This window comes from Lactuca virosa, chromosome 2 (assembly GCF_052849685.1).
Source record: "Lactuca virosa cultivar CGN04683 chromosome 2, Lactuca_virosa_CGN04683_v6, whole genome shotgun sequence".
Classification (NCBI taxonomy): Eukaryota; Viridiplantae; Streptophyta; class Magnoliopsida; order Asterales; family Asteraceae; genus Lactuca; species Lactuca virosa.
In genome coordinates, this window is record NC_136427.1 from 88,853,610 (window position 1) to 88,925,698 (window position 72,089).

The 72,089-nt window shown below is 36.5% G+C and overlaps 3 long non-coding RNA genes across 3 annotated transcripts; all 3 read left to right on the forward strand.

Annotated features, from left to right (window-relative positions):
* The first annotated feature begins 6,272 nt into the window (after positions 1 to 6,272).
* Positions 6,273 to 7,349, forward strand: LOC145156440 (uncharacterized). Its single transcript, XR_013736706.1, has 4 exons — positions 6,273 to 6,631; positions 6,715 to 6,991; positions 7,070 to 7,131; positions 7,227 to 7,349. It is a non-coding gene; the product is annotated as an uncharacterized LOC145156440 (long non-coding RNA).
* A 1,006-nt stretch (positions 7,350 to 8,355) lies between these two features.
* On the forward strand, positions 8,356 to 9,641 carry LOC145156441 (uncharacterized). Its single transcript, XR_013736707.1, has 3 exons — positions 8,356 to 8,590; positions 8,677 to 8,908; positions 9,237 to 9,641. It is a non-coding gene; the product is annotated as an uncharacterized LOC145156441 (long non-coding RNA).
* Positions 9,642 to 9,779: 138 nt separating this feature from the next.
* On the forward strand, positions 9,780 to 11,393 carry LOC145156442 (uncharacterized). Its single transcript, XR_013736708.1, has 4 exons — positions 9,780 to 9,833; positions 9,924 to 10,956; positions 11,068 to 11,167; positions 11,266 to 11,393. It is a non-coding gene; the product is annotated as an uncharacterized LOC145156442 (long non-coding RNA).
* The last annotated feature ends 60,696 nt before the right edge of the window (positions 11,394 to 72,089 follow it).

Below are 72,089 nucleotides of genomic sequence, written 5' to 3' on the forward strand. Positions count from 1 at the left end.
AACGTGAGAAGAACCCTAATCCTCAATTCCAAGAAGAATAAGGCAACTTAGGTTTAATATTCCACTTTACCTTTGAATAGAACTATGTTAAGTTCGTTTGAATTCGTTTTTGAGTTTGTTTTTACTGCAATTATGAACTAAAACCTTTATCTTCTGTTTAGGGTAGATGATTTTGTGAATATGGATTGATTTTATGGTTAGGATTAATTCTTAATTGGTGATATTGTTTTGTTAAGCTTGTTAAAGAACCTCATATATTAATAACAACTATCTTCTGTTAATAAATCAATAATTAAGTTGTATAAACATCTCTTAGTTATTAATTTCATATGATTTATGTGACCACGTAGTTATATGTCTAGGAATAACGAATGTGAAACTAGAATTAATTAGAAGATAAGTAAGTTAATACGTGAGCTTGTGTGATACACCATCAACAAGAGGTCATTTGCATCACCAATTTAATTAACCATTACAAGTCTTACTTAACTCGAATTAATTAACTAGGGAACTTATTAATTTAGACAACTGGCCACTGCTTGAACTAGTTTGTTTTCTAAGGATTAGCAATAACGAACGTGAACCTAATCATCTAAATCGGTAGCCAATGAAAAGTTAACCCAATACATTCACCATAAAATCAACCATTGGATCAAATGATTCGAACCTAGACAGAAGTCCTTTTTATCATTGAATTTAGTTGTAATTTAATTGTTAGCTGCTTAATTAAGTGCTAGTTAAGTTTTAGTTAAGTTTACAGTCTTGTAAAACTAGAGAAACCCCTCCCATTCTATTATTTGTTTTAGATAATATTAGTAATTAGTTTAATTTCCGTTCCCTGAGTTCGATACCCTACTTATTTAACTATACCACAATTGATAGGTCCACTGCCTTTGTGTGTCTAACTCATAATTGAAAAGTAGGATTAAAACGAGTTAGTTTAATACACATCAGTATGAACTCACCTTTGCTTGATGTTTCGGTTTTTGGAAGAAGAAGTGGAAATATGAAGTGATTTTCGGCCCTAGCAACTCCCTTGAGTAGATCTCGAACTTAAGAAGATTTCTAGGAGTATGATCATCAAAAACCTTGTTTAAAAGAGTGATCTATCATGAAGATGGAGTTATAAAACTTGCATGTATAAAGGCTTACCAAGAATGATCATTATCTTGTGAAAATCCTCTTGAAACCTAAGCAAAATCTTGAGAATTTTGGAGGAAGAAGATGGATGATTCTTGAGAGTAATGGAGAGAATTTGTGAAATGTGTGTGTGTTTGTTGTCTTCGGCCTAAAGAAGAAGTGAGGGGAGAGAGAGAGATGAGATGACTAACATGGATAGATGGCGGTCGTTGCATGGAGGTATGTTGTATAAAATGGAGGTGGCACCTCCCAAAGTCAACCTCCCTTAATCTCTTCTTTTTTTTTATACATGGGCCGAGATTTTGGGCTAGGAGGAAAGAGTAGATTGGGCCCATTAACTTTAGCTAGGATACTTGGACCCTAAACAAAAGGTTTTTCGGCCCATTGGGCTCTTGGAGGCATTCACAGCCCACATAGAATAAAAGAATATGCTTATGGTTCACTAAGGTTAAATGGACTTAGTTATGGCCCAATAAGGCCACTAGGGTTAGAATGAATCATTCTAGACCCAACTAGTCCAAATTGTTTTAGATTTATGAATTGGGTCCAAATAGGATCCAATTAGGGCTTCTAAGTCCAATAAAGTTGAATTGGGTGCTTATTGGTCCATTAGGCCCAATAAGGAACTCCTAGTCCAATATGGACTTAAACCATGGATCTTAGGGCTGCAGACTCTTTGATGAATATAATTGATGAATCTAACTGAGCATTGAGTGAGATTTACTTAAAGTATATGTTTTACAATTGATGAATGGTTACACAGGAATAGAATTTCCTAGCTAAAATGCCAGTTGTGACACCAGGAGATGAGGTTGAATACTTAAGTTCATATAGTACATTCCAATCCGAATTTTTCCATGATCAGTTTGATGCAAATTTATATTCACCTGATGTTTTAAATGGTCTGAAAGTATCGGGTTTACCAAACCATAAGTTAGTTTTAAAAATTGGTGTTCCGGTTATGTTGCTGAGAAATATTGATCAGAAAAATGGATTGTGTAATGGGACAAGACTCCAGGTGATATCATTAGGTAAACGTGTTATTGAGGTATGTACCATATCTGGAACTAATATTGGAAACCACACTTTTAAAGGTGAAAAGTATCATAAATATAAGAATAAATTAATAAAATTGTATATGTGGTTTGCTGAAATTGTGTGTTTGGTCTTTAATTTTTTTTGGACTCAGACCGTTGAGATTTCTTTTTCAATTAGTCTTATTAGTGGTTTATATTTTTTGTAATAAAAAGAATTAAAATGGACCAGCTCAAAAGTATCCCTCCCACCCTCCCCTTGTAAACCTTCCCACCATAGAAAACCATAAAACACTCTCTACCACCATTTTAGCCCTATCGTTGGACCGTCGTTGTAACGTCCAATTTTCAGAACAAAAAATTTTCATTTTAAATAAGGTCAAACTTCCTAATTATGAATCCATTATTAAGAAAAATCGTTTATTCCAAAATACATTTATCGAAAATCAGGGTAATATAAGAAACACGAAATCCTCAATGCTGCTGATGAGTGTGTATAGTCTTGCCTTCGCCTTCCCAAGATCATCGATGGAACCTGAAAACATAATCAACTGGGTAAGCACAAAGCTTAGTGAGTTTCCCCCAAAATACGCCATAAAAAAACGCATTATCATGATTAACGGGCCCACAATCATCAGATTGGAATACACATGCCCAATCAGTCATCAGATTGGAATGCCAACATGCAACAGGTCCAATCAGTCATTAGACTGGAATACCCAGGGTTTGTTGGCCTTCCGCCTCAGCGCAACTACTCTTCTCGAGCCTCCATTCCTACAACTTACACAACCAGCCCACACCAGGTATCTTGGCCTACAGCACATAGTAAATACCTTGGCCTACAGCACATAGTAAGACCTCATCAACCTCATCCACCACCATATGTCGACATATAAACAATCAAGTATCAAGTAGGCACAACTTACAAGAAATTAATAATCATACAACTCACTATCACCTACTAGTCCTCTCACAGCACACTGCTTCACTACCAACTAAACTCTATGAAATACATAATCATAAGTAATCAGAGGTGAGATAGCCACCCGAATAGATGATCCTACTATAGAGCCACGACCAAACAAGGAACTTGAAAGAAAGACTAGATCAAAAGTTCTCAGGCTATCCTACATGACTACCTACAGCCCCTAGGGCACTCCATTTGGCGATAACCAACCTACTGGTATTCTAACCAGCACCCTACTACTGTTGTATCCTATCATACAAGGATATATATACAAAAATCTTCAAATCACTACGACACATCAACGTCCTATACACAAGGATACATATCCAACAATCCAAGGGAAGGATAACCATATGTACCCAGAGGTCAGATAGGCACCCGTACAAATGATCCTACTCTAGAGCCACAACCAAACAAGGAACAAACATGAAAGCATATATCAACAGTCCACAGTCTATCCTACGTGACTATATATAGTCCATATGTCATCCCTCTACTAATGATAACCAAAAATAATGGTCGGCATTGGTGCCTTTGATCCACAGGTACAGTGAGGAAAAACTCAATGACGAACCCTGAAACACTGAGATGTGATTCCCTTTCTGCACTCCTAGCTCCTATGAATACACTAATCGCCAATCCAGGTAGAATATTAATGAATAGTCCAAAACCCTCAAGTTTGACCCAAAGTTAAATGGGTCACAAACGTCAATGGTCAAAATTGGTCAAGGTCAACGCCACACCATGGCCCTCTTTGGCCACGTCGTGGGTTCACATAGTCAAATAGTCATAATACAGGACATTGCCATATCATGGTCCTCCTTGGTCATGCCGTGGAAATGCCAAAACATAGCAGTCATTCCAACTTTATCCATTAGGACCTCACTGTAAAACAAGGTCTTTATCCCTAAGTCCATTAAGGCCTTAGTTTGACCAAGACTCAAACATGGGTTTAAGAACACTCAAGCTAAAACCTTGTTCTCATTAGCTCAGAAGTTCATGATCAAATGAGCACCGCATCAAGCTCTGGAGTTCCTCAAACTTCAAGTGTATTCAAGAATGGGACCAAAACATCCAAAAACGAGCTCATACTTGAAACAAGAAGAACAAAGGTTAAGGTATGAACTTTTACCTCCAACAACTCAAAAAATAGAAGAAGATCTTTGGGTCCAAGATTGCTTATTACTTCCTTGCACCAAAATGAACTACCTTATTCTATAAGTTCCACCAAATGAAGAAAACAATCTCAAGGCAGAGTCAGCAAGCTCAAAATTAAGGAAAGGAGGCTAGGGTTTTGGAATAGGGAGATTAGGCTGAAGGAAATGACCTAAGATAAGAGTTAATGGGCTTAAATATGGGAGAAAAACTAATAATACATGGGCTTGGGCTACTACCGCTGCCATGTCGTGGCCATCCATTGCCATGTCGTGGCAGCCTTCTAAACAAGCATTCCATAAAATTTTCCGCCACGCCGTGGGCATCCATGCCCTACGTCATCGTTGAGGGTTTTCTTCAAATAAAAACCTTATTTTGATTCCTTTAATCTTGCCTAACCTTCTTCAGGAAATGGTTGTTTACAACTCTACCCCACATAAAATAGATTTTGTCCTTGAAACCATTTCTTGAAGTTTCCTTTCAAACACCCTCTAAACCCCTTGTGGATGCTTCAAACCCAACTCCCTTGACACAAGCTGAGATCATTTGCATACCGACAACTTGACCCATTGACAAGACAGGTTCCATTCCTAGGCTATTGAGCCAACTCTAGCAAAGACTCTAGTGGTCTAATTCACAACTACCACAACATCCCTTGTTCTCCCGAAACCTCTATAGACTTAACGAGAAACAAGCGACCTGACGAAAAACCATTCCACAAGTGAAGAATTCCCTTCTTATCCCATAACCTGAAGACAAGGCTAAACCATCCTTTCTATCAATTATGATGACCAAAATCCATATATTTAATAGGTCCTAGATCTTCTCGTCCAAACGTAGTTATACTAATCCCACATATAAACACACCAATGCAACGAAAACCAAGCGGTCACATACTAATCTAATCCATACTTTTACATGTTCTCACATCACTGCCCAGCTATCCACTGACAACACTCGGGCTTACCCCCGATCCACTAACCAACAACGTTATTCGGGTTATCCCCTACCCAACTAACCAACAACAGCACTCGGGCTTACCCTTAATCCACTAACCAATAACAGCTCTCGCAACCTAACATGACATATATCGACCCCAACAAGACCTAACTGACCCTACCAGGCCTTTGGGCCATGACTTAGACTTCCAAGGCCCAATCAAACAAGAACATACAAGGAAACCCTCATCACATCCCTCAACCTAGTCTCATAACACCCTAAAATTAAAAGCACAAGCACACGCTACAGATTTCTTTCACAACTAAGACTGAGACTATTCAAAAAGAGTTCAACAGTTGGCAATGATCCCGACGTGAAAACAGAAAATTAAGCAGTTGTGCGGAAATCTTGAACTTAGAGAGATTCGGCTGAGAACTGAACCTTGGAAAAAGTTATCTAGCTACAAGGTTCCACTCTCCCCCACTCGAAATATGCTATAATCATACAACTTCAGAATCCTTCCACACCAAGCCAACATGAACTCTACTGCTTGATCCCAACCACTAATATCCACATCCATAGGAGAATCTGAACCCATACAACATGTCACACCCCATTAAATCGGAAACACAAAAGGTGACAGGCTAAGGTCTCATAACACAAGGTAAATAGGATTACCAACTATCATCATTGAGCATTTTTATGTTTACATCATATTTGAAACAATATTACATTCACTACAAGAAAAAGACCCTTTTACGACGCGCAAACCACGACACTCATTGATTTATGTTACGCAAAAGAGAGTGACATTAAAAAAGTGTCATCTCTTCAAAAAATTTAAGGATTTAGGTCACGTATTTCTTGCGTGCCCTTAAATTAGTGTCATAAGGAAGAAAAATTAAAAACACGGAGGGCGCTGTATCTTAAATGCGCATCCTCGATAAGTGTCGCTTTATAATTTTAATGAATGCGCGTTTAGTAGATACAGGGAAAATGAAATCCCCAAATTTTTGAAAACCCGCCTTGTTCTTTTCTACCTTCTTTCTATCTTTCATCTTCGCAATCGATTCTCCCCTCTCCCTCCTCTCTGATCCGCTTCTCCGCTTCTCCGCTACTCCTGACCTTACTTGTTAATCGTCTCATCAGATCTCTGCTCTAGTGTCACTCTAAAGATCAAGAAATTTCAAGCCCTAGTCTCCCTCTGAGACAGAGACGAAAAGAGAAGAAACATGAAGAATGCACGTATCGTTGTTACAACTTATGATGCTTCTCAAAGCTTTTGATAAGAACACCGACTCAGATGCTTCTCAAAGCTTTTGATAAGCACCCCGCCGGCTTTGCATACCAGAACATCGCATAATCTTCTGTTTATCCCCTGTGTTTCTTGCAACAGGTGTATTTTTCATTCTCCAAACCTCACTCCATATATCGATTTGTATGATTTATAGTCCTAATTTCAATTCCTAGATTTTGCAGATGCTCGCACGCCTTTTTCCGGTCATCCTTCTACCTAGCTGTTGTTTCTTTCATCGGTCCTTCCGATTGGTCTTCTTCTTCATCAGCGTCTACTAAAAGACTCATTGATTTTGGCGATTATGGCTTCGAATTCAGTTCCATCCAATTCACCAGGTTTCTCATCTGTTCTCCATAAATCCTCCTTTACCACCATTACGTCTGCAGCCACACGACAACCACTCACCGCCGTTCGTAAGTCCATCACCACCTTCGAACTTATCAAGGGATTTTCTATCAGGTAGCATTTTTTTGGGTGTTATCCACACATATCTTTCAGAATTCTGCATATTTTTTACATGCTTTTTGATCTTTTTAGGATTTCTCAAAGGGTATTCGCTTGGATGAGCTAAATGTGCTACTGAAGCAGAGACTGTTATGGTCAATCACAATCTCTTTCATTGTTTGCTTTATCATCTTTTTCATTAATATCTTGAAGCTTAGCTTCGGTATTCATATTCTTATATGTCATATAGATAAGACGATTGAAGGAGCATGTCTTGATGCAATTACCACCAATACGAAGACAAATCATAAACTTGGTTTTGAAGCAATCAGATATCGATTCTGCAATAGGAATCTGCGGTATACCAAATTATTAGCAATATATATCTTGTATTTATGTAAAATATATTTACCATATATAGTTTTAGGTCAGAATGTAATCGGTATATATATTTGATTATTATCATCAATAAAGACGATTGATTCTCCCACTATTATGGTATCAGAGCGGCTAACCCTATAACACCGTTTTTCATCTATCCCTCCTCTATGCAAATGATAATAATGCTTTTACAGTAAATATTGCCGAAGATGATGAAAGTAAGATTTCATGACTCCATTTGTTTGTTGCAATTTCTAAATTCTACTCATTCACCCGTAAAAGAATTCTTGTTAATTATTTTGCTTTCAGTGGATGATGTTGATGGCAACCCTTCAAAACCATCCAATCAAGCTATAGGTATCGCAAAACTATCAGGATTCAAAGAGTGGCTACTTATGCATCCAATCATGGCTGAATCTGATGATGATGAAAGTACTGGGTTAAGTCAAAGTTCTCATAAAATGATAATTTTTGTTCATTATCATATGGTTACAGATAGATTAGAGGAATTCCTGTGTGAGAAAGGGATTCAGTTTGTACGTATTGATGCACGTGATGCATCTGCCAGAGATAGTAACAGTGTAACTTGAGACTTTTCAGGTTAAAATTGCATTGGTTGGGATACTTGCTGGGAGTAGTGGACTTAATCTGTCAGCTGCACAAAATGTGGTGTATGATTGATTCATTGAAGGAGATCATGGTATGGTATCTTTTCTTTATTAATTTTTGGAATTTACTTTTAGGATTACATGTTGATTCATCTTTAGGAGTTAGTGGACCAAATACATTTAGGTTGCTGAGAAATTTTAAAAGAGGAAGGAACTGTCACATTTTAAAGTGAACACTCTCTTTAGAACTCATGGACCACTTGTTTATTTTGCATGTTTTGTGGAACATATCTGCTTTTGAAAATTGATATTCGCTTAGTTAGATAGTTTATCATATGTTTTCTTGTGTTTCTTCAGGATGACGATGTTTCTTTACTTGAAACTGTTGAAGAAAGAGAAGGGGATGAAGATTTGTTCATTTCAGGGGAATGTAATGATGAATCTTCTGGCAATAAGCTAGTGAGATGCTCTCAGTATTCATATAGTGGACAGACTCACCAGATTCTTCACACACTTCATGAGAAGCTGACATGTGCAATCTGATAGAAAAACCAAGTGAAAAGGACCTGTTGTCCAGGATGAAGATGTAACAGGTTGCATCTCATCACATTCTCTTTGCTTTGAGGTAAAGAACTGATATTAAATTCATAACCCAAATGAAAAAAGAAAAAGGAAATGGTAATTGTTTATAGTTGATTTGTTTTTTTCCAGGTCAGCAAATACTCAGGAAGAATCCACTTGTATTCATGTATCCAACGAGTAGAAACACGGCCTACCCCATTGTTTAAAAATTTCAAACCGGAGGAACTTGAGACAAAATATCCAGACAACTTGGCTGATTCAATTTACAAACCTGCCCTTGTAAAATTTCTCAAAGAATGGAACAGTCTCAGACCTATTGAACAAAGAAAACTTTACAGCTAGCCAAAACCATGACAAAGAGGTATATCTCAAAATTCTTCTTCCTTTTCTCGATATGATTATGAGGGCGTTTACGTCTTTTGTAAAAATGATAGATAAAGACCTTTTTGGGTGGAACAAAAAGTTGCTATTTTTGTCCCTTTGATATCAGTCTTGTTTAATGCATGCCAATTGCCAAAGGCAGTACACAAACTGTAACTAGAGGGGCTTAAATGTATGTATGCACATAGTTGAGGGTGGAATTTAAAATTATTATTATCCAACAGGGTTTGCTAATAGGAGGAAGTAAAATTATTATGTTTTTTTTTTATTTTAAAAAAATGATAAATCCATTCTGTGATTTTGTGTAGACTTGGAAAGCTCATCAGTGATCCTACAGAGGGGAATGCATGGCATGCAGACCACATTGTGCCAGTATATGGAGGGGGAGGTAAATTGAAATCTTCTACAATTTCTTGAGAGACACATCTGAGTTCATAATAACAGTACAAGTTTTCACACCCGCCAACTGTTTGATGTAATTCCTCAACCAACTTTTTCTTTACCTTTTAACAAACGATCACTTGCTTCTCAATCTAAGAAACTAAAGTTTCTTTTTGAAATCATAAATTTCCATGCTAAATCAACAAGGAAGCATATTGTTACCATATTTCAGATTCTTGAACTCTGTATCTACATGAGTCAAGAGATATCTTCATCAATGATTTTTCCAGGTCAGCATCCTTTTTGTTTCTTCTGAATTACATATAAGCATTTTAACCACCTCTTAAAAATTTTATATAACAAAATCATCAAATATTTTTTAATTTAGTTATTGACATTTAAAACAATCATGCTTTTAATTTGTTGTTGTTGTTATTATTATTATTATTATTTTAAACAGGCACTAAATGCTCAATCAAGAGCCATGCTTATGGAAAACTTGATCGCAGTGGTATTACCACAGGGTACGTTTAGGGTATTCAATCTGTGTTTGTTTAGTTACATGGGGCAGGGGCATTTTCGTCTTTTTGAAATTTTTGGATGGTTCTTTGCAGTATTCCTGGGGCTATTGGAGCACCTGTAGTTAATGGATCTGGTCCAGTTCAAGGAGGTGGTTTAGGCATGAATGTGGCAGCAGGAGCAGCTACAATTCCCATTTTGCCCCCAAAAATTGTCTTAGAGCCAATTGGAAACCCTAGTGAGTGTTTACTGCTAAAATATATGTTTGACCCTGCTGCTGAGGTATGTTATTTTCTTTCCCAAAAATAATCTAATGTCTATCTTTTTCGCAGATTGCTTTTCTAACATTCTTTTATTCAAGTTAGCATCAACCACAGATGCTGCAAGCTAAAGTAGCATCATACGTTTGACTGCTAAAATAATCTAATGTCTCAATTTCATGACTTTAGCTGTTTAGTCGTTTCTTTGTGCATAAAGTCAAAAAGAAACATCATCGTACTCACTTTATCTTGTTATTTAGTGATACGGTTTCCAACATTCAATCCTAAATTATTAGCCAAATATCTTATAATATACAAATGATTAATAGAAAAGAGTTGGGGATATGTGAATCAATCTAAAGTCCCCGCATATTAGATACTTGATAAATCACCAAAGAATGAAGTTTGACTGATAGAAACCCTCAATACTCCCTAACAAAATGTAAAAGCCTAGCCTATAATTGAAAAAGTATGAAAATATCCATTTTCATATTTTCATTTTGATTTTCAGGTATCGGCATATTTATATTCCTAATGGGCTAATACTCCATGATATAACTCTGTTGCTTGCAAATGGTCAAAGTATCACAATGACATGTGTGCAGTATGTGGAGATTTTATATTCCTAATGGGCTAATACTCCATGATATAACTCTGTTGCTTGCAAATGGTCAAAGTATCACAATGACATGTGTGCAGTATGTGGAGATTTTATATTCCTAATGGGCTAATACTCCATGATATAACTCTGTTGCTTGCAAATGGTCAAAGTATCACAATGACATGTGTGCAGTATGTGGAGATAGATGAGAGTTGATGATTTGTGATCATGAAATTCAACACCTCTTTCCACGAACATACTATACAAGTAAGGCAAAGGCATCATGAAATTCAACACCTAATTCAAAAAAATTAAATAAAAAAGCTCCATAGTTTTAGTGAAGCCTACTGAAGAAACTCTGCAACTTAATTCGTACAGATATATTGTCTAAATCATCTTTCATCCGCCAGTAAACACAGTAAAATTGCAGTAGACGTTAACTGACTTATACCCGAAAATCATGATAAAATTGCAGCATGTAAGTTTCTCATTAAATTGTTGATATAAATAGCAAAGAATATCCTACTTCCTTGGTTTTTAAGTTTGATATTCTACATTTCTTTAATTATTGTGTAGGATTTCCGTGTTGTTTTTGATCAAGATTTGGGATTGATATTGAAGCTAAGAGACATGATGATTGGTTGGATACATGAAGGGTTTTAGAGCTTCTTTAGACAGCTTAATGATGAGTTACTGAAACAAGAAGGTGCCCCTTTATAGCAATGTAGTATTATGTTATATAGTTAGGGAAAACCTCTTAATAACAATGTACAATCAGATCCCTTTAATATCAATGTATTACAATTTTTTGACATGATGTTATTGGATGAAATTGATTGTTTTGGTATATATTTTATTCTATATTTTTATTTTATGCGTAAAAGAGTATCGTAAAGGCGTGTCGTATATGCATATTGTAAATGGTTACCGAAGTTTATGACAGGCAAATGCGTGTCATCTTCATTTATGACAGGGGCTATAATGATACGCAATGCGTGTCCTAAACGCGCGTCGTATGGTTACGACACGCAAAAACGTGCGTCTATAGACGACGCGCAAAAGCGTGTCGTCTCTCGTTATGACAGGGCCTTCCTTGACACGCATTTGCGCGTCGTCTGAGCGTTTACGACACACATTGCGCGTCGTAAAAGGCTGGTTTTCTAGTAGTGATTTTAGTTCCATACTACATAGTCTATAGCACATCACAAGAGCAATAAACATAAATCATTGTGGCGTCTTAAACTGGCTCACTGACCATTTCCTGAAAAGTATGCAAAAATGAGGGTAAACCATAAAATAGTTGGTGAGTTCACAGGTTTATAAATGTACATCATTTCAGTAAGTAAATATAGATTTGTTCAACAAAAGTTCCAACTCAAAATGAGTATTGAATGCCAAAGCATTCTGTTCACAACAAAGCCTAACGACCGTTCTTTCCCATTCCATCATGTCCATGGTTACCATGATGTCAGTTCACGGAAATATGCGCTCGTGGTTCTCGAAGACTAGGGGTTGTGTACCCCAAATAGTGCTATCCATAAGACCGTCAGCTCAAATACGAGTTAATAGGTTGTAGTTTGGTTCTCGGGGACTTAACATAGCAAGTTCATAACAAGTTCATATCACAAAGTTCATATCATAAGTTCATAGCATGAAGTTCATAGCACAAGTTCAAAAAAGAGTATTGTTCCAAGTTCATCAAGTCCATAAAATAATATCGTTCCAAGTTCATTAAGTTTATAAAAAATATATATTTCCAAGCTCAATAAGTTCATAAAACAAGATCGTTCCAAGTTCAATAAGTTCATAAAGCAGGGCTCAACAAGTTCATAAAACAAACTTTAGCAAGTTCATAAAACAGTATTGTAGTTCATAAGATAATTTCATGATTTCCAACCAAAAAACATGAAAATAGTAAAAAAAAAAAAAAAAAAAGAGGGCTGTGAATACTCACTAGGGGGAGTTTGCGGTTTGAGCTTCACGGTTCAGTGTTGTAGAGATCGATTTCTACTAGTGCCCTATAGAACAAATAGTTTATAGTGAGATACAATTCAAAAGCCATTATCTAAGAACTACCTATCCAACTAAGGGTGTCGCAAAGTGCCCAGAGTTTGTTCGATTCATTATTGGTAATATTGAATTCACTGTGCCTTGTGTCCAAAAATCCATAAAGGCATTAAAATGAACTCCAAAAATAGTAAAACTTTATATTCTGGTTCTAATAGAGGGTATTAGTGTGCACAATTTTATAGAAATTTTTGAAGGTCATTTGTTATTTATTTGTAATTTTTAGTCTAAATAATAGGATAAGTCATAATAAATAGCAAAAATTTGCAAAATTTTCCAAATTAATTGTTATAGGTTCTCTTAATGTTACCAAAGTTGGGACAAATAGTGGTTCAAGCCCTTGAGTCCTATAACCGAGTTTTGTAAATTCATGCTCTAATTCAAATAAAAATCTCAATAAAATATCAAATAGTGACCAAATTGTATAAAGCTTTATATGGGATCCTTATTTTGTGAATACATCAGCTATTCAATTTTTCAGATTTTTATCTCATTTGTAAATGATTATTTTGAATTTATGGCCATATAATTCTTAGTTTTGTAGAAAAATAACGATTTTTTAAGCACTTGGGGTTTCATAGAACACCTCTTAAAAACATGACCTTTCATAAAGCAATTTGATTCAAAATAATTTCGGAGCGAAATGGGGGTATTCAACCCCAACAAGTTTAGAAATATAGCACTAACTAGTGCATGAGTTCCAAATGTAGCTGGAACTTCAACAATTTTTGTAGAAACTTATATAATGTTTTTGTTCATGAAACTTTAGGTCCTATGAGATAAGTGTGTCAAGTTTCTAAAATAATTTTCTTGAGATTTATTTTGGTGTTTAAGGCCATTGATCATGTAATGAAATACTAGGGATCACATAAAAAGTGTTGATGGAGCAACTGTTTTGTAAAAATTGTTGAAAATCGAAATCTTAACGTTTTACTGTGAGACCACTTAGGTTCGAAATATAACTCAAATTAATACTTCTCAGAAAAATTATATCATGTTTTGGTTGAGGAATGAGTGAGATATGGTAGTTCAAATTCAGGTAAAGAAATCTAGCAGATTGCATGTATGCTAGTGGGTTGGAAAAGTGAGCTTTAATCATTACTTTGAGAAAATATTTTAAAATATTTTAAAGATATCAAGATTCATGCATGTTCTATTCATGTTTCCATAGAAAAAATTTGTTTTTAAATGATCAGAAACAAACATGCATTCAAGTACAATATGTTTGTTCTCAAGAACTCTAGAAAATGGGCTTGATGTTCTTAACTTGAAAATCGATCTTGTGCTAAGGTCAAGAACATGCAACCTTATTTTTCACACATTCATGGTGTCAAAACACATCCATGATGTTCTAAAAACCATTTCAACTATAAGAAAACAGATTTTGAAAAAGATGAAGGAGTAGAATCCGATTTTTGAAGTTGTAAGAGTATGCATGGGTTAATCTTTGATCTTAACATTGGTTTGATCATATATTATCACCATTTTTAATACATGCAACATGTGATGGTGATAATCTACAAACATCAAGATAAAAGGAAAGATTCTAGCCTTTAAAGGGCATATAATCCAATGATGAAGAGAAAACAAACTAAAACTTGCATCAAGATGAATAGAATGATGGAGAGAGTGGAGTCTCTTACCATGAATTCAATTTTGCGGCATCAAAAACACCCAAATATCTCATTATTTTCGTGTGTTGAAAGCTGATTTTTGGTGGAAAAAGTTGAGAGAAGTAGATAGTGTTTTTAGAGAAAAGAAAGAGAGAAGGTGCATTTCTGTCTCTCTGGATAGACCATCTCTCTCGTCATCTCTTTAGGTGTATTCTACACCCAAATCGGCCACAAAACTCTAGAAATATCATTTAACATATGACAAATGCACTATAAAAATCTCTCCCACAGAATATGTAACTAAGATCAGTTTTTCTCTCTCACATTAACATGCAAAATATGACCTCGGGATTTTGCATAAAGGAGTAATAATGAGTGAGAGAGAAAGGAGGAGTGTAGAGGGGTTGGTATGGCCAAATTTTTGGGGAGAATAATGGCTTTATGAGGCTTCTTGATGGTTGTAACATTTTTAAATATTGTCTCTTTACAATTGTTATAAAATGGTCTTTAGTTGTTATAAAAATTCTAGGTATTTTTATAAACTTCCACGAGTTTGTTTCTTTGTTTTTATTTAAGTGTTTTGTTTTTAGAAAGAAGTTCTTAAACTTGTATTATCTTGAATTAAGTTATCAACATGATAACTTATGATTTGATTTTTATAAAATCAAATTTTTATATTTCAAATAAATGAAATAAAGGTTCATAACATATGAATGTAGGATTAGACAATCCTTGAATTATACTTTTGGCTCATAATTCAAATTATGATAGTTGGATATTATTTCCAACTTGTAATTAAATCAAATCATGATTTAATTAGATTGAGTTTGATACGTACTTAAACTAGCTAAGCATGTCATATGTTATGATTAATAAATTATGGTATTTAACTTACCCTTGGGTCGTGATCTATTGAAAATGATTTTGTGTTAAGTTTCGAGATTGAACTTTGGCACTTTGCAACCTAGTTGGAGTATTCACATATCAATGTGACTGCTTAGTACAAGCTAAGTTACACTACTTTTTCTGAGGGATCTATTAAGTCGTGATCTAGCTCAACTTGTTGCATATAAAGCCAAGTTATGTACACGCATGGAAATGACAAGGTTCTAGATGAGTCCTAACCTGAGTTTTGACGGTTGTCACACAACATTCACAAATTCCAAAATGCATGCAACCAATAACAATGATAATTAATACATTCACCTCACCAAAAACAAAAATGGGACAATGAGCTCTAATGTGGCCCTCTTGGCCACAATTGAAGCGAAATCACATACTCCGCCTACAATCTCTACCAAAATGATCCTCTTTGTCACACCTGCAACATACAAAAGATTAAAACCTCCCATCATGAAACTTTCCATACATGCCATATTTGTATTTCCTCCTCTCAGCTGATCCTGAACCTAGGTTGATGTATTTAAACCGCTTGGCCATCCGCTTATACTGTCCTGAAGTTGTCCTTTCCTCCTTCTGCTAAATCTCCAACTCAATCTCCCTCCTCCTGGTGCTTGACTGCATCTTGGTCAAGGTTAAATACTGTTGAGTAGATACAAAATCTCGAATCTCCGTCTTGAGGATACTCAATTATCACGATATTTGTACCTGAAGGAGCATACTATGGGCAGAAAAGAGCTCTCTCCAAAAACATCATAGTGATCTCCATCATCGACTCTATTATCTGTTTGAGCGATAAGTACTCCTTTTCTAGTCGCTCCCGCTCCACAAGAGGAACATACTCAATGTGGAACATATCCAAAAACTACTCCCAAGTCGTCGCGGCTCACTCTGTATGAAAAAAGCCCTGAGTTACAAACTCCTAACAATTCTTTGCACCCTAGCTAAGAAGATTAAGTGTAAACTTCACCTTTTGGTTCTCTAGACACAAAATTATGAAGAAACATCCCTTCACATCAAAAATTCATCACAAAGCGATAATTGGGTCCTTGTCTCCTTTGAACTCCGGAGGATTCGTATAACTGAACTCTCGCTAATACACTGCCTCGCCTCTCTGAGATCCTGCACTGGTAACGACTGGTGTGGCTACAAAATCAACTATTTGCATGACGGCGGAATAAAACCAGTCAAACTCCTCGATCGACATGGTCTTTACCGACCCAAACAACTCTGAATTTGTCTCTCTGATCGCCAATTCCACATCGGCGACAATGATCCTGCGAATATCCTCATCCTCAATACCTGCTCTCACAGTGCCACCGTTACCTGATCCTAAGCCTCCAATAGTCACCATATGGAAATTACACCATGGAAAGATCAGATTTCAAAACATAATGCTCAACATACCATACCATCCTTGAATTAGTTCCGTAGTAGACTCGAGATTCCTCCTGAATCTCATACGGATCCTGTGCTTTCATTAGTATGGGCCCATACTACCTTCCACACTTATCCGTAGTCGATTGAGAATCCATCCAATGGTCCTAAGTCACTGCAGTAGACCAATCCTAGGAGGGGTAACACCTACTTCTACTACGAGCTACAATTAACTTGCTAGGCACTGTTCCTAGGATTATCCTCGCTCCCATACCACTGGTTTCTTTTGTGTATGCTTGTTGTACATATTATGGGTTTAGATAGACTGTCACATAATCAACTCTGCCCTAAGTCCACAACCAAACAAGGAACAAGAAATAAGGCTAAGCCGATCATTCTAAGGCTATTTAATCCCGACCATATACAACTATACAACATATATATAGCAATTACATAATCAACTAACATATATCAAGCAATTCCCTATACCTTAAGGCATTACCGAAATTAGGCAGTTCTATCCAACAGTCCCTTTGAGAACCTTAAATTATCCACTAACATGATTTTTTAGCAATTCAAATATCAACAAGTTCAAAATCAACACAAATAACAAGTATAGGTATTTTGGGAACCACTCTCCTATTCAGGCTTTAGCTGACTGTACACACCACCTCTTCCTGTAAAACCAAGGTTAAGTCAAGGTTCATATTCCTGATCCCAAGCACAAAATTAAACAAGAAAATGATAAGAGACTGACCCCATGTCCCTAACCCAACTCTTTTATTATAAATTTCCTTTTCAAAAACGTTTTTGTGAAAATTATCAAATCCTAATTTGAGTATGGATTCACACAAGTGTTCCTCTAATTCGCTTAAACTAGGGCTCTTATACCAATTTTTAACGTCCCATTTTCACAACCAAAAATTTTCATTTTAAATAAGGTAAACCTACCTAATTACAAATCTATTATTAAGAAAAACCATTTATTCCATAATACATTTGTCGAATATCAGAGTAATATAAGAAACGCGGAATCCTCAATGTTGCTGATGACTGTGTACAGTCCTACCTTCGCCTTCCCACGATCATCAATAGAACCTGAAAACATAAACAACTGGGTATGCACAAATCTTAGTGAGTTTCCCCCAAAATACCCCATAAAACAAACGCATTATCATGAATAATGAGCCTACAATCATAGATTGGAGTACCCTAGCTCAATCAATTATCGGACTAGAATGCCAACATGCAACATGTCCAATCAGTCATTGGACTGGAATACCTAGGGTTTGTTGGCCTACCACCTCAACCCAATCACTCTTCTCGAGCCTCCGTACCCACGACTTACAGCCGACTTGTAGTAAATTAAGATCATTTGATTTGGAATGCAGAATTGTAAGAACACAAAAAACACGGTGATTTGGGAGCTAAAAGATGTATTTTATCATCATGATGAGATTACAAAAAGGAACTAGATCTAGTCTACATAATGAAATCACTCAAAACTCTTTGTGAACTACATCTCTCAAGCACACTCTATAAGTGGTAAACAACCCACTATATATAGAGGTGCTAACATCTCTCTCTCTCTCTCTCTCTCTCTCTCATTCTCATGTCACAAGGCATCAATCCTATATGTAAGTGGGTCGTCACAAGTCAAACCATCTCAAAGTTACTCCATATATAACTTTGCACCCTAACATTCTCCCCCTCAAAGTTAGGAATGGATGTCCAGACTTCAATTTCGAAACGAGCTCGCACGATCTAGACCAACTCCTAGAAGTAACACCGATCTTCAAATCCGCAAAATGAATACCCGAGAAACTTCGAATACCCATTTCTATATTCTCCCCCTTTTTTATAATCAAAAAATGATTATAAAAACCACAAAAGTATGAGAAGCACTAGAGGAATAAACTTGACGAAACTCCCGCTCGATGTGTGACAAAAATGAAACAGCAAAAATCTTGCACGAAAAACAGTCACAAAAAGCCAAGAAAAATTTCAAAATTTTGTGACAATTTTCGACTTTTGGGTGAGAGTTGCAAGAATGTCAAAAAGTAGGGATTCGAAATGAAAATTTTGCATTCTTTATAAAAAATGACCCCATTTAGAAAGTGAGTACAAATTTTCATATTGGTGAAAGATAAGGGATTCAAAATGAACATTTTCCTTTCTTCTCCAATGTGATACCAATGTGAACAAAGATTAGCATCGGTCAAATTCTCAATTTAGCAAAATGATCACAAATTGAAATCACAAGGCACATGTCGAACAACTCGTTCGACCACATGTCAAAACTGTGGTTGACTTCCAAATGTTCGACCCCAAGCATTGTTTTGTTAGACCCCAAGTCAATACCAGTTGAAATCAATTTCGACTCCAAGTATAACTATTCGATGCGTACGATCCCAAGAAATCTGTTCGTCCCCAAGAATCCATTTGTTTCTTCCCCTAGTTCAATTTCCTGTACGTAACCAAGGAACATCACACATCGAATTAGTTTTTACCAGTCGATTTCCAAATAGCTTTCAAATATTAACACTAAAATACGTTCGACATGAGTTCCAAGGCATTCCCAAATTGAATTCGATGCCCTCTGCATTTGATTTCGAAACTCAACACGTTAAAATCGACTCCATATGATACCGTTTGATACTTCATTGACTCAATTCCCATATCAACACAATACCCATCGACCTCGAACATAGATCCATCAATATCATCAATACCTAAGCACTTCGACTAGAACGATATTGAAAAACCAAAATCGATATTATCTTTCCCTTCCAAACATTCAATTCCTTTTAGTATCAAAATTGAGTATCCCTTCAACCTTCGTTCATCCAGAAACAAATTAGACGAAATATCGAAACATCAAAAATTCAATTTTGACTTTTTCACAGTTTGACTTTATTTAATTGACTCCAAGAGAACAATCCCAAATCGATCCTAATGCAAACAAATAACATCAGGTGTATTCGATCTCAACTCCAGTCAAAATTAGATTCGACACCATAAGTATTCAAGATAGCAAATCGATCGAATTGGGAAGTGATTACTGATTTAGGTCAAATAACAAAATAATCAATTTCATCCATGAACATGAAATAAAAAATTGGTCAATCAAATTTGGATTCATGATATGATGCAACTATCATGACTAAATGATTGAATCAAAAATATTGTAAGCTGGATGACAACCTCGAATATTTCTCTACTGAACATTGACCTAAATCAAAAAAGGATCGAACTGGCGAAAGAAATATATCATGAATAAGTATTGGGCTCAAATACATCATTCAAGAATAGTATCATACTAAACACAATCGATTGGGCTCGGATTATGGAATTTGAATTTGAATTTCAAGAAAAACCTTAATCCTTCATCTTTGACCTCAATATGAATTTTTCAGAATCCATTTGAAAATTTGAGAAACCTTCTTGATGATTCTTTTTCCATTCGCAATACTAGAATTGATCATTGAAGATCTCAGTTCTTTGTTGGAACAAGAAAATATCCAATCTTCACATTTTACCACCCACAATGCATGTTCTACAATCCATTCTTTTCATTTTTCCAAAATCTAACTTCATCTTCATGAGAATCTTCAACAATTTTGGTTTTGGAATTCGAATTCATCGCTGCACTTGATTATTTTTGCTTTGAAACCCATATTTGCTTCATAGATTTCGGATTCAAGACAACTTTTGAAGATTTTTGTTTAGAAAGCCAATTGTTCTTGCTTTTGATCTTCTTCTTCTTTTTCTTCCTCATCTTTTTGGATCTTGAAGTTTTGAATTCAAGAACAACATCATTCTTGACAACTTCAACTTTTCATGTTTAAATCTAATCTTTTGGAGTTTAATTCATTTGAACTTCTTGGATTGAAGGCTTTCTATATGGAACCATTCCTTCAAATGAATCACAAGAGTTCAAGCATTCATCGGTTTGAACTTTCATTCATGTCTTCATGAAAATCACACTGAATTCCCTTGTTTTGAACATCAATAACATCATGAACATGATGAACTTCTTCAAGAACATCTTCAACAAACTCAAGCACATGAAGATCATTTGGGTCTTCAATAAGAGAAACATATTTAATTTTGAATAATTCTTTTTCCTTTCCTTCCTTTTTATTACCATAACAACACAACATACTCATGGTAATTTCAATCAAACTTCCCATCTTCGAAAGAAGTTCAACAATAACCCATAAAATTGTTTCTCATTGGCTTTGTATTGACATCTTCAATCATCACGATCCAATAATCATAAGCCAAATACACCATGATCACAAGAACTTGGATTTTTCTAGAGAGAGAAAGTGAATTTGATAGAAATATCTAGAGAGAGAAAGTGATTATGAGCCAAGTTCTAGAGAGACAAAGTGAAATTAACAAGTATTCTAGAGAGGGAAAATCGAATTTTGAATCAAATCATGGAATCAATTCGATTTATAGAACAAAATCTCTCTCAAAGATGAAGAACTCACAACAATTGAGATTCACCAATTCATGTTGTCATCAAGGATAATATTCTTTAGAGCTTCAAGAACACCCTCTCTGATACCAAATGTAGTGAATTATGAGTATTTGATTTAGCATGCAGAATTGTAAGAACACAAAGAACATGGTGATTTGGGTGCTAAAAGATGTATTCGAACATCATGAGGAGATTACAAAAAGGAACTAAATCTAGTCTACATAATTAACTCACTCAAAACTCTCTATGAACTACATCTCTCAAGCACACTCTACAAGTGGTATGCAACACACTATATATATAGAGGTGCTAACAAAATCACTCCATGTATAACTATGCACCCTAACAGGAAGGCGGAAAAAGATTAAAACAAAGAATAACCAAAATAGTGCAAGACGATTTTTGGACCTTGGAGGACGATTTTTGGGTGCAACTTAAATCAACCAGGACGATTTTAGAAGAATACTAGACAATTTTTGACATAGAAAAACGTATTTTTGCACAATTTCAGACATGAAGAAATCATCCTCGACGATTTTTAATTCGTGTTGGATGATTTTATTGCCGAGAGGATAAACACAAATCACATATTTCCTATAAATAGCTAGACTTAACCCTAATTGTTTGGCCACTTCTCCCTATGATTTTCAAACATTTTGCAGGTTTTCAAATACACTCAAACCTTCTCCAAACTCATTTGTAACCACTCAATTCCGGATTCAAGGCAAGATTTCAATGAATTCATCATCGAGCACCGTTTGGAGATCATTCTGTCAATGGCTCATCATTAATTCCATTAATTTCTAGAAATTATTACTTCTTCCCCAAGGTTAACTTTCTTCATACTTTGATAATAATTAGGTTACATTTTTTTTTGATGATTTTAAGTTTGTTTTTGGATTCTAGTATGCAATTTATTCATTAAACTAAAGTTATTGTTTTTATGAGCTCAATAGAAGGCTAAACCATTAGGTTACTTTGGGGAATGTTTAGGACTTTTGGATGTACATACTTGATTATTACTTGATTCTACTTAATTTCAATTGTTTTTTTATGCTTCAAGTGATAATATTTGGTAATGATAATTGAAATTGGGTTGTTGTATGTAGTTATTTAATTTCATAACTAAAATAATACATTTTCAATTCACTGATTGTTCTATGTTCAAGTAGTTTAGGAACAAAGACAATTAGTTGAATCCTCATGTGTTATTCCAACATGTGATATTGAATGCTTACTATTGTAATAGGTAGTTTCAATACATTTTATTGCCAATTTACTAATTGTTCCTAACCAAATTAGACCTAAGGAGTAAGACAACTAGTTTAATGAACATATGATGTATCCAAAACTATGGTTTACAAGATAATGAATCCCAATTGAATTTAAGTAGTTGAAGTAGGATTTTAGGGAAGAAAGTGCATGAATTTGAACTATCCAACAAGTAAATCGGGCATACCTTACTTTTCTCATTGAGAGTTTCATTTTAGTTAATAAAATTCCAAGCTGGTTGGTTTACTCTTTGTTTAAATCTTTCATGTGATAATTGTAAGTGTTAGTTCTTTTTCATTGATTACTATAACACAAAGTTTGACCACAAAATCCTTGTGGATTTGACCCGACTTACCCTATCTATGTAGGTTAGTTGGTTTATTTTTGATTGATACAATGACTTCGATCACCTGACATCAAAATCCTTCTTCATGCAATACCATAGAGTATTGCTACTTCAACTCAATACTATAACTTAATAAACTAGTAAGTTACTTAGCATTTCATCAATACTCTAACTTAATAAACTATTTTTTCCATCCTAGTCTTGAATGTTAAAGTCGACTTAACATATTAAGGAACTCTTGTAAGGATGTGACATAAGTCAATCGTCACTTAATATTACTAAATATCAAGTCATAACATCATGTATAGGGTTCGGAGCAACTCTCGTCACATTAATCAAGCTTCATATTTCCTTGCATAAGAAGAAAAAGTCTCGGCCCAATGAGTCTAAAGACTCTGTCAACCTTAATCTCTTTGTTTTTCTTGAATTCATATAAATTTTGTATAGTATCTCATAGGACTTCATATTCGATACCGATGTAGTATCTATCACAATCCACAGTTCTTGTAAGTCCTCAACCAACCCCCACTTTAATTGAGTTGTCGATGGAAATGCCTAGTAATGGGACGAATTCATGGATCACGCCAAAAGTCATTCATGCCGCCAAATATACTCCAAATGGACAGTATCCCTCTGAAAGTATTATTATTTCATCAAACGTACTTTACATGTATGATACCACGGTTTAGGTATCATTTACGATATCAATCGATATGTATTATTCACTATTAAAAGTCTTCTTATCTCCTCGAAAAGTTATATGCCAATTCTAATACAATAATTAAATGTTTAGAAGCCTGAACACATAAAATTTCATCCTCCAAACGAAGATCGACAATAAACCTAAAATCTCTTCAAGTAATAGCAATCTAAGTAAGAAACCAAAGGCATGCTAACAATTAACACACATTAGAATATAAGACATCACTCTTAAAGAAATCTAGTATACATCATAGCAAGTAAGGTATTCAACCTAAAGTATGTTATAAATCTCACAAGAACAAAATAGTTATTAAGGCCTATACCTTGAAGCAACCTAGTGCTTGTGTCTATTTAGGTATTCAATCTAAAATATACTACTCACACATCTCACGATCATCATTTAGTCTCTAAGTTTAAGTCTAGATATCCTCATAAATCCTACTTTTCTTAAACTAATGCTTTGATGCCAAGTTTGACATCCCTCATTTTCAGAATTGAAAAAAATTCTTTACGCTTTCAAAAATCATAATATTTTTATTTGTGGAAAATCCCAGTATATTACAAAATTTTGAGTACAAATAAATGTATCAAAATAATAAAACTTTAAGAATGTCATAATCGATACACAACATATGTTACATCGTAAAGACCTTAGAGTCTTGAACACTATGGCATGTCTTCTCTTCAATCACTCAACATCCTATTAAAATGTTTAGCAGCCTTAACATCTCTTCGTGTGATGCATATAAAATGAGCGGGCAGGTTGGGAAGCCTAGTGAGATACATAGGGTTTCCACTCCCACAACGTTTTAATGATAATAATCCATATATCTCAAACCTGCAAAAACCAACTATTATCACCAATAGAAACATATCATATCTATATTACAATCTACCCCATCCGGTCAATTCTCCTGTATTAATCTTATACAACGACCTCACGAGATCTAACCAGAAAGATCAATGTGAACAACAAGTTGACTTCTTTGCTTTGAGGATTCCCTAGTAGCATACGAGAATCAACAAAGACAACAAATCATGAAAAAATGTAGTAGCCGAATGAGCATACAATCTAATAACCTTGGATTGGTATAATTCTTTAACTCCACAAGAAAATAAAGTCAACGATGGTCATCTATGCTTCGTTAAATGAATGTTCACCCTTGGCGCCTAAAGGTTATAAAAATAGAAGGGGAATATTAGTATAGTACTTTGGTACCCCCCCCTCCCGGTACCTTGACACGTAATAGTGTTGAAAAAGCACTTTATACATAATAGTACCTCTGGCACGTTATAGTACCCTAGTACATGTAGCACTCATACCACGACACATAATAATACCCCGTCACAAGTATCACCTGGTACACATAATTCTGAAGAGACCTTGTACATAAAAAGTACTTCTGATACATACTACTACCCTGATACGAGTGACATCCATACCCTAACACAAGTAGCACCTAAAAAACAGATTTCTACTCTTTGTTCCAAGCTCACGCACACCCCAATAAAAAGACTGCCCATTGGCCTAACTTAATTGAACTAAGCATCCCTTTTATGTCTAAGGGTATAACTAAACAGGGTTGTGATACCCATAATCATCCAAACGTTCCTTTCTGTATAATATCTTTATAGTACATGGTAAATCTAACATCACTTCAACTTAACTCAAACTAATAATAATTATGAGTCTTATCTCATCACCATGAAAGATTATAAAACTTAATATCGACTATCAATACCAACTCTGTTTAGGCAACGCTACAATATTCTAGGTTGTACATTTAACACATATATTGATGTGTTTTATAGATCAACTCAAATCACCGAGTGGCCTAAATATATCATTTTTTCCTGTTAAGGAAAATGGAATGAACAAACTATGACTATATAACAATACATAATACTCACAAAATCATGCAAGGAATTACACTTTATAACACTTAACTACAATATGCATTGGATTAAACAATGCACAATTAATTTCCCAAAAATTACTTATATACCTATGTAAGAATAGCAGATATTATCGTCTTATAATTACTCGTGATTAAATACGTGAAGTAATATCTAAGCGTGGGTTTATTCAATATATAAACTCCTATTTCTAAGTAGTCATGAATATTGCAGCAATTCATATGCAATGTCTAATGTTTATAAACAATCTACAAACAATTCATGACAGTTGTAATTCAATACTTACTCGCAAAAATATGAACGACTGTGGAATTTGAATAATAAATTATTCAGGAAATCAAAAATGCAAAATACAACACAATAATAAATTAATTAATTATGGTATCATACCCATTGAATGTAAATAAATACCTGTTATTTAATCACCAAAACAATTACAAATTTATTCATTGTATATTGTTTCTCGTAATCAACAAACCACTTAAATTAAATGACAACAATCATGCCATGTTATAAACATGCATTCTGTGCCTATCTATTGTCCTTCCTTTGTAAACAGATCGACTGGACATTATTCCAATGATGCTCCTTTCATAATTCCAAATTCTTATCGTTATCTAAGATGTAGTGGGATTCCAACTTTGCATGCATTTACTTTCTATGATGTCAAGGCTCTAAAGTCATAGAGACTGAGCCTTTGATATTACAAAATGTTCCACTAGAACTTGTTACTTAAAACAATTTGAATTCAAGATACACTCCTTAAACACTTCTCTTGCACTAAAGTTTCCGACTCACATGTCGACTTTTACATCCCATTATGGAAACATTTCCATATTCCAATATGACCATCACTTCTGACCTAGAGTCATCTCAATCCAAAATATGTCACTATGGTCCTTCCTAATAATATCATACTTCTAACTGTCTACAAGAAACAAGTCTTTGGTAAAACCCTAGAATGTTCTTGACATCCGTTTAACAACTTTAATCACACAAAATTCTAATCCTTTTCTCACAATGCTAACGACATTTGAAAAATTAGAACAAACATATATTATAGCATACATGATCGATAATATATCTGAATAATAAAGGACTTGACTCATTGTGTCCTACGTAAGGATTCGAAACATTTCAACATGATATTCATATATGTCTATGACTAAGTACTATTAAACTATACGATCTAAACCTTTAGATTTGAAATGAAGTATGAGTGCCCTCTCCCTTGTTTTACCATAGCGAAACATTTCCCTATAGACAATGATGCCTACGAATAGTATTCTCAACATACAATACAATCATAACAATTATGCTCCCACAAGCTTTGACATGTACCCATAAATCAAATGGACCTCTAGAAATCAATACCCTTCGACTTTCTTACAGAAGTGCAGATTTTTGTTATGCGATGCTTCGATAACTCTCCAACTAGACTTCTTAAGCTTATAAATCTTATTTGGATAGCATATGTATGTGTTTAAACCATTTAAGACTGATAGATATATCTCTTGATAGTTCAAACAATTCATTGCCACTCCTCACAATTCAGAATATGAAAAGGGATACCGTAGTCATATTGTGAATTTAAGAATGCCATTAACATAACCAATATCCATATTGAATTTTATCAAATATTTAAAATCTACCAGCGAAAGTATTTCCTCATAATCATTTTCATGAATTAGAGTGAAACCTTTTCCACTTAGATTTGAAGGTGCATATGTTGCTATCCATGTGGATCCTTCATTTCCAACCTACAATCACAAGACAAGGTTAAGGACAAACCAAGTTCAAAGTTAGTTCTTTTTCATGGATTGATCTTTGATATTTTAAGTTTATCGCTTTCTAGCAGCACAAGGGCCTCCCAGTGCTTCGATGTTGTTAGCAGCTTACCCATATTGATCAGTATATATTGAGTGACCAACGCACATTACTTTTGCATTTAAATGAAAAACATAGAAGTCAAAAGCATTGCTAACTTAACTGAAATGAATGGAAATAAGGTTATGTCAACTGAAACACAACATGTTTTCAACCTCATGTGACATGTTGGTATAAGTAAAAGAATCATTGTCGGTTGACTCCTGCAACTCTCAAGATCAATATGACTCCCACATGATTCTTGAGATATATGTTTCTCTCTCAAGGAATATTCCTTGACGAGCTAAAATAAATATTCAAAATTTCATGTGGATTCCCGACAAGAAAACACTACACAAAATTGGGCTTAGTTTATATTTTATTTCTATGTTAAAGAAAACATCACAACTCCAAATCTAAATGTTCTAGAGTAGAAAAATATTATTACTCCTTATATTATGAGGTGTTATTAACCTTCTTTGTTTGAAATGAGTTTCAAGATATGATTTATAGTTACTAGAGCACAACTCTAAAACTTGTTTGGAAAAAAGTATGACTCATATTTTGATTGAACCATGTCCAAGAATGTTCGATTCCTCTTCTTAGTCATACACTTTCACTAAGATGTTCTTCGAGGAGTCAATTGCGATACAATTCAACAATTACTAAGATGATCATAAAACAAGATAGTAAAGTACCCTCATTTCTTTTAAAATTAAGAATCTTCTATCTTTCTACCACATTGATTCTTCAATTCATTCTGCTACTCTTTGAACTTTTCAAAAGTATCATAATTCTGTTAAATCTTATAAACAAAATCATATTTATTGAAGCATCATTAAATCATAACAAATAAAATTGTTGTCCCTTGTAGTGGATCTGAAGAGTCAATATCAATATGTACTAGATCCATCAATCCTTCACTTGCCTCACATAAACATGTAAAAAATGATATTGTCAAAATTTTCAAATGAACAAGATTTTCATGCATCATGCAATTTGAATTTTATAAATCCAAGTTCCTGTCCAATTAAGACTTGGTGATGAGATTTCTTTTCACTTGGTCAAATATGACATTAACACAAGTGTGATCTCATAAGAATCAAATCCACAATTAATATTGCTATTATTAGAAACATAATCAATACATTCATTAATATCATCACAAGGATATATAAAATATGGCAACCATAAAAGAAAATTAGAAATTGTCCTTACAATGTATAAAATGAGAAACTATTTTTCTATACATCTCCGAAGAGTAACAACTATCTATTAAATTATCCTAACTCCTTAGTAGTATGATGGTGTCATATTTATATACATTTCTAGACAATATTTTAATACATTTTGAGCTATAACTTGGTTAATTGCAAATATATTTGGTACTTATAATGTTTAAATTGTATCTTTCAACCAAAAGTGGTCATTCATGAAGAAAAGGACCGAGACCGACAAAAGATGAATACTTGGAGGACTGGAGCTGAAAAAGACAAAAATAGCTTGACCCTTCGTCAGTATTTTGACCATATATCATGAATCGTAACTCCGATTGACGATATTCAAAATGATCTGAAAACTAGGCAAAATTTCGGACGACTTTTGTTTTTGTGGCAAAATTTTGAACGAGGTGAGATTCATTATTCTAGAAGACAACTACACAGAGAACAAGTTTCCTTGTTGAATACAAATTTCTACTGATCTCAGGATGTGCACGACGTGAGATGAGATTTAAGAAAACTATAACTACTCCTTTACATATTCGATTTTGGAGAGTTGGTTTAGATATTCTAGAGAGATAATCGAGTTTAGAGATCAGAAAAGTGCGAAAAACATCTATTGGAAGATGACATCATTTGAAGATTGAAGATTTGAAGATTACACATCACATTGGGTTTGCGTTGATTTAATCATATCTAATTCATATGTTTTCTGTGTGCTTATTTTATGCGATTAATAGCTAAATCATTAGTCTATCATTTAGTGTAGATGAATCCTAATACTATTAGTTATTTTTTTTATTTACCTATGGATTTTATGAAGTTGGTTAATGCTTGTGTTTGATTATCATTACCTAGCATTTTAAAGTCTTCATCTTTGTTTCTTTGATTCAAGTTAAGTTTAATTTAATGACCATTTGATTTGCATGAACTTGCTTACCTAGTAGTTAATGATCATTAAATTGCTAGAGCTAGGATATTCAAATGTTAGATTAAGTAATAAAGGTAACAATTTTAGCTGTGTTAGAGAACATAATTTGATCATAATTGTGTTTAATTAATTGTCTTGATCATAGATATTTATCTTAGATATATCTTACATATCCAAATTATCTTTAATAATTAATTATGTATTTGCTTGTGTATGATCATTACATAGTAGTTCATGAATTGGTGAAAATATTAGGAGATCAGATCATGACTGCTAATTATATCAATATTGGTAACCAATTGAATACATCTATGAATAAGAACTAACTATAGGAAAAAGGGGGATTCGAAGCTAAACGGAAGTGTCTTCTTAATCTTGTTTACAATCGTTCTTAGTTGAGTAATTGATTACTTTAAGGTGAACTTCCAAAATTAGATAAAAACTTTTTTAGTTATTGTTGGTAGATTAATTTTTAGTAGTTAAATTATTAGCTAAATCCGTTCCCTATGTTTGATACCTAACTTACTTTACTATACTAAAAACTTACTAGGTACATTGCCTATATGTGTATTAGTAGATAAGTATTTAGGTTTATAAATTTTAAACTATATAGGTATATCTTTTGTACTTCATAGTAGCTCCAAATTCTTACCATCGAACCATACAACAAAATTCCATTTCCAATGATTAGATTTAGCTCACTTTTACTTAAGCTTCCATCTTTCTTTTAGATCATAAAATTATTGGATTATGTGTGTAAGCCGATAACTATAATTAGTATATACTTAACTTGATAGTAGCACAATCCTTTTGGGCTGCCCTCAAAACTAGTAACTAGACATGATGCCTTTTACAGAGAGAGGATGAATTTATTATTTGTTTAATAAATTAAAATAAATGATTTATTAATGTATTATAAAAATAATATATTAATTAGAAATAATGCTATTTTATTAATATTTAATTAGAAATTAATTTGGAATTAAGTTTGGGATTAAAGCAATTAATTAAAAGTGTAGGGGGTAAAGTGAAATTGTTCAATAGTTGAGCAAGAGGTTCCAAAACCTTCCCCAAAGGTGGTGGATGGTTTGGAGGATATTTTTAGGGTTCTAGATTATCCCATATGGATAATTACCTAATTTGAAATATTAATATTTTATTCAAATTAGGGTTATCCAAGGCATCCTATTTGCACTATAAATAGACCCCATACCCTTAGGGATTTGGGCCATTCTATTCCCTCTAGAGATAGCCAAAATTCTAAAGCTCCTTCCCCTCTCTTCTCTCCCATCCTCTTGCTAGTGTTGGGTGTGAACCATTAGAGGCACGATGTTTGTGGTGCTTGCTCTCGAAGATTCAACAACACTAAGGATTTGGATTATTATTAATATACAACAATCAAAGGTATGTTTACTAACTCTAGATGCAAATTTAGATTATAACATAAGGTTCCTAGGGTTTTCCTTTTGATGTTCAATACTTGTATGTTCAATTAGAGAAACATAGATCCAAGAATTTTAGGGTTGCATGCACACATATGGATTATTTGTTATGCTCAAAACCCATCAGTGGCATCAGAGAATAGGATTTGCTTTCTATTGAATTTGATACAATTGGTTGAACTTGATCAAATTAGGGTTTGTGACAATTAAACCCTTTTTGGGACATAGGATTTTCGATTATATGTTTCTTGAACCCTAGATTTCGAAATTTATGGAAAGGATTCTAATCCTTTCCCTTGTTCCTCAAATTTTGATTTCAGGTTTCCTAACCCTATAGATTTTCAAAATTATGGAAAGGATTTAAAATCCTTTCCTTCCTCCCCAAGATTTGCCATATTTTTGAAATTAGGGTTTTGGTGGGATTTCTTATTTCTTATTTTTGGTAAGTATCTTGTTACTTGTTAATTAAGATAATTGCAAGATTTTGTAAGATCCTTCCCATAATTTCGAAATTTAGGGGAGTGAATTAGGTTAAACTATTTGATTAATTTAATTGGCTAATCCTTATTTGTTTTAATAAATTAATTAAAGGTTTAATTAATGGATGATTATTAAATTAATTTCCTTTAAATTTAAAGTAAATTGTTTTTAATTTCGAAATTTAAAAGATTAAAATCTCAAGTATTTTGAAAAGTTTAAAATACATCATTATGTGTTTCTTTATTAATTTAATTAAGAGATTAAATAAAAGATAATTAAAAAAAATCCATAAATTGGTTTAAATTTAATTAAATTAAAAGTTTAATTTATTAAAGGATTAAAACCTTAGTATTTTAAATTTTTTTAAAATACACCTTATACTATGTGTATAATTAAAAGTTATATATATATATATATATATATATATATATATATATATATATATATATATATATATATTATGTACAAGAAAAGTCAGTCGAACCGCTAGTACGCCTCATTCACAAAGCTGAACTATAAGGGGAGTTTAAGGAAGCGGCCTATAAAATGACTGTCATTGGGTATCCATTCTTACCAACTGTTCTCTTGTATTGTGGAGGGATGTTAGCCGAATGGGTTTGATAGACATAATCTCATTAAAAGTATATTGATATAAAGTAACTAAACTATTTTTTAATGAAATTGCACATTGCACCTTATTGGTCGTTAGTGGAGCATGTGTGGTTATCAGACACTCTAATATGGACTAATAAGATTTGGCAATGGGTGTCTCGTAAATTATCATTGATGAATGGAGCGCATGTGTTTAACCAGCACATTAAAATAAGATGATAAATGACATCGAGAGTACCAAGCTAATTTGCATGATTATTCATATCTCGTTTATGATCCTCAGCATCCCAGTCACAAAGTGAGAGCATAATCAAGATTAATCATGCCGTTGAATAGTTCAATGAATGTCAAAGATCTAGGAGTTTCATGAGATTGAATTAGTAAAAGCTTTACCTACCTAAAATAGATTCGAATTTGATTGCGGCATCTTCAAAGTTTGAATCGAAAATATGGATCATAACTTTAACTTAAATTTATGGATTGATAATTAAGGATTAGAATTCAAATAACTTGAATTCTCTTTTCGCCCATTATAGATGTCAAGTTTAGACAACAATGGTCTTCCTCGTCCTTCTAGAAATGGTTTTCCTTCTCTATCTGAAGATGATATTCCACATGTTGATCAAGGTGAAAGAATGTTACTTTCTTCAAGCAATGGTGGAACTAGAAATCATGCTTCTCCATCTCTTTCATCTATTCCTGCCTCTCCTTCAGTGACTCTCTCCAAGTCATGTTTCCTTCAAGCTGAAAAATACGAAGCCACTCAAGCCCTATTGCCATGTAAACATCTAGATGGAAAGACTATGTGTGCACATGCTCTGAAAATGAAATCGTATATTGACAGATTGGGGCTGTTGGGTGTCGTTTTCCCAAGGGAGCTAGCCATTGACTTGTTTCTACTTTTGCTTCCTGAATCATATAGTCAGCTCATCAAAGACTACTATGTGAGGGACCATGACGTGACCCTAATTAATCTAACATATATGTTGATTGCTACTGAAGCAGAAATGCTTAAGAGCACAATTCAAGCAAATATGATTTAAGGATCTGTCTCCCAAATTTCCATGTACATTGATAATGGCAACAATGGTAGTCCAGAAAAGGTTTCTCTTGCCAATAGAAAGGGATCGACCAAGGTCAAACTGTCATATCCCGACCGACGGCGGAAATCGCCGGGGTTGTGACGTTATACAATTGGATCACAGTCAACCACATATAACGAATACTCAATATATTCGAATCAATATTTTACAAACCTTTAAGTTTTGGAATTGAAATTATATATTCATATTAAACCCACAACAGTAAACAAGATAAGTCTATTCCCAAAAGAAAGGAACTAAAATCTACTTACAACCGATGTCCTACCTCCGACTTCTTAGTTACCTGAGAATACACAATTTTAAATACATAAAAAAAATTGTTGTTGAGTTCCACAGGATTTGACTCCGTGAGTTTTATAAAAAGAAATCTTTATAAAAACGTTGAATGTTTAACAAAATAATTTGTGCAAAACATGGTCAACAATGTTAACGATATGCTTCGTGTGAGACCCGACACTTGAAATACAATACGAGTATCCATGTTAAAATACTTATGATAAATGTAAATATTAACATATTTTTGTGAAGCAAAATATTAAGTATTTATATAACTAAGCACTACCAATCAGTTTAACAATCTACAAACAATATTTATACTACATACTCTCTTTATAAAACGTGGAATGTTTAACAAAATAAGTTGTGCAAAACATGGTCAACAATGTTACCGATATACTTCGTTTGAGACCCGATACTTGAAATCCAATACGAGTATCCATGTTAAAATACTTATGATAAAAGTAAATATTAACATATTTTTGGGAAGCAAGATATTTAGTGTTTGTGTAAATAGATACTAACAATCGGTTTAATAATCTACAAACAATATTTATACTACATACAACTTCATCCTAGTTTGTATTAGTATATTTGTATCCGGGATTTTGTTATAATTCCTAATTGTTTGAGTTTGAAGATTTTTGGTTGTAATGCTTAATAATGTAAGGCTACCAAAATTCTAACAGGACAACGGTCGTATGTGTCCCTATATGAGTGTAAACAGTGCGTCGACCATAAGTAACCATATACAAGTTTAGACAGTACTCCGGCTGTAAGTGACCATAACCATTGTTTAAACAGTACTCCGACTAAGTGACCAACAAAGTTTATACAACACCCCGGCTGTAAGTGACCAAAATCAACATGGTTCAAATCATCATGTCTTATAAGGTTGTCAACATGATCATATTAGAAATATTTGTTATAATTTACACTTTTGTAACTCTTAAAGTATGTGTGAATTAAACAACATCATAATTGGTGTATTTCTCATTTATAACAAAACTTTGTATATATATATTTGAAAAACCAAACAGCAAGGTAAATCAAAAGGGCAATTCTGTCCATATTTTTAGAAAAATTATAGAAAAATCATCGTAACTCGAAATTTTGATATGTAAACTCTCAGAGCTTAGAAAATGAGTCTAATTTGTCCATAATTTTTACCCTGACCTTAAGTAGTTCCTAACCAGAGTGAAAATGTTCATTTTTACAGACTGGTCCGAAAATGTTCTGAAATGATAGGTAGTTTTGTAAAAATTTTCATAAATTGTAGAAAAATCGTATGAATGTTTGCGAGTAGTATTTGAAAAGGTATAGACCTTAACTATGTGCATATTCTACATTTTTGAAATCCAATAAGTTTAAGAAGGGAAAAAAACAGTCCGTGAACAGACCATAACTTTTCTGTAAAAAGCTGAAATTTAAGCTTAGATATGTTTAGTGACATAACTTGCATTTTTAATTAGCAAAGCCTTTAAATCATCCAACTAGGATTTTTTAGTGTGTATTCTCCCCCAAAACTTGTAAAACATAAAAGAGGGGCAATAGAAAACTCACTTTTGTCGTGTAGAGTTATTCGGGTTCAGAATGGTTTGTGCGGTTTCCGGTTCCACTCACGTTTGCGATTTGAGGATTCTTTTGGATGTCTTAACACATAAAGACATATATTTACATGTATGTTAGGCTTTTAGAATGTCTTAAATAATTTAAAATCATTGGACTTGATGATAAAAAGAAAGAGTAGAAGTCAAGAATATACCTAGCTTTAACTTGGATCTAAAGTATGTTGCCAAAAGGTGGTGGAATAATACAATCTTTTAGAGAGGTAAAGGGTAAATTTATCAGGGGTTTTAAGTGTCTGAAAGTAGCTACATATGGTATACTTTAAATCTCGAAAATGGGTAGTAAAATGAAGAACTTTTTTGTGTTGGTTTGATACTAAAAACAACTAATGTTTTGGCTATGTTGCTGTCACGAAAACTTCACAGCAAAAGGGTAAGAAAAGGGTAGTTTACTCACTGTTTTGAGTCTCTATTTTAGAGTATCATAACAACTAATTTCCAGGGGTATTTGGTGTTAAAAATATCAAGCAAAAGGAAGGTGTAGATGGGTGAGATGGTAAAAATATCAAGCTTTCGAAGGGAGTTCTTGTGGCTAAAAATGAGATGAGGGTTGAGAGCTTTTTCCCTGGAAATATTGGCTAGAGAAATGAGTGTATAATAAGGAAGAAATCTCGAAATTTGTAGGAGGAAAGAGGGGAAGAAGACAAGAAGAAAAGCCTAGACTAGCTTGTGATGGTATGGGTGTTTATGAGATGTGATCTTGCCTAGCCACTTGCTTGGTTGGTTTGTTAGGGATAGAATTAGTTAACTAAATAAATACTAGTTAGTTAGTTAGTTAGAAGTTCTAGTTATGAAGATGGAAGGTGTTAACCACGAAAATTAGAAGAGGGATTAATAATCATTCTTAGTAAAATGTCTTAAGTGATTAAGCACTTATTAGTTAAGTTGGCACTTATCTCAACCATTTCGTTTATCTAAATGATTTAGACACCATATTCCTTACATGTAATCACTTTAAGTCATGAACCATAACTAGTTATTCACTAGATATAGTATAGTTATCCACTAGATAATAATACATATGTACAAATACATACATGTATTTTTAGGATAAAATAACAATGTAGTTTTTGTGTATTTGAACTTAAATGTTTATGTTTTGTTCTTTTTATTTCAAAAACACTTTAATACATTCTAATTATGCATTATAATAATTCATTTTATATTTTTATTTATTTAAATATAAAATTTATTGACCAAGGTATAATTTCGTGACATTTAACCGGTTAACCATATCGTTAAACACATTTCGTCACTTTGGTTAGTATATTTGTCAAATTTAGATCCTTCACAACTATTAAGTATAAGTTTTATATATAATTTAACTTACACATCAACTGGAAACATGTTGATTTGGTAATTAATTTTTTCGTGTTCAAATGACGTCATATGCTAATTTTCACAAACCGGTGACGGTTCGTTGTCATATTTCGTAACGAAATTTATCATTAGTTACTTGTTTTATATTTAACAAGAACTTATCAAAATAAAACACATTAAATTCCTTCAACCATTTTTGATAAAATATTCATATTGCTTAATAATCAAAACATAACATCGTACGATTGTTCCTATTTTTACCAATTGTTACACAAACCGTTTGACCATATGGTAAAGAGAAAGGCTAATTCTAAGATAGTTCCATGTGCTGATCCTAAAGATTCCATATGTTTCTATTGCCAATTGAAGAGGCATTGGATGTGAAGCTGCCCTAACTACCTAAAAGATTTTACAGATAGTAAAGTCAAGTCGTGTGACTCTACTTCAGGTACATTCACTATCTAACTCCATCGTTAAGTTCCTATTCATAGATTATTAATACATGATGTGATTGTCACATTTTGATGTTTTGTAGGATCTAAGAGAAAGAAGGAAGCTTAAGAAGAGTAAGTTGAATCTGATTGTCATATATGAATTTCAATTGCATGGTTCGATGATTAGATTTTTGAAGCTACTGCTTAGGAGTTATGATAGATTAATAGATTGCTTAACAAATATCTAGAAACATAGTTTTCATGTGTTTGCATTGTAAGGACAAATTTCTCCGCCTATTATTAATAAAAGTGAAATTTTGATTTATCTATAATGCTTACTTTATGTTTCCTTACATTGACATTTATGAAAAATGGTGATTACATTTCTAGAAATGTTAAATATGGATTTGATTCTTTGTTATATCATTTGTTAATGTCATAATTGACCAAGTGAAAAGGAATTCTCCTCACCCAAGTTTCAATTGGATAGAAGCTTGGAATCATGTAATTTGAATAGTGTGATGTATGAGACTCTTGATTGTTGGGAGATTATGACTAATTCGTTGATCACGTCTTTATGTGAATCAAGTGAAGGACTAAAGGATCTAGTATACATTTACGTGGACTATTCAAATCCGCCACAAAGGATGATAAATTTATTTGTGATGATTTATTGACGCTTTGAGTAAATATGGTTGTGTTGATAAGATTAATCATAATTCTAATACTTTGAAAAATCTTAAAGAGTAGTAGAGCGAAGAAGAAGAATCAATTAGGCAGAAAGATAAAGGTTTCTCCAATATGAAAGGAAAGGAGAGTACTTTAGTATCATGTTTTTTGATTATCTTAATGATTATGGAACCATGTCACGAATTGATCTTCGAAGAACATCTTAGTGCAATAGTTTGACTAAGAATAGGAATCAGATATTTTTGAAATGGTTCAATCAAGAGATGAATCATACTTCATATCCAATTAAAAATTTAGAGTCATGCTCTAGTTACTACAAATCATATCTTGAAGTTTATTTCAAACTAAGTTGGTTTGTAACACCTCATGAAATGTGGAGTAATAATATTTTCTTACTCTAGTACATTTGCAATTGGTAGTTGTGATGTTTTTGGTTAAAAACAAAGGGTAAACTAAGACCAATTCAATAAGTGTTTTTTGAAAAGAATCCACACTAACGTTTGTATATTTTTTTTTTCTTGTCGAGGAATGTTCCTCAAAAGAAAAACTTATATTTCAAGAAGTTAGTGGGAGCCTAACTGATCTTGAAGAGTTTTAGGAGGCAATTAGGAATAAACCTTTTAGTTATCACTAGCACACAACCTCAGGTTGATAACCTATCTTGTTAAGTTGAAACAATCTTCTTTATGTGCATCTTCCAGTTGAGTTAGCAATGCAAGTGAGCTGCTTAAACAACCTAGAAGCACTGGTGGGCCCTTGTGCTACCAGAAGGAAAGAAATTAAGAACAAGTAAAGTTCAGTCCATGAAAGATAAATTTAAATTTATCATAAACCTTGTCTTATGATTATGGGTTGGAAATGATAGATTCACATGAATATGAACACGTCGACCATATAATCTAAGTAGCAAAAGGTCTCGCTTTAATTCATAAAATTGATTATGAGGAAATACTTTCGTTGGTAGATTTTAAATATATCATTTTGGATAGTGGTTGTGTTAATTGCATTCTCAAATTCGCAATATGATTATTGCATAAATTTTCATAGTTCGAATTGTGAGAAATGGCAAGGAACTGTTTGAACGTTCAGGACTTATACTATAAGTTCTGAAAGGGTTTAAACTCACACATATGCTATATAATGAATGTGTATAAGCTTGATAAGTATGGTTGAAGACTTATCAGAAAACCACATATAAGAAATCTGAACTTTAGTGAGAAGGTCAAGAGCATTGATTTCTTGAAGTCTGGTTGATTTCTGGGTACATGTCAAAGCTAGTGGGAGCATAATTGTTGTGTAGATAGAAGCATAATTGTTATGCTAGTGGGAGCATAGTTGTTATGCTTAGTTTTGTAAGTTGGCAATACTGTTTATAGGAAACAAAGTTTTCATTTTGCAAGTTTCATTGTTTGGGAATTGTTTCGATATAATAAGATTTGAGGGAGAGGGCAATCATACTCCGTTTCAAGTCTAAAGGTTTAGATTGAAAGGTTTAAAAGAACTTAGTCTTGGACATATATGAATATCGTGTTGAAATAATTCAACATAGGAAATTCGATATATGGAAATATTATAACAAGTAACTGATCAGATATTAGGTCTTTATGTAAGACATTATGTATCGAATCCCATATGCTTCAGATATATGATTGGTTACATATGCTATATTATTCTCTTGTTTTGATTTTCCGAATGGCTAGGGCATTGAGAGGGAAAAAGTATTAGAAATTGCTAAGACTAAATTTGTTAAACAATTGTCAAGAATAGTTTGAGGTTGACCAAAGGATTGGTTGATTATAGACCGTTGGAAGTATAGTATTTGTTGGAAGGATCATAATGACATGTTTTGGATTAAGGTGATTCTTGTTCAGAATTGATGGTCATATGGGAATGTTTCATAGTGGGAGTTGGTTATTAAAATCCACATGTGATTTAGAAACTTTAATGCAATGAGGGTGTTCAAGGAATGTATCTTGAATTTGAGACTTTGTTACCATGAAATTGTTTTAGTAACAAAGTTTCAATGGAAATCCTTGTAATATCATTGGAAAAGTCTATGTGACTTTCAAGCCTCGAAATCCCAAAGGAAGGACCATAGAGAGATATTTAGTATTAACAAAAATTTAAAATTATGAAATGAGCATCATTGGAATAGTGTCTGATCGATCTGTTCACAAAGGAAGGACCATAGAGAGACATAGTATGCATGTTTATAACATGGCATGACCAATGTTTAATTCAAGTGTTTACTTGATTACTTGAAACATTATACAATGAATAAAGTGTAATTAATATGGTGATTAAATAACAAGGGTTTTTTTTTTATATTTAATAGTTTTGAGAGCATACTTAATTAGGTTATTTTTGTGTTTCACTTCGCATGTTTTACTTCACTAATAATTGGATTATTCAAAACATCCATAGTCGATTGTACTTTTGGAAGTAAGTAGCAAATTAAGACCGTCGTGAATTGAATTGTAGATTATCTAAGGGTTTAGACATACCAATAGTTTTGGTGCAATGTTCATGAGTACTTGGAAAATAGGGATTTTGAGTATTGGGTAAAACCACGCTAAGTGAATTACTTCATGGATTTTATCACCAGTAATTTTGAGATGATAATATCTTATATTCTTGAAATGGAGATATATGAGTTGTTTTTTACAACTCAATTGTGCATTGATAATATGTAAACGAATTAGAACTTGATGTTATAAAACGTATTGTTATGCGTGATTTGACGAGTGAATAGTGCAAGCATATAAGTCGAAGTTTATCTGTTCTTTTTCCCTAACGGGAAAAGCGATATATGTAGGCCCCTTGATGATTTTATGATGACATCTGAAGTGCTTGGTCAAACCTGGTCTAAATTGATGTGTTCAATTAGTAGTATGATTTTAGTCGTCGTAAATTAGAAATTGGGAAACAAAAATTAGACAATGAGATTAATTATAATCCATGTCTCATGTCCTTACGATATCTTGTAGAACGAAGGAATATTTGCTCACTTATCCAAGGACATGTAACTGGCTGGGTCAGAGTTCGACAATGACTTTGAGAGCTATAATTTGCTAATCAGTTTTTGACGTTATACTGACAAGTAAAGTTATTAGACTTATCCAAGTTGGAGACTATATGGATTAGGTGTCTAAGCCCATAAATATAATTGTTATATACTTAAATTGATATTAGCACAGTCCTTTCGGGTTTCCATCAAAACTAGCAACTAGACAAGATCACTTTTGGAGAGAGAGGATGAATTTATTATTTGGTTAATAAATTGAAATATATGATTTATGTATTATGTAAATAATATATTAATTAGAAATCATGTTATTTGATTAATATTTAATCAGAAATTAATTTGGAATTAATTTTGGGATTTAAGGAATTAATTAAAAGTACAGGGGCTAAAGTGCAATTGTTTAATAGTTGAGCAAGAGGTTCCAGAACCTTCCCCAAAGGTGGTAGATGGTTTGGAGGATATTTTTAAGGTTCTAGTTTATCCCATGTGGATAATTAAGGAGGTGGATAATTACTTAATTTGAAATATTAATATTTTATTCAAATTAGGGTTATTCAGGGCATCTTATTTGCACTATAAATAGACCCCATACCTTTAGGGATATTTGCCATTCTATTCCCTTTAGAGATAGCCAAAATTCTCAAGCTCCTTCCACTCTCTCCTCTCTTATCCTCTTGCTAGTGTTGGATGTGAACCATTAGAGGCACAAAATTTGCGGTGCTTGCTCTCGAAGTTTCAACAACACTAAAGATTTGGATTGTTATTACTATATAATAATCAAATGTATGTTTACTAACTCTAGATGAAAATTTCGATTATAACATAGGGTTCCTAGCGTTTTCATTTTTGATGTTCAATACTTGTATGTTTAATTAGAGAAAACATAGATCCAAGAATATTAGGGTTGCATGCACACATAAGGATTGTTTGTTATGCTCAAAACCCATCAACAATTCCATCAAAATGTGAGCATCACGTTATTTATTAAGAGTCTATGAATAGAAACTTATAGAGTTAGATAATGGATGTACCTGAAGTAGTCACACAGCTTGACTTTTCCTTCTTTAAGATGCAACACCCGAAATCTTGAAGAGAAATTATTGAGAATAAACCTATTGCAAGGTGATCTCGATGAGTTGGAGGATACAACTTGACGTTTTTAAGATGTAAGAATCGCGATGATTAAATGAACTAACTCGATGAGTTGAGGTGTCTCAACTCGGCGAGTTGGTGACTGGGAAGGAAACCCTAATTTCTAGGGTGTTGTACCCTATTTAGAGGCCTTAAGTTCCTTTGGATGGCCTCCTTATCAGCCCCCACTGTTATCAAAACCTTAAAACGAGTTGCAGCCTCCGTTGTCAAAGGTTTTGAGCCTTGGAAGGAAGTTTGGTGTCCTTTTTGTGCATTGTGAAGGAGTTAGAAGATCTTGAAGTTTCTAAGCTTGGAGAAGAGGTCTTGGATCTGGAATCATAATCCATTTTGCAAGAAGTTTGAGGTATCAAGTTCTTATCTTGATAGCTAGATGTTTATATCTTTCTTTTCGATTAATTATTATGTTTAAGTAATGGGTTGGATGGATGATAGGTATAGGACGTCCCAAAGCATTATCCTTTCAGATCTGTGGTTTACATGGACCCTTTTGGCATAAAGGTGCCAACTTTATGGATTTAAGGGCTTCATGCACTCTTTAAGTCCCTTATTAAGCCCTTTTTGAGCATTTGAGCTTCTCCTAGGATTGCATTAATGTAAAGTTGGCAACTTTAAGTTGTTTTCGAGCTCTAGGGTGTCAAATATGCATTTTGGGTCTTTGTCTGTATAGGTTAAGTGCTTGATGGTTAAGCCTTCACTATTTTAAGCTTAGGGTTTGGGTTTTGGGACCCATTTTTGTGGTTCCTAGGGGTAAAGCTGGAAACTTTACACTTCTAGATCTCATAATTGGTCTTGATCTGAGTTGTAAAGCTCTTGGAATCAATAATGTCGGCGTAATGTAATAAGATGTGGGTTTCTGGCGAACTCGACGAGTTTATGGATAAATTCGGCGAGTTGGCTCGGTTTTTCCCCGACTTTGCAGATTGATAGAGGAACACGACGAGTTGAAGGAAAACTCGGCGATTTGGATCAGCTCAGGCTGTTGACCTTGACTTTTGACCCTATCTTTGACGAAGTTGTTCTAAGGGGGTACTGGAGGTAATCATAATTGTGATTAAGGAAATTATGGGCTTAGGATAAGACCCATATGCGATTAAGCCCAATTTGGAAAATTAGGCCATTAGTGGGCCTTTGTGGATCTTTTGCTTTTTGACCTTTTGGTTAATGGATTTGGGCCTCAGTTTTGGTTTATGTTGGGCTAGGGGTAAAATGGTCATTTTACCCCAAATTTGGATGGTGGCCCTTAGAATGGAACCCAATGCTAATTGGGTGTTATTTTGATATGATAGATCGGAGGTGTCGTCAGGGCAACAACTCGGGATTCTTGCAGTGAACTTCAATATTCGAGGTGAGTCTCCTCACTATACTATGGGTCGAAGGCACGAATGACGGCCCATTAGGTTTATGTATTATAGGATCACCAAGGGGATGACCCTTGGCACTAGTATGAAATAACCGGAGGTGACTCCTGGTAAATCTGTATGCAAGACCAGAGTGTGGACTTTGGCAGTTAAGTAGTTAAGTACTCCAGATTGTATGCTGGTTGTCTTTGTGATGCTTGCATGGAAGACCCCGACGGTAGCCCGTGGCATTCAGATATTAGACCATGAGAGGGAGCCAATGGCATTCCAGGTAAATACCATGGGGGAACCCATACATTCCAGACAAAGGCCATGGGGGGAGCCCATGACATTCTAGATGAAGACCATGGGAGGAGCCCATGGAAACTATATGTATGTTGCATGATGATAGCACTTTCTATCATATGTTTGATATATTCGATATGTTTGGTATGAATGGCTTGTTCGGCTCGTTTTGTATGTATGATATGTGGTATTTTGGGGAACTCACTAAGCTTTGTGCTTACAGTTTGTGGTTTATAGTTTCAGGTACTTCTGGTTCGATAGGGAAGGTCCCGACTTGATTGCAGTGCATCCACCCGTGTTTTCCGCAATATATGATTTTGGGAATGAACTCTGATAATTGTTTTGTATTGAAATGTTTTGCAATTTTTGGAAAAGATTAGTGTAGTGTTTTGAATATAATAAGAATGAATTTTTTTAGCCTTGATTTTTGGACTGTTACAAGTTGGTATCAGAGCCTTGGTTTTGGGGATTTGGTCATACTCTCAAGTATCTCTGAACTAAACTGAGCATTTAGTAAGGATTTTTATAAAATTAATATTTAATTAAAAAGAAGTTTCTAATCAAAGAATGGGGTGTGATGCGTGCAATCAGCCAAGCTCAAGTAAGTTTTCCCAAAATATCCATACTTGTTATCTATTATGATCTGATTTATGAATCTATGAATTGCATGCTAGTTCGGGCTACAGATCTGCTTAGTTCTTGCATGAATAAATGTTAGGATAGATGCCTTTATATGTATATTGTATGAGCTGGTAGAGTTTCCTACTAGCTTTGATTAGTTAGTGGTAGTTTGGCCTGATATGTGATACCTAGTTGTATTGGGTGAATTGGATGTTATGTTGAGATGGGAGTATCTATTGGAATTAGTAATGTCTAAGTGTATGCTTTAAAAATTGTATACGGTTAGGATCTTATAGCCCTAGAATAATTGATGTGGCCTTATTTCTTGTTCCTTGTCTAGTTGTGGTTCTAGGGTAGAGTCTATTATTCGATATTCGATTTGATTTTGTTCTGTGTATAATTTGCATGCATAAGGCAACCAGGGTGGAATTTCTAGCATAAGTGGTGGTGTGTGGGTTGAATGTTATGTGATAGTTCTTTGGGTTGGAGTGTTACTGCAAGAATGCTGCTTGATTAGTGATTTTTGGGACTCTTGATAATGGGAGCCAGCTACTAAGTGAATATGATGGTATTCATGAGGTGGATGACTGACATTATCAGGAGTTCTTTAGCAGTTGATGGCATAGTGAGGTCAGGAACCTAGGAAAGCCTAGGATATGCTTGGGTGGGTTTAGTGGTGCGGTTTAGTGAGTTTTGGTGCATCGGTTTGAGGAAGTGACTTAGAGGATTTGGGATGATTGCTGAGGAAAGTATGGATAGGTGTGGAAGGTATTATTGGGCCTATACTACTGAAAGCACATGATCAATACTCGAATCAGTAAGAGTCTTGGAGAATCTAAAGAGCTTATGGGAGAAGGATTTTTGGGCATGTTTCAATCGTTGGCTTGTTGTATCTGAGTTGGAGATGAGCACTCAGGGAGGTGGTTCAGGTTCTGGTTTGGGTTTCGGATCAGGTGCAGGTGTTGAGCCAATTAGCGAGCAAATGCGGGAGTTCATTTCTTCGGAGATTATGGTTGTTGTCGGAGCTCACATTCTTTCTTTTTGGAAGTTCCGTGCTTATGGAGCTCCTATGTTACATGGGGTGAAGGACCCCATTGTTAGTAGGAGATGGTTATCGGATATGACTAATGCATTCAGGACGAATTTCTTCCCCGAGGAGGCGAAGGACATATATGCTTCCTGTCTGTTGAAGGACCGGGCACGAGTTTGGTGGGAAGAAGTTGGTAGTGACTTAGGTGATGATGTTGTCGATCCTATGTCATGGGATTATTTTTCGACCAGGTTCCGAGCTGAGTTCACACCAGTGATGGAGGTGCAATAGTTGGCGCGTGAGTTTTGGGATCTCTACCAAACTACTGAGATTGTGGCAGAGATCACTGCCATGTTTTGGAAGAGGGCCTTATTAGTTCTGTAGTACGCAACAGTTGAGGAAATGGAGAAGGTAAGGTATCATGACATGCTGTAGTATATAATCAAGGAGTTTGTGAGTATTTTAGGGTGCGAGAGACCAATTTGGAGCACCTCGGGAAGAGGGGATCAGATCAGGTGCATGTAGTGGAGGGTCACGGGAAAAGACCCAAGAGTTTTGATCATGGTTGAGAGGTCATCAGGGCTGGGGTCAATGCAGCATGTGCGGGAAACTGCACGATGGATTTTGTCGTTCCAGGGGTTTGGGTTGCTACGAACGTATCAGGATTGATGTTGACAACAGGGATTGTCCTCAGGGGGCAAGTCCATTATGTTTCTCTGCAACCGGTGGGCCATAAATGGGCCGTCTGTTCGATGAGAAGGGGGAAGCAGTGAGTACACTTGTTCCGGCTATTTTGCAGATCTCTGGTAGTTGTGAGGGTAGGGAAAGAGCCCAGTAGGGAGGAACTAGTCATCATAGTGTCCGGCAGACGATTTGGCGAGTATATTATCTTTTGCGGTCCTTTCGGCTGTATTTATTTTCTTGTTGCTTGGAAATTTATATTTATTTGGGTAAGCGTTATCTTCGGATTTTTTCTCTGTTGTCGTTGGGTTATACCTTCGGTAAATGTTTTATGTCCTCTGCATGCCGTGAATCATTAGAGATGTAGTGAATAGTTGTTTCCCTTATAGTGCCTTCGGAGTGTTCAGTGTTATCGTGGTTTGTAATCCAAAATCGATTCGGGGGCTTAGTGTGGAAGGTGTATGGTCAGAATTCAACGGGTTAGTTACCCAATATCGCTAAAATTTGGGATTTTTTGCATAGATGCGTTGATTGGCTTTCGAGGGTGCCAAGAGTAGTGGTGTGTTGCTGCGGTTTAGATTGGAGCATTTGTCCTTAGGAATTCGAGGTTTGAGTTTGATATCATTTTGAGCATTTGGGGTTATTAGTAACGTTGAGATTCGGGAAGTGATCAGCTGGTCTTCAATGGTTGTTTGGTCTTCGACAGTGTCAGAGGAGCCTTATTCTCGTCTGGTTTGCAGTTAGTCGGAATCCAACAATTCTTTGGTATTAGAAGTGGGATAAGATCCGTCGGTTCAAGGCAAGGGTTATAACCTTAGTCGCCAACGTGAGAGATCAGGAAGTTGGTATTGTATCATGGGAGGTGATCTGGATTATCAGGTCGATTGTAATTTCAAGGGTATCTGTCAGGGTTCAGGAATCGGGTGATCAATGAATTTGGCTAGCAATGGAACGCTAGTATTGTTCAGCATAGGGCATGGACGGTCATGCAAGTCGAGAAAGCTGGATCGAGAAAATCCATAAGGATTAAAAGGTGGGAAACCTTAGTCGAATCAAAGTGGGGGAGAATCGTTTAAATATTCAGGATGGAAGTAGGTGTCAAACTAGGATGAGTTTCCCATCCCCATCGGGGAGGAAGGCGGTCGAGTGACTGTTTGGATTGAGGATCGTATGAGTGGGAGTCCGACAAACTTTCGAATATTGGGTTCGCGTCTTTCTGGTGTTTGATAGCATGCTTTGGGGGACCCAGGTTAGGGTTCCAGTCGTGACTCGGGTTCAGCTCGGGTGTCAGGTCGAGTGTGTGCTTGATTCTAGATGTGTTCAAATTGTTAAGATTAGCGGTAAGGCTTGGGTGGCAGTTGTTGCCAGGTGGAAGTGTTGTAAAACTGCGAAGTGGCCTGTAGCATTCACTAGCGATCAGTTAGTATGGGAAGTGTTGTAAGACTATGGGGTGGCCTGTAGCATTCACTAGCGGTAAATTAATATGGGAAGTGTTGTAAGACTGCGATGTGGCCTGTAGCATTCACTAGCGGTCAGTTAGTATGGGAAGTGTTGTAACACTGCGGGGTGGTCTGTAGCATTCACTAAAGATCAGTTAGTGTGGGAAGTGTTGTAAGTCTGCGTGGTGGCCCGTAGCATTCACTGGTCCCTATGTAGTGGTGAGATTTTGGCAAGGCTGTGAATTGCCCACAAATTTCTTCTGATGGTTTAGACGAGGGTGGGCCTGTTTGTAAGGCGATGAGAGGACCACAACATGTTTGGAATCAGAAATTGGTAGGTTGTGGGAGACCTGGTATGAGATATGTCTATAGTTGGTCCTGTAGCGTTCAGTTTAACATCAAGTGGGTGTCATGATTGTTCAGGTAATTATCGTCAGTCGAGGTTTTCTTTCGAAAGCCACGTGGGGAGACTGTGTGAGTGTCTTGTGGATGCAACAACCAGGCATAAATCCGATAGTTTAGATAGTTGACAGACAAGTTGGGAAAAGGGAGGTCTCGGTCTCTTTTGGAAAGCATCTAGGAGGTATCTTAATGTTTCGGGCAGTATTAGTGATTCGAGTTTTGTGTGAGTAGAGTAGTTTGTTGTTCAGGAAATGCTAAGTTGGTTGCGGTGGATTAAATAATCTCAGAGTGGTGGATTTGACTCTGCTGCGCAGATCTCTCCTGATTCTATTAGTCGTAGGGATGAATATTCTACTCGAAGGATTATCTGAGCCTTCTGTCAAGTGTAAATGATTTGTATCTATATATGGTCAGTGATTTGTTCCTTTAAAGCATCAAGATGAATTGGGTTGAAAGTATTTTGTTTAGTCTGGGATGCTTATGGAATTGGTTTTATAGTGATTCAGAGTGGGTGGTCTGTCAGGAAGTCAGATCATTTTGAGGTTCTGGGTTTTAGGAAAGGTAGATGTGGTTTTTCTGTGAGGGTTTAAGGCTTCTTTAGGTTGGTCAGTTCTACTAGGGTTTGTTTCAGTTGCTTTGGGAAGGCGATAGTATTCTCAGGTTGTGGTAGTGCGGCTCAGATTGATTGACATGTTGAGAAGTAAGGACGGATTTCGAGGACGAAATCTAATTTAAGTGGGGGAGAATTGTAACACCCGAAATCTTGAAGAGAAATTGTTTAGAATAAACGTATTTCAAGGTGAACTCGGTGAGTTTTAGGAACCAACTCGACATGTTTAAGATGGAAGGATCGCGACGATTAAATGAACCAACTTGATGAGTTGAGGTGTCTCAACTCGGTGAGTTGGTGGCTGGGAAGGAAACCCTAACTTCTAGGGTGTTGTACCCTATTTAAAGGCCTTAAGTTCCTTTGGATGGCCTCCTTATCAGCCTCCATTCTTATCAAAACCCTAAAACGAGTTGTAGCCTCCATTGTCAAGTTTTTGAGCCTTGGAAGGAAGTTTGGTGTCCATTTTGTGCATTGTGAAGGAGTTAGAATATGATGAAGTTTATAAGTTGGAGAAGAGGTCTTGGATCCAGAATCATTATCCATTTTGCAAGAAGTTTGAGGTATCAAGTTCTTATCTTGATGGCTAGATGTTTAGATCTTTCTTTTGGGTTAATTGTTATGTTTATGTCATGGGTTGGATGGATGTTAGGATTTGGACATCCCAAAGCATTATCCTTTCAGATCTGGGGTTTTCATGGACCCTTGTGGCATAAAGGTGCCAACTTTATGGATTTAAGGGCTTCATGCATTCTTTAAGTCTCTTATTAAGCCCTTTTTGAGCATTTGAGCTTCTCCTAGGCTTGCATGAATGTACAGTTGGCAAATTTACGTGGTTTTCCAGCTCTAGGGTGTTGGATATGCGTTTTGGAGCTTTGTCTTTGTAGGTTAAGTGCTTGATGGTTAAGCCCTAACTCTATTAAGCCTAGGGTTTGGGTTTTGGGACCCATTTTGGAGGTTCCTAGGGGTAAAGTTGGAAACTTTACCCTTCTATATCTCATAATTGGTCGAGATCTGAGTTGTGAAGCTCATGGAATCAATAATGTTGGCTTAATGTATTAAGATGTGGGTTTCTGGCGAACTCGGCGAGTTTATGGATAAACTCTACGAGTTGGATCGGGTTTTCGCCGACTTTGCAGATTGATAGAGGAACACGACGAGTTGAAGGAAAACTCACAGAGTTGGATTAACTCAGGCCGTTGACCTTGACTTTTGACGCTATCTTTGACCAAGTTGTTCTAAGGGGGTACTAGAGGTAATCAAAATTGTGATTAAGGAAATTATGGGCTTAGGATATGACCCATATTGGATTGGGCCCATATGGGAAAATTGGGACATGAGTGGGCCTTTGTGGATCTTTTGGTTTTTGACCTTTTGGGTAGTGGATTTGGGCCTCAATTTTGGTTCATGTTGGGTCAGGCGTAAAATGGTCATTTTACCCCAAGGTTGGATGGTGGGCTTTAGAATGGAACCCAAAATATAATTGGGTGTTATTTTTATCTGATAGATCAGAGGTGTCGTCACGGCAGCAGGTAGGGATTCTTGCAGTGAACTTTAGTATTCAAGGTGAGTATCCTCACTGTACTATGGGTCGAAGGCACCAATGCCGGCCCATTAGGTTTAGTTATTATAGTAAAACCAAGGGGATGACCCTTGACACCTAGTATGAAAGACCCGAAGGTGACTCTTGGAAAATCTGTATGCAAGACCAGAGTGTGGACTCTGACAGTTAAGTAGTTAAGTATTGTAGATTGTATGCTAGTTGTCTTTGTAATGCTTACATGGAAGACCCCGACGGGTACCCCGTGGCATTGGGATATTAGACCATGAGGGGGAGCCCATGTCATTCCAAGTAAAGACCATGCGGGGAGCCGATGACATTCCAGGCAAAGACCATGGGGGGAGCCCATGACATTCCAGATAAAGACCATGGCATGTTCTATCATATGTTTTATATATTCGATATGTTTGGTATGAATGACATGTTTGGCTCGTTTGATATGTATGATATGTGGTATTTTGGGGAAGTCACTAAGCTTTGTGCTTACAATTTGTGGTTTATGGTTTCAGGTACTTTTGGTTCAATAGGGAAGGGCTCGGCTTGATTGCAGCGCATCCACCCGTGTTTTCCGCAATGTTTGGAAAAGATTACTCTAGTGTTTTGAATATAATAAAAATATTTTTTTAACCCCTTGATTTTTGGGCTGTTACATAAGATACTTCTGGTATTTTGGGAAACTTCGCTTCCAATGTCCCTTAAATTGGTAGTGGAAACATATTGAATCATTAGGGTCAACATCGGGAACAATCTTAGAATCGTTCTTTCTTTTTACCATATAATAATATAACTTGACCTTGGCCGATCCCTTTCGATTGGGAATAGAAATATTTTTTTGATCCCAGATATTACTATTGTCAATGTCCATGGAATCTTGAGATTAGACCCCATAAGCATTTTTTCTTTAGTTGTGTTCTTAAGCATTTCTGCTTCAGTAACAATCAACATATAGGATCAATTAGGGTCACATCGAGATTCCTCATAAGAAAGTTCTCAACGAGCTGAGCATACGACTTAGGAAGAGAGATAAGAATCTAAAAAATGGCTTGCTCCTTCAGGAATACGTCACCCAATTTTCCAATTTGACAATGTATGATTTCATTTTCAGAACATGCGCACACAAATAATTTCCATCTTCTTAGACTCTTAATCCATTATCTAACCCAATAAGTTCCTAGTCATAGACTTTTATTAAATAATGTGATGATTACATTTTAGTTATGGACTTAGACACCTTAATCCACAAATATACCAATTTATTAATGATCTTAGACACTTTAATCGAACAAGTATTAGCTATAAATATACATTTACTTTCTCAAAAGTAATACTTTAGTTATTATTATCATGTAATAATATTCCGTATTGATCTTAACACATATAGAACCATATCTGGTTCACATTGAGTATATTATCAAATATACATTTAACACCCATCCCAATCAAAAAGCATATAATTTGTATATAAACTTTCAATATATATTTAATATTTTGTAATAATACTTATATTAAAATAATGTTCATGAAAGTAATTATACACTCTCTTGACTAAGGTGGAAGATCCTCAGGAAGCTACCTTCACTACTAATACTTTAGCTTATCGCTTTTTAATACACCTAAATAAAAATATTATTATGCGTCAGTATCCTTTCGTATTTATACTATTTCCCGGATTCCTCAACAATCCTAATGAATACATCAAGATCTATTAAAATAAGGAATAAGCATGTAAGATCATATCAGAGGTAGAGTCTGTTTGATATATAGAGTATACTGTTTGGAAATCCCACCTTTAACACCTCAGTAGATCTACCCTAGACATCAGTACTGTAAGTAGATCAATAAGTATTAAGATTCGGAATCAATGATAAATCTTGTTTATATGTTCATAATAACGACAATGAAATTAAACACAGTTTACACTTAAAGCATAATAAGTGTAGCTTAACTTATAGAAATTCTACCAAAACGCCGAGAACAATATGGGGAAAACTCCGACTCGAAAGCTTCTTTTCACCGGGCACCTAGATATCTCAGAGCCTTGCTAAAGTAGCTAGAAGCTCAAAAAAATTAGATTCAAGAGGTGAGAGGTTTCTACAGAGTTTCCAAGCGAATTGTGCGGAAGAATAAGCAAGTTTTGCAGTTATTTATTAACTTGGAAAGGGGGCACAATGCGCCTCTCAACTATAGGCATGCCATGCTTGATTGGTGTTGTCGGTCCTTGTGGTCCCAGGTGTCCAAAAACTGGTGGTCGACGTCGATATGTCGACAGCTGCTCGCTTTTCGCCACGTGTCTAATTTTCGTGGTACCACATGTCATGCGCTTGTGGTGCCTTGTCACTCGGTCAATTGGAGGAATCGGCTACAAGACAAGGCGACATGGCACGCTCTCGGGCCATTACGTCATTAGGAAAAGAGTATTTCTAGAATATTTGAAAAGCCATAGCTTTCGCATACGAGCTCTGTTTTCAACCTTCTTTATATCCATGCGTAGGCAATTCTGAGTATTACAACTTTCTATTAGACAACTTTCCTTTAGACTTCAACAGGTAATTATCACTTTATCTTAGATTCCTATTTTAATAGAGATTACACTATTAAAGTCCGTGTGAAAATCATTATTCCTTCTTACGTAATTCGTTCTCGACAATAACGTCCCAAAAATCCATGGTAAAATTTCCATTTTTAAAACAATAAATAGTACAATGAGTTGTTTCAAAACCGATCAACGTGAATATATTATTTAAACATTAGAGTAATATCATTAATTACAAATGCGGAAAACACTGAGGGATGTTGCAGTCATGTTAGACCCTCCCCTTTAGAACCGAAAGTACCTGAAACCATAAATATGAAAGCGTAAGCACAAAGCTTAGCGAGTTCCCCAAAATACCACATACCAAAACATACAATTGCCATTGGCTACCCCTACGGTCTTTCCTTGTAATGCCGAGGGCCAAATCCCGGTCTTACGTACAAATGACATGGGCTACCCTCATGGTCTTTCCTTGTAGTATCGAAGGCTAAATTCCAGTCATACATACAAGTGCATGAGCTACCCCATGGTCTTTCCTTGCAATGCCAAGGGCCAAATCATAGTCTTACATACAAGGGCCAGGGGCCAGATCTTGGTCTTTCATACAAGTATCATAGGAAAAATTAACAATCTACATAACAAAGTAATGGGTCAGCAATAGTGCCTTCGACCCATTGATCTAGTGAGGAGAGTCGCCTCACAGTCTGAAAGAATAACTGAACCGATCAATTCTCTAAAAGTTATCTCTATTGGTCGCCTATGAAATTAACAGGAATCCAAATCTCAAACTATTCATCAAATTACCTAAAATGACCTTAGGAAAAACTTGGTCAAAATCCTATTCAAAAGTCAAAATTCAATCGAGTCGACTAGGTCAACTAAGTTGAGTACATTGGGGGTACAGAACACGCATGCGGGGAGTACTACGCCTTAACTAGACATCAAGGGGCTGACCACGTACGTGCAACGTACCCCTTTAGTACGCCCAACATACGCAACTGCCATCCTCCCAATCTATTAATAGTTGAATCAATTAAGCTCTTTCATCCGAAATCCAGATCTAACCTTCAAATGATATTCTTAAACATAAAGTTTCCAACTTAATGGTCTTGTATGGCTATTAATTCTTCAACATCAAAAAACCCTAACTTCTTAACCCATTAAGACATCCAAGACCTTGCACGACGGAAAACTAGGGACCAAGGTCACATTTTTATGGTTCCTAATGACTCCATAATGGATAAAGTTTCCAACCTTATCCAATAGAATGGTCCAAACAACCAAAATCTAGTCTTTAAGTCTCAAAGGGACCTAAGGTGCATCTTTTCAACTTAATCCATTAAGTCCAAGCCTCCAACCTTTAGATCTGAATCATCATGATGTTTAGAAGGATAAAGTTTCCAACTTTATCCATAAAAAGTTCACAAACTTTAAAGATCTAAACTTTATGAACTAAAGTGACCAAAAGCTCATAACACCCAAAAATAGCTAGATCTAACAAATACATCATCATCGTTTAAGCTTTTTAGCTCTAGAAGAAAGATCAGGATGAAAAAAGTGTCGATCTAGAAGCTCCAATGCAACCAACACTTATCCAATGAGCTCCTTCTTCTCCAAGATGCACCAAGAAACACTCTAAAGCACTCAAGAACACATTCTTTTGCTCACAAAGCTCAAACTACGGTTAGGATTTCAAGGGAGGGTGTTGGAGAAGTGGAGGTTGAGAATGGAATGTCTTTGGGAGAGTTATGGAGCTTAAATAGGGATCAAAGCATGAAAATAGGGTTTAGGCAATGATCGCATACACCCAACGTACTCAGGGACGCCCTAGTATGCTCATCGTACTTCCATGTATGCCCAGCGTACGTGACTTAACCCAAAACCGTCCTAACTTCAAACGGTCATGACTTCTTCATTTCAACTCCGATTTTGAAGATCCTTATATCCACGGAAAGGTAATTAGATGCTCTACAATCATATCAACACTCCTTTCCCGTTGAAATTTCCAAACATAAATCCAAAATTTATAAAAGGCCCGAACTATCACTTTACAGTTATACCATTGGGTTCCAAAGCACAAACTGAACTCTTGGATCACCTCATCTACATTACCCACATCTAAAGGGATCTAAATTACTCTTTCCCCTAATGCCTAAAGCCTTATGATCAATAATCATTGTGTCACGACCCTGAATTATGAAACGATTCGAAACAGGATGTTACATCGACATTATTTAAATCGACAAATTCGTATTAACGAGATCTTCAACTCTCATTTACATTGTTTTGGAAAACAATCAGCCGATTTTAATTTCGATTTTTGTGTCACACACTACTATACTGAAACTTTGAAAAATCATAATTTCTTTATACAAAGTAAGATTTAGGTGTTCTTTGTATGCACACTCATTCTTTTATGAAAATGACAACATTTGTTTAGATTACTTAGGATAATAAGAAACCAATGTTCGATTCACTCTTTACAACACACTTTACCATATAGGGTTGAACGTGGAACTCCGAACAATCATAACTTCTTTATATGAATGCAAATTTGAACATTATTTATACCTACAGAATCCTTGTCAAGTTTGCTACAACTATCATCAAGATTATTTATCCTAAATAATCTTTTATGAAAAATGTTATTTTTATTACTTTGTGATAAAAAGGTCGTTATAGTCTGTAACGCGCACGAATAACAATGATCATATTTGAGGATTAAATTATTGAAGAAAGTGAATAACTATTTATTATAATTACTCAAATCATATAGCCCTAAGCTGCGGGTGTTACAAGATCTCCCCATGGAAAGGAATGATTCAGTTTGGAAAAAAAAGTCAGGCTAAACCCGCGATACATAGGACCTTTTGAAATCAGAATTGTTCATGTTGCATATCAACTGAAACTAGCTCAAGAGGTAAGCAATATGCACGATGTCTTTCACATGTAAAATCTCAAGAAGTGTCTATCCGATGACACTTTTGCTGTTCCTCTCAAAGAAATCTAACTCACTATAAAAGTTCACTTTGTCGAAGAACCATTGGAGATCATGGACTGAGAGGTCAAATGAATGAAACAAAGTCGGATTCTAATAGTAAAAATTTAATGGAACTCTAAAAAATGACCAAATTTTACTTGGAAATGCAAGGATCAATAGAAGAGTAAGTACCCCAACTATTCAAAAATGTCCCATCCACAAGCTAAAGTCACATGACGAAATTCTTTCAATGGGGGATGTTGGGTCAAAAATATGGTTTATACTTTGCTTTTCTAAGCATTTATTGTTTTTATTATTTGGGCCGAAAAGAGTATTGGATTATTTGTATTTTGGGCTTGGCCTTAGGTCCATATATATATATATATATATATATATATATATATATATATATATATATATATATATATATATATATATATATATATATATATATATATATATATATATATATATATATATATATATAGGCTGAGGAGTGCATGTGAGGGTAAGTGTGAGGAGCTTAAGTGTGTGCATTCTAAGGTGTGAAAGAATATAGAGAGAGAAGAGAGTGTATGTGAACTATGTGTACGGAGCATCAATCATTTCATTGAATACATCATAGATTCATCTTCTTCTTATTCTCCTTCTTTTCTATTAGATCTGAAATCATATGTTTGATTGGGATTCCGCACCATCAAACGGATCTGATTGATACACAAGCAGATTTGGGGACTTACAATTGGTATCAGAGCGAATCTGGTGTCAATCAAGTGTGTTCTTCAGCTTTTCGGTTTTTCACAGCTTTGTTCTTCACGTTCTCAGTGTCCAGAAACTTACTGTTTGCTAGTGTTTTGAAGATCAGATCAGAAACTGCATCGTGTGGAATTGAAATCTGCCTGGACATCAGTTTTTTCATTAAATGCTCACTATTTTCGGTTGGATCTTCATAAACCGAAAACATATATTCAAATAATTTCTGTCAGATACAGTGTGTTTTGAAGCTTCATTTGGTATTCTCATTGCGTGGAAATCAGAATCGAATCAGAAAACCAAGTTTTTCATTGAAATCTATTAGTTTTCGGTTTAAACCTTCAGAAACCGAAAATTGTTCTTCAACCGAATACCTTTGAATCTTCATCAACCGAAAACTGTTCTTCAACCGAAAACCTTTGAATCTTCAGAAACCGAAAACTGTTCATCAACCGAAAACCTTTGAACCTTCAGAAACCGAACACCACTCATAAACCGGAATCTCTTAAACCGAAAACCCCATTATCACCTCAAACCGAAAACCCTCTTTTAACCGAAATCATTGTTTTCGGTCATCATCTCTCAACTGAAAACCTTATCCCTTCATCATACTGAATTCGTTGATTTTCGGTCATCACTTCTCAACCAAAAACCCATTCTATTTGATGTTTTGATTTGTTTTTCAAGTTAATTTTTATTAGAAATTAAAAAAAAAAAAAAAACAACAAAAATTAAAAAAAAAACGAATCTGAGCGACGCAAGGCTGAATCACAGTGGATCGTGGCAGCAAGGCCACTCTGCCACTTACAATACCCCATCATGTATTTAACTCGTTTGCAAAGGATTCTACCCGCCGCTTGATGGGAATTATACTTCATGGCGGCCTGCACGACTCATCCGTCGCACAGGCTTAGCCAACGACACGTGCCTTTGGGGGCCGAGGCCCCTACTGCTGGTCGGCAAACAGGCGGCGGGCACACGCGTCACTTCTAGCCCGGATTCTGACTTAGAGGCGTTCAGTTATGTCACACCCCAAAACCGGAACGGCGGAAACGTTCGGGGGTGGAGGACGTCATGTTCAGTATCACAACAATGCAAAGTAGTAAATAAGCAACAACATCATCCATTGCATTAATAATATAATTTCATACAAGTGTGTTCTGTCAAGTTTATAGACACCAAAAATAAGAATCAAAATAAAATATGAGTCTTGAACGAGCTCCATCTTCTCAAAACCTAGCACCGGTACCTGTCTACTGGTGACCTGAGAATACAAGTTATTTTAAAAGCGAGTATCAGCTTTAAAGCTGGTGAGATCATAAGTATATTAGTGTCTGTATTTGTATGAAAGAGTTTGTAAGTATGTAATGTATAAGTTTTGTTAAAGTTCGTAATTGTTTGAACTCTCCTAGAAAACCCTATGTTTCCTACTAAAAGTAGCCTTCTACCAAGGCATCTAGTGTCTGTGTGTGTCTCTTGTAAGAGTATGTATTATCCCAAATCTGACTATTATTAACCAAAAATATAGTTTTTACATTATTGTTTATTATGTGAATATCACAAAGTAAATATAAAGGGAAAATGAAATAGTACTGTAGTGTTGTATTAAGTAACTACTGCTGTACTAACTACTTTAAACCAATTGTTATTTAAAGTACCATGTGATCGGCCTGTATCCTGCTACCGACTCTAGAAAAACGACGATGTAAGACGTTGTAAGAAATGACGTTTGGCACCCGTAGACTTGCAAGTCCCACTGTAGCGAGCAGCAAGGTGTAGTGCCATGCCCCGTTACGTGGAGATTCTGGATACAAAACGGTCATGGCAGGTAGTGCCATGCCCCGTTACGTGGCTCACATAACTGTAGGAATGTATATGTAATGTATGTGCTAGCTGTATTGTGTGTTCTTTCTCTGTCTAGCCTGTATGTTTGTTTCTCATCACTATGTATTATGTTTGTTTCTCATCACTATGTATTATGTTTGTTTCTCATCACTATCTATTATGTTTGTTTCTCATTACTATGTATTATGTTTGTTTCTCATCACTATGTACTATGTTTGTTTCTCATCACTATGTATTATGTTTGTTTCTCATCACTATGTATTACTCATGAATGAACTGACTCATTGTATGTTTCATTGTTCTAGTAATAGTATTAGTATATCCCTAAACTATACCTATTATAGCGTACTAGTAATGTTGTTTGAATGTATGAACATGTGTGTATACCCTTACTACCGAAAGGTATTGAACTGAATGAAAGAAAGAACCTTTATATCTATATCCATATACATAATATATAACTAGGATTCAAACGACCTTCAGACAAATAACCGGAATACCCTAAGTCCACAACCTAACAAGGAACAGGAAGTAATGTGAGCTATCAGTCCTAAGTCCTTTCAATCCTACTTATATAACTATATCTATATAGATACACTTTTAACAGAATATAAGTTTAAAAGAGTTTAAGTAAAAGTATTTGACATGTAAAAGAGTTGGTAAAACAGTTTGATAACACAGTTTGAAAAGTAAGAAATCCACTTGTTTGGTAGTTATTAATCACATGTGATTGATATAATAACTATAATAGTTCAACTTGTATTCCCCCCCATAAAAGCATTTAAAAACATTTAAAAGGTTAATTAAGGGGTATGAACTCACCTGTAGTTAGTGGTTTGGATGAACGGATTGATATAGGATGCTAAGTGTCAAGTGAAGACTTGTACACACACAATGATCCTATTTAACATATAATAACACATATATGTATCCAATTAGTCATAAAACAACTAATTAACCAAGTTTAAGACATCCTAAGACAAGTAAAACACTTTATTTAAGTGTTATAAGTCCAAAGGATTGCATCTAAGGGTGGCAGGACCTTGCACTTGAGTTTAGGGTTCAAGGGTAAACTCCTTTGGAGTTTACGGTTTTGTGACCCTCACCCCTTGAGTTTACGGTCGTAAACCGATGAGTTTACGGTCGTAAACTCATGGTACTTTTACCATGTTGTGTTTTGAAGCTTTACAAGTCATTAGAAGCATTCCTACTTCATGTCTAAGCCTTTGGAAGAGATTAGGGCACCATTTCACTCCTTTGTGGAGTTTACGGTCCTTGGACCATTTCTCTTTGGGTTTACGGCCGTAAACCCAAATGGTTTATGGTCTTTTTGTTGTTTTAAGTCCTATACACATCAAGGAAGGGATCTAGACTAGTTTCCAAGGCTTGGTAAGGGACTAGGGCACACTTTGGCCCCTTTGTTAGGGTTTACGGTCCAAGAACATCTTGGACCGTAAACACCTTTGATCTTGTGTTTCTATCATGTTTTCTTGATGATTATAAGTGTAACGAGTCTTATAATACACTAGGGTAGGAGTACTTACTAGGTAGAAGCTGGAAAAGGTGCTAAAACTCCAAGAACACTAGTGTGTGTTCTTGGTGTTCTTGGTGAAACTTGAAGATCTACACATTTGGAATGATTTCACGGATGGAATCATGTAAGATCACTAGATTAAGTAAGATATCAACTTTTCAGGGTAAGAAACACTTACATAGTTGAAGATTAAGAAGAAAAGTCGGATGATACTTGAGAGGATTTGAGTTTGGATCTTGAAAATGTGAAAAAGTGGTAAATAATTACTTAGTGTCATATTTATACCCCCTTTTAGGGTTTATGGCCATAAACACCTTTGTTTAGGCCGTAAACTCCAAACTCTTGGAGTGTTGGGACTTTATTGTTGCATAATAAACCCTAGGGCATCCTCTCTCCTATTATCTGCTGAAGTACTAACTTTAAAATACTCAAACTTACTCCAAAAAGCTTGAAAGTTAGCAAAAACTGTTATGACTTGTATTGAATTGAATGGTTGTACAGAATAGAAATTTCGGGTTGTCACATCATCCCCCCGTTAGAAGGAATTTCGTCCCGAAATTAGAATTTAAGCAAATAAGTAGTTACAAATAACTAAGTAAAAAGTTGGCGTTCCAGCGAACCTTCACTATCGGGATACGACTTTGTTTCGTTTGCTTGACCTCCCGGTCCATGATCTCTACAGGTTCTTCCACGAAGTTGAGGCTCTCGTTGATCTCGATCTCATCGAGTGGGATTACGAGAGTCTCGTCGGACATACACTTTTTCAAGTTCAAGACGTGGAAAGTAGAATGTACGTTACTGAGTTCGCGCGGTAAGTTAAGTTTGTAAGCTACATGGCCGATTATAGCGAGAATCTCGAAAGGCCCTATGTACCTTGGATTTAGCTTTCCACGCTTTCTAAAGCGTATCAAGCCCTTCCAGGGTGAGACCTTCAATAGAACACGGTCGCCCACCTGGAATTCCAACGGTTTCCTTCGTTTATCAGCGTAGCTTTTCTGTCGGTCTCTAGAGGCTTTTAATCGTTCACGAATCTGAACGGTCTTCTCTGTCGTTTCCCGAATGATCTTCGGACCCGTGAGAGTGCTTTCAGGAACTCGTCCTTTAGCTAACTGGGTATCACCCACCTCAGCCCAGCACAGAGGGGATCTGCACTTACGGCCATAGAGGGCCTCGAATGGAGCAACCTTTATGCTCGTGTGATAACTGTTGTTGTTGGAAAATTTGAAAAGGGGTAAATGAGTATCCCATGCTTTCACAAAGTCGATCACATAGGCTCGCAGCATATCTTCCAAGGTTTGGACAGTCCTCTCACTTTGTCCGTCGGTCTGTGGATGGTAGGCTGTACTCACGTCCAGCCTAGTTCCTAGGGAACTTTGTAGCGACTACCAGAACCTCGAAGTGAATATACTATCTGTGTCTGAGATAATAGATATGGGAACACCGTGCAGTCGTACAATCTCCCGTATGTAAGTTCTTGTAAGCTTCTCCATCTTGTCAGTCTCCTTGATAGGCAAGAAGTGTGCGGACTTGGTCAATCTGTCGACGATGACCCATATGGTATCAAGTCCACCCGTTGTCTTGGGCAAATTGGTTATGAAGTCCATAGTGATCCGCTCCCACTTCCATTCCGGTATCTCTGGTTGTTGTAGAAGACCGGAGGGTTTCTGGTATTCGACCTTGACCTTGGTGCAAGTAAGGCATTTACTCACGAAGGTAGCAATTTCTGCTTTCATGTTAGGCCACCAGTATAGCTTTTTAAGATCCAGATACATCTTATCTGAACCCGGGTGGACGGAATAACGAGTGTTGTGTGCCTCATTCATGACCAAGTCTCTAAAACCACCATGTTTCGGGGTCCAGATCCGATCCATGAAATAATAAGCTCCGCCACCCTTGAATTCCAAGTTCTTATCCATCGCTCTCAGGGATTCACCCGCCACATTTTCAGGTTTCAAAGCTGTCACACCCCGAAACCGCTGGCGGAAACGTTCTGGGGCGGAGGACGTCATGTAAAGTATCACAACCAATGTACATAGCAAGCATAGTAAACACAACCATTACATTACATAGGAATTTTTACATTCGTTTGAAGGCAAAGTAATACATGTTTTATAGATACATTAGTTTAAACAAAAGTAAAGACGTGAGTTCTATATGCTCCGTCTTCTCCAAAAGAATGCGTGACACCTGTCTAATGGGAACCAGAGAATACAAGCAGTTTTAAAATATCAGCATAAAGCTGGTAAGTTTATAAGCGGTTAGTTTGTGGTGAAAGAATCAATTTTCCTTTAGTTTTATGAAAGAGTTGTTATCCAAGAAAATCCCATATTTTCTTATAAAAGAAGTTTGGTTATCCGTTAGTTAAGCAGTCTGTTTATGAAAAGTTAAGTTATCCCAGGAAAAACCCTTATTTTCCTTAAAAGTTGGTGGTTGGTTATCGATTCGGAATAAAGTGTACAAGTATCTACCATACTCTTAACGTTTAAGTGAAGTATCCTGAAAGCCTGGTTATCCTTGAAAAGTACATTAGTTTTAACACGTATATAAAAGTAATAAGTAGGTAGTTTTGTTTCATAAAACTATAGAAGAAAGAAAGGAATCTGTGACCACAGTTAGTTTGTTTAATACGTATTGTGAGTCGTATAACCATACTGATTTGACCCGTGACCTCCTTGACGTTCTTCAGGCATCGCTCGATTTCCAAAATTTGTCACCCCAGGCGTGCCCGCCTAACTGTAGCTAGCAGTTTAGGTGTGGGATTGTCAGTCCCGAATAGATCTATCCACAAATTTCACGTTCTCCCTCCAGGAGACTCTGGTTATACTTCCGGAGAGGATTTACTGGTACCCCGAAGGGTACAACGAAGATAAGTCTCACAAGCTAGAACTAACTAATTCACGGAATAATTGGTCGTTATCGAGTTTCGAAATCGTTTGGAACAAAGTAGAGTACAAATAATTAAATACAATGTAATTATTTAGCATGATACTCTAGATTAAACATGGATAAACTAAAACATACATAGTTTATATACATTGACTTTGCACGAAATCTGAATCCGTAAGACAAGTAGTAAAGATCCCAAATTATTCCCATAATAATTTGAATGGTTTGATAAGTTTCCACGCTGTTTTGAAAACTATGTAATTATATTCAGAAAACGTCCCTTATGCTCCGCATATTACAAAAGGGATACAATATCTAAAGTTTGTCAGGAATTCGTATAATTACATCAGTTTTTATATTACGAAAACCTTTATGATTTGCTTGTATTCCCCCCCCCCCCCCTGAAAACATGAAAAACTCAGAAAAAGTGTAGGGGTATGAACTCACTAGACGAGAAATGTGCCGATTAGGATGCTAAGTATCAGTTTAGGGCTTAAACACGCGCGAGGTTCCTATGTAACATAAGGAGATACATAATTGTATCTAATTAGACTTTGAACTACTAATTAAATAGGATATTACATTCCGAGGCGCGAAAACACTTTATTTCAAGTGTTAGAAATGATACGGGTTGCATCTAAAGGGGGTGTAGGGCCAAGATATGGAGTTTGCTCTTCAAGAGTAAACTCTTAGAAGAGTTTTCGGCCCAATGACCATATCCCCATGAGTTTACGGCCGTAAACTCATGGGTGGTGTGTTCTTGGATGTTTAAAGGTCTTACAACACTTGGGGAATTAAGCTAGGTTCAAATCTAGGGCATAGGAAATGGTTAGTCCTCAAATGGACCATTTATGGGAGTTTACGGTCGTAAACATAGAGTTTACGGTCGTAAACTATTACTTGTCTCCTCACTTCATGTTTTGATGGTTCTAGGGTTGATTCAAGGGCTTAGGAAGTGATCGGGACTTGAAATGACCTTGGAAATGGAGTTTGGTGCTCTTGAAGGACACTTGGGGAGTTTACTGCCGTAAACACATGGGTTTACGGCCGTAAACTCATACTTGGTCCAAACTTGCATGATTTAAGGTCTCAAATGCAAGAATAAAAGGTTCTATGCATTAATCCAAGTCATAGGGGAAGTTTGGGCACCATTTGACCTCCTTAAGGGAGTTTACGGCCTAATGACCATTCCTTGGGGGGATTACAGCCGTAATATCCTAAGGTCAAGGTTTATTTGGTGTTTAAGGTCCCTACTTTGATGGTGGTTGATTCTAGACATTGTTCCAAGCCATAGGAGGTGTTTAAGGGCAATTTAACACCTTAAAAAGGTGTTTACAGCCTATGAAGGAGGGTTTACGATCCAATAATGTTCTTGGGCCGTAAAATCATGTTTACTCCTCAAATGGTTGGATTTTTGTGTTCTAAGTCCATTCATGCAAGCCCCTAAGTCATATCTAAGCACTAGGAGTGATTTGTGAGGGTTTTGGGGCTTCAAAATCCCTTTTGTGGGTGTTTGCGGTTTGGGGTTGTTCCTGGGCCGTAAACACATTATTTTGGGAGTTTTGGATGATTTAAACACGGATTTGCATGTTAAACAAGCTAAATACCAAGCTAGGATAGGTTACTTACCAATTTGGAGTTTGAAAAGGGGTGTTTTGGATCAAATTCGTGTTGTAGAGAGAGAGTAGAGAGAGAGTGTTAAGAGAGTGGAAAAGCTTCAAATGAGGTCCACTCACCCTTATATAGGGTTGGAGTTTGTGGCCCGGTGGAAATCTACCCGATACCGACGTTAAACGGAGCTTATGTTCGTACTTGATTAAGTTGTCGTAACTCGACGTGGTCGTGAATTAGAAAACTTTTAAAAGAATATCAAGGGTGTTTCACGTGTTTCTAATGTGTTTCCGACACTCATGAAGTCATAATAAAAGTCTCAATTAAATAATTTAATCCAAAATGTTAACGAAACAATTTGATAAAGACGAGTTTTATTGACAGAAACCGGTTACAGTAACGGAATAAATTTCAGGTTGCCACATTATCCCCCCGTTAGAGGGAATTTCGTCCCGAAATTTAGAATTAAGATACAAATCATGGATTTGGAAAGAGATGTGGATATTTCTGTTTCATTGAATCTTCGCGCTCCCAAGTGAATTCGGGCCCCCGCTTGGCATTCCAGCGAACCTTCACTATCGGGATGCGGCTTTGTTTCGTGCGTTTGATCGCTCGATCCATGATTTCGATTGGTTCTTCCACGAAGTTCAGGTTTTCGTTGATCTCGATCTCGTCAAGAGGGATCACAAGGGTCTCATCGGAAAGACACTTTTTAAGATTTGAGACGTGGAAGACAGGGTGGATATTACTAAGCTCATGAGGTAATCGGAGTTTGTAGGCTACGGGACCGATCCTAGCGAGGATCTCGAAGGGTCCTATGTATCTTGGATTCAGCTTTCCACGCTTTCCGAAGCGTATCATGCCTTTCCAGGGTGAGACTTTCAATAGGACACGGTCTCCAACCTGGAATTCCAAGGGTTTTTGTCGTTTATCGGCGTAGCTCTTTTGTCTATCTCGGGAGGCCTTAAGTCGTTCTCGGATTTGTACAATCTTTTCGGTGGTTTCGCGGATGATTTCTGGACCAGTGAGAGTACTGTCAGGGATTTATCCCTTGGCAAGCTGCGTGTCGCCCACCTCAGCCCAGCACAGAGGGGATCTGCACTTGCGGCCATAGAGGGCTTCGAAAGGCGCAACCTTGATGCCGGTATGGTAGTTGTTGTTGTAGGAAAATTCAACCAAAGGAAGATGAATGTCCCATGACGCGCCGAAATCGATACGCAGGCTCTCAACATGTCTTCCAAGGTTTGGATGGTTCTCTCACTCTGTCCATCTGTCTGAGGATGGTAAGCCGTGCTCATATCCAGCTTAGTTCCAAGAGCCTTCTGCAGTGACTGCCAGAACCTCGAAGTGAACCTGCTATCTCGGTCAGAAATAATGGACACAGGCACACCAGACGAGAAATGTGTCGGTTAGGATGCTAAGTATCAGTTTAGGGCTTGAACACGCGCGAAGTTCCTATGTAACATAAGGAGATACATAATTATATCTAATTAGACTTTGAACTACTAATTAAATAGGATATTACATTCCGAGGCGCGAAAACACTTTATTTCAAGTGTTAGAAATGATACGGGTTGCATCTAAAGGGGGTGTAGGGCCTAGATATGGAGTTTGCTCTTCAAGAGTAAACTCTTAGAAGAGTTTTCGGCCCAATGACCATATCCCCATGAGTTTACGGCCCTAAAATCATGGGTGGTGTGTTCTTGGATGTTTAAAGGTCTTACAACACTTGGGGAATTAAGCTAGGTTCAATTCTAGGGCATAGGAAATGGTTAAGTCCTCAAATGGACCATTTATGGGAGTTTATGGTCGTAAACATAGAGTTTACGACCGTAAACTCTTACTTGTCTCCTCACTTCATGTTTTGATGGTTCTAGGGTTGATTCAAGGGCTTAGGAAGTGATTGGGACTTGAAATGACCTTGGAAATGGAGTTTGCTGCTCTTGAAGGACACTTGGGGAGTTTACTGCCGTAAGCACATGGGTTTACGACCATAAACTCATACTTGGTCCAAACTTGCATGATTTAAGGTCTCAAATGCAAGAATAAAAGGTTCTATGCATTAATCCAAGTCATAGGGGGAAGTTTGGGCACCATTTGACCTCCTTAAGGGAGTTTACGGCCTAATGACCATTCCTTGGGGGGATTACGGTCGTAATCTCCTAAGGTCAAGGTTTATTTGGTGTTTAAGGTCCCTACTTCGATGGTGGTTGATTCTAGACATTGTTCCAAGCCATAGGAGGTGTTTAGGGGCAATTTAACACCTTAAAAAGGTGTTTACGGCCTATGAAGGAGGGTTTACGGTCCAAGAATGTTCTTGGGCCGTAAACTCATGTTTACTCCTCAAATGGTAAGATTTTGGTGTTCTAAGTCCATTCATGCAAGCCCCTAAGTCATATCTAAGCACCTAAGTCATATCTCACTCTGTCCATCTGTCTGAGGATGGTAAGCCGTGCTCATATCCAGCTTAGTTCCAAGAGCCTTCTGCAGTGACTGCCAGAACCTCGAAGTGAACCTGCTATCTCGGTCAGAAATAATGGACACAGGCACACCATGCAGTCGGACTACTTCTTGGATGTAGATTCGCGTGAGTCTTTCCATTTTGAAATTTTCTTTGATAGGGAGGAAGTGAGCGGATTTGGTTAGTCGGTCGACAATTACCCAAATGGCGTCGTACCCACTCGGAGATTTGGGTAATTTGGTGATGAAATCCATAGTAATCATCTCCCATTTCCACTCAGGTATCTCGGGTTGCTGGATCAAACACGAGGGCTTCTGGTATTCGACCTTCACCTTGGCGCAAGTCAGGCACTTGCCCACGAAGGTAGCGATCTCTGCTTTCATGTTCGGCCACCAATACAGTCTTTTGAGGTCGAGGTACATCTTGTCCGAACCTGGGTGAACGGAGTATCTGGTCTTGTGAGCTTCGTTCATTACAATCTCTCGATAATCACCGAACCTTGGGATCCAGATCCGGTTCATAAAGTAATAGACTCCGTCTCCTTTGATCTCTAGGTTCCTTTCCATTCCTCTCAGGGCTTCGCCTGGTATGTTCTCTGGTTTTAAGGCTTCCAACTAAGCCTCTTTGATTTGTGCGGATAGATGGGAATGGATAGTCATGGTCAGTGCCTTCACTCTACGAACTGAGTACTCTTTCCGGCTGAGGGCATCTGCCACCACATTGGCCTTGCCGGGATGGTAGCGGATTTCGCACTCATAGTCACTGAGCAACTCCACCCATCGCCGTTGCCTCATGTTTAAGTCTTTCTGATTGAAGATGTGTTGTAGACTTTTATGATCAGTGAAGATAGTGCACTTAGTTCCGTAGAGATAATGTCTCCATATTTTCAATGCGAAGACCACTGCTCCCAATTCTAGGTCGTGAGTTGTATAGTTGACTTCGTGTGCTTTTAGCTGCCTCGAGGCATAAGCAATAACTTTTCCTCTCTGCATAAGCACACAACCTAAGCCCTGATTGGACGCATCGCAATAAACAACGAAGTCCTCTGTCCCTTCAGGCAGAGACAGGATAGGTGCGCTGCACAAGGCTCGCTTCAACGTTTGGAATGCAGTGTCTTGCTTTTCACTCCAACAAAAGGGTACACCTTTCTGTGTTAGAGTGGTTAGGGGTTTGGCGATTCTGGAAAAATTCTGAATGAATCTATGATAATAGCCGACGAGACCCAAGAATTGACGGATTTCTGTGGGTGTCTTCGGTGCCGACCAATTCTCTATCGTCTTGATTTTGGACGGGTCCACGTGTATACCCTCCTCGCTTACCACGTGACCAAGGAAAGTTACCTTCCGAATCCAGAATTCGCACTTGGAGAATTTCGCGTACAGTTTCTCTGATCTAAGAGTTTCCAATACTAACCTCAAGTGTTGTTTGTGATCTTCTTCGCTTCTAGAATAGACAAGTATGTCGTCAATGAACACGATAACGAACTTGTCCAGAAAGGGACGACACACCCGGTTGATCAGATCCATGAACACTGCCGGTGCGTTGGTTAGACCGAAGGGCATCCCTATGAATTCGTAGTGACCATATCGAGTCCTGAATGCTGTCTTGGAAACATCACTCTCATGAACTCGAAGCTAATGATACCCTGATCTAAGGTCTATTTTTGAGAAGTAGCTGGCTCCCTGAAGTTGATCGAAAAGGTCGTCTATTCGAGGAAGAGGATAACGGTTTTTAATGGTCAGCTTATTCAATTCACGGTAGTCTATACACATCCGAAAGGATCCCTCTTTCTTCTTCACAAACAAGATCGGGGCTCCCCAGGGTGAGGAACTCGGTCTGATGAACCCTTTACTAAGTAGCTCATTAAGCTGACTGGATAACTCCTGCATTTCTGCTGGCGCTAATGGATACGGAGATTTGGCTACGGGGGTAGCTCCAGGAATTACGTCGATGCGAAACTCGACTTGGCGTTCGGGAGGAATTCCTGGGAGCTCTTCGGGAAAAACATCAGGAAAGTGGCAGACTTCGGGGATGCTCTCGAGGTCTTTAACTTCCTGTTTCTCGTTTATTACATGGGCTAGGAATGCATGGTACTCCTTTCGCAGGAGCTTTTGGGCTTTGATGCATGAAATGATGCGAAGATTAGAACTAAGTTTATCGCCGTAGATCATGAGGGTTTGACCAGAAGGGAGATTAAGGCGGATAGCTTTTTCGTAACAAAGGATATCAGCATGATTGGGGCTCAACCAATCCATGCCAATGATAACATCAAAGCTCTTTATGGAAACTGGCATAAGGTCGATGGGAAAAGAATGATCGTTTAGGGTAAGGGTGCAGCCTATGAATATATCGTTAGCGTTCTCTTTCTCGCCGTTAGCCATTTCGACGGTAAACGTTTCAGTTAATGGTTGAGGATTATGTTTAAGAAGATGTTTGAATGAATGGCTAACAAAACTTCGTTCCGCACCAGAATCGAAAAGGATGCATGCATAAGAGTTGTCGAGAAGGAACGTACCCATGACAACGGTGGGGTCGGCGACTGCCTCCTCTTGCCCCATAGTTAGAACTCTACCGGTGTTGTTGGTTGTTGCTGAATTGGGGCAGTTTCGCTTGAAATGCCCGACTTCGCCGCAACCATAGCAGGCCTGACCGACACCTGCTCCGGAAGCTTGATTGACTGGTTGGGCTGGGTTTCTGCAGTTTCGAGCAATGTGGCCCTTCTTGCCACAGTTGTTGCAGAGCTTTTCACGACAAGGCCCAGGAGTACGATGGTGGTAACTGCACTTGCCGCACCAGGGGAGGGTACCAGTGTATCCACTGGTAGGAGCTTGAGTTGTAGGAGCGGCGGCAGGAGTTGTAGCAGCGTGAACTGCCACAGTTTGCTGTTTCTTCGAGGATCCTTGCGAACCCTGACCCTTTCGTTTGTTCCAGAATTTCTTTTTATTTTCACCGCTCCCTTTAGCCGGTTCAGGAATGGTGGCCATTTCCTCGAGATCGTCACTATGATCAATCAGAGTTTGCGCCAAACATTTAGCGTTGTCGAAGGTGTCTGGCTTCGCAGCCAAAACATTTCCCTTGGTTGGCTGGGTCAGCCCCCAAATGAATCGTTCAATCTTTTTGCTTTCCGGGGATATCATTCCCGGACAAAGGAGTGCTAGGTCTTCAAACCTAGAAGTGTAGGTAGCAATGTCGGAACCCTTCATCCTTAGGGTCCAGAGTTCGTGTTCAAGTTTCTGCATCTCACCCCGTGGGCAGTACTGGGCTATCATAAGTTCCTTTAGACTTTCCCAACCCATAGCATTTGCCACCGGTAGGGTTAAGGATTTGACCCGACCATTCCACCAGGTTAATGCTTTGTTGACGAAAGTGCAAGCGGCGAATTTCACTTTGTTGGCCTCCGAACAGGCACAAATTTCGAAAATGGACTCAATCTTTTCGAACCATTGAGTCAGAGCAATGACACCTGCCTTGCCGTCGAAAGATGTGGGTTATGCGTTCATAAAATCCTTATAGGAGCATTCTTTTTGGTGTTCCTGACCACCTTCTTGGATTTGGGGATGCATACCACTTCCCTGTCCACCAGATCCGCCAGGATTCATTTGTGACATCGCGGCAGCCACAGCAGCAGTAACAGCTGCTTGAAACATGACAGGATCAAATTGAGGAGGAGGTGGTGGTGGTGGAGTGTCATCGTTTCTCCTGATAGGTCTCTTTCGGGGAGGCATCTTGATCTAAAATGATCAGGAAAGAGAGGATGGTAAGTCCTCTGGATAGAATTAAGAGATATGGAACAAGAGATATCTCATTATGGCAGGTAGAGTGTTCTACTAAGCGATAGGACAGGAAAAGTTACTAAAGCAAGTAAACTATCGCTAAGGAAGGAATGAGTAGCAACACTTGGAATGAATTTCTACAATTCATTTGGTTTTGACTAAAATATTCCTATAGTATTTTGAGTTGGATGGATATTAGGGAAGTTATAGGCCTGCTGTACACCACAGTCACTCCCAAGCACATGTTGGCCGTGTCTCGAATGAATATAGTTGATCAGGCTATATTGACCCTAGACACGACTACATAACTGCCCAGGTTTAACCACAGTGCACAACACCCAATTACTTATGTTTTGTTCTATTCATGATACGGATTCTGGTACTCGGGTATACTGGTATACTTTTTGTAAAAATACTTATATTTTAAAAGCATACTTTTAGTTTAGAGCACTTAGGCCCCTTAGTGTTTATAGTTGTATACCTTGTAAGGTTCGGTACACTTAGTTCACTATAAACAAGGGCTCTGATACCAATCTGTCAGACCCCGAAACCGCTGGCGGAAACGTTCCAGGGCGGAGGACGTCATGTAAAGTATCACAACCAATGTACATAGCAAGCATAGTAAACACAACCATTACATTACATAGGAATTTTTACATTCGTTTGAAGGAAAAGTAATACATGTTTTATAGATACATTAGTTTAAACAAAAGTAAAGACGTGACTTCTATATGCTCCGTCTTCTCCAAAAGAATGTGTGATACCTGTCTAACGGGAACCTGAGAATACAAGCAGTTTTAAAATATCAGCATAAAGCTGGTAAGTTCATAAGCGGTTAGTTTCTGGTGAAAGAATCAATTTTCCTTTAGTTTTATGAAAGAGTTGTTATCCAAGAAAATCTCATATTTTCTTATAAAAGAAGTTTGGTTATCCGTTAGTTAAGCAGTCTGTTTATGAAAAGTTAAGTTATCCCAGGAAAAACCCTTATTTTCCTTAAAAGTTGGTGGTTGGTTATCGATTCGGAATAAAGTGTACAAGTATCTACCATACTCTTAACGTTTAAGTGAAGTATCCTAAAAAGCCTGGTTATCTTTGAAAAGTACATTAGTTTTAACACGTATATAAAAGTAATAAGTAGGTAGTTTTATTTCATAAAACTATAGAAGAAAGAAAGGAATCTGTGACCAAAGTTAGTTTGTTTAATACGTATTGTGAGTCGTATAACCATACTGATTTGACCCGTGACCTCCTTGACGTTCTTCAGGCGTCGCTCGATTTCCAAAATTTGTCACCCTAGGCGTGCCCGCCTAACTGTAGCTAGCAGTTTAGGTGTGGGATTGTCAGTCCCGAATAGATCTATCCACAAATTTCACGTTCTCCCTCCAGGAGACTCTGGTTATACTTCCGGAGAGGATTTACTGGTACCCCGAAGGGTATAATGAAGATAAGTCTCACAAGCTAGAACTAACTAATTCACGGAATAATTGGTCGTTATCGAGTTTCGAAATCGTTTGGAACAAAGTAGAGTATAAATAATTAAATACAAGGTAATTATTTAGCATGATACTCTAGATTAAACATGGATAAACTAAATTAGACATAGTTTATATACATTGACTTTGCACGAAATCTGAATCCGTAAGACAAGTAGTAAAGATCCCAAATTAGTCCCATAATAATTTGAATGGTTTGATAAGTTTCCACGCTGTTTTGAAAACTATGTAATTATATTCAGAAAATGTCCCTTATGCTCCGCATATTACAAAAGGGATACAATATCTAAAGTTTGTCAGGAAATAGTATAATTACATCAGTTTTTAAGTTACGAAAACCTTTATGATTTGCTTGTATTCCCCCCCTGAAAACATGAAAAACTCAGAAAAAGTATAGGGGTATGAACTCACCAGACGAGAAATGTGCCGGTTAGGATGCTAAGTATCAGTTTAGGGCTTGAACACGCGCGAGGTTCCTATGTAACATAAGGAGATACATAATTGTATCTAATTAGACTTTGAACTACTAATTAAATAGGATATTACATTCCGAGGCGCGAAAACACTTTATATCAAGTGTTAGAAATGATACGGGTTGCATCTAAAGGGGGTGTAGGGCCTAGATATGGAGTTTGCTCTTCAAGAGTAAACTCTTAGAAGAGTTTTCGGCCCAATGACCATATCC